Source organism: Elaeis guineensis, chromosome 5 (assembly GCF_000442705.2).
Source record: "Elaeis guineensis isolate ETL-2024a chromosome 5, EG11, whole genome shotgun sequence".
NCBI lineage: Eukaryota > Viridiplantae > Streptophyta > Magnoliopsida > Arecales > Arecaceae > Elaeis > Elaeis guineensis.
Genome location: NC_025997.2, coordinates 109279059 through 109351147, shown reverse-complemented (window position 1 = coordinate 109351147; position 72089 = coordinate 109279059). Strand labels below are relative to the sequence as shown.

Here is a 72089-nt window from a genome sequence, read left to right as displayed (position 1 = left end):
TAAACTCCAACTCCTAAGCCATTAAAAAGACTTGGAGTTGGATTCAAAACATAAAATAAAACAAAAGAAAGAAATTACCTAAACTAAGATTTTCTCTCACGGCTTTTCTCTGTAGAGCTTTCTCCCCTTTTGATTCTCGTATCTCTCCCTGACTGACTCTTCTTCTCGTATGTTGGAAGGATGGAAGAAAATGAGAACAAGATGGCTAAAGAATCTAAAAGGTAGATATTTTTATTTGTCATGCAGGATGAACGCCTTTACAAGAGTTATGGTGTGGAGAGAGAGATGTTTTCAATGGAAAGGTATAGAGGCCTTTTTATAGGTGTTAGGTGGAAGGAGGTTTTCATGCTTTTCCGATATGGGACTAATGATGTGAACAAGGGCCTAAAGAGATGGATGGATGAGATTGAAGAACAAGAGAGGATAAAGCAAGAGAGAAGAGTTGCTATTCAATCAAAATCCTTCATTCTCTAAAAATTACAAAAATAATTTTTTTTTCATGTTCGCATCTTTTTTGGGTGTTTCGTGTGCGCATTTCATCCCAGCCACACTTCCTTCTATTTTTTGCTACTTGCCATACTCACTTGATCGCACCCAGTCTCCAAGGCCCACACCACACACCCAACCTTTAGCCATTCATGTGCAGTGCGTGTCTTCACTTCAGCTTCCATCACCTAACCATGTTCACAAAACCACATGCCCGCTCGCTTTTAGCTCTCCAGAAATTGCGTGAGCTCCCAATGTGTGTTTGGTCCGTGCTTGGGCTTGTGAGCCACATGGAATGCTTCTTTTCTTAGCTCATGCTGCATCTAACTTCATGCAATTAATGCACGGTACAAAGCCCATAGGTCCCCTCATTAAATGCTCATGCCCACTTTTTTTTTATAGAAAATTTTCAAAAAATTATTTTTTTTGAATTATTTCCACATGCATCCTCTCCTTTCCGTGTATCCGCATCCACCTTTTCTAAATTTTTTTTTTGCTCAAATAATGCACATATCCTCTCTTTTCCTTTTCTTCCATGTCCACGGCCAGTTTTTACTCTTGGCTTGACCTGAAACTCGAACTTGAACTCAGTCTTCGAGTCAAATATTTCATAAATAATGAATTCAGACTTTCTAACCAATGATACCTGAAAATAAATAAAAAAAGTATCAAATTTATAATTAAATAGATTAATTAATGCCAGTATTGATACTTCTAATATAAATTTAGCATATCTATCATACCTCTCAACTTGAACTTTACTCGTCTTCGAGTAAAAAAAAATATCGATATCTAATACTGGCTTCCTTCAACATGAGTGTCCATTTGAACAATTTTAGAAGCAAATAATATCCATCTAAAAAATTATCAAAGTATGTTATTAAGATATTAAGGCTATCTGACAGAATGATTGAGTAAAGAATATAAAATTTTTTAAAGCTTTTTCTTGACCCACTTCTATCTTTATCCTTGGATCATCTAACTTTAGGATGGGCTGGTGGTTTTGCATTCACACACCATTCCTTCATTTATTTATTTTTATAAAATATAGTTCGTGCGATGCCTTAACCACTTAAGCTTTCTATTTAATCCTTGTAGTGAGTGTCAAGCCAATGACTTCCAAACCAGTTGACTTTAGAAAATTAGATGTAAAAAATCTCTCGAACTTACTGACTCGAATCAAATAGGCTATGGGTTGAGACTTGACTGTATAATAATTTTTTTTTCATATTGCTCACTTTTTTATGTGAATATCATTGTTTACTTAGGCAACACGATCCGATTACTCGATAAAAAATCAATGTTTAGAATTTTTTTTAAAAAATTTTATTATTATTATTTTTATAATATATAGAAGAAACTGTATGCATCAACATATCCTACTTATACCCATAAGAGGTCGACTCACTTTAGATATTAATAAAAAATATTAAAAATATTTAAAAATTAATTTTTATTCTAGACTTAACTCTCTATTGAATTTTATTAACATGCAGTCCCTCGATACTCCACAACTTATCTAAAGTGTGCATCAAATGCTACTAAAATATCTAATTTTACTCAAGTTTGAAGCATAGTCAAGTATATGAGTATCAACACATTTATGAGTTCAAAAGTTCAAAGTAAAGTTCAAAGTTTATCTCTCCACCCCCCAACTTATTCTACATTGTCCTCAATGGAGTAGAGAAATAGAGTGTAGTAATTAAGAAGAAGGAAAAAAGGAAGGAGTTCTTCTGGGCTTAATTTGTTTTTGGCTCAGCCTGGATCTTTAGATATCCTTAAAGATGCATATTTGGCTCTCTCTCCCCCATCTTATTCAACATAGTCCTCACTAAAGTAAGACCTAAATAAACTGAAAAGTGAAATTAAAATGCAAAAAGCAGGGTTGCCTCCCAAAAGTGTTAAATTTAAAGTCTTCAACCAGACTCTTATTAAGACTACTCCTAAGAAATTGAGTTTCCTCTTAATAAGCACTAAGTTTAACGTCTTCAGCCAGACGCTATGAGGGAGTCCCACCTATAACTAACTTTGGTATATCCCTCAAGATTTCAAAAGGACAAGGCCAATCAGTAGGCTTTCTCATCATGACAGTAAAACATCCATAAAATGCTCTACGATGATTAGTCCAGACCAATAAAGTGTACTAGGCAAGCATGCTATACTAGGGTCTAAAAATATCATAGTTTTTATGATGATCGGGAAGGGATTGTATTTGTTGGGTTAAGATTGAGGGTGGTAGTTTAAGAATTACTTCAACTATAACATACTTTACTGTAATCTCTTTCTCGGATATAATGTGTCTCGACATCATCTCTTTTCGATCTATAGTATGGCACTTTTTTCAAATTAATATTAAGTCTATCTCTATATATCATTTTAGCACTGTAGAAAGATTTTGAAGACAGTCTTCGAAAGTAGTGCTGAATATAAAAAAATCAGTCATAAAAATTTAAAATTATTATCCCTCATATCAGTAATATCCTATTCGATAGTTTCTTTGTGTACTTTTAGAACACCTACAAGTTGGGCTTCCTGGTTGGGGATCAATGGTAGAATGCTAGTGGGTGCATCAGGAAGTGAGTTCCATTTTAGAGCAGTTGGTGATTCTAACAAGGGAGCTATTCGGGGGCTAGGTGGTGGCTCATATTTTTTGATCCGAAGTGGGATAGTTTTGGGGTAGGACATATCTAGTAGATCATTTACTTCTGTAATATACCCATCTTCATTAAAATCATCTATCCTAAAATGAGCCAGACATGGATTTAACGAATCTTAGAAAAAAATTATGGGTGTAGGTTCCTCTATTATGTTATTCATTTATGGTTCTTGAGAAGTCTTAATTAATTTCATCATTTCATCAATTTATCCTTCCTTCCCATTAAAAGGAATGGATGATTCTAGGGCACTTGAAAATAGGATCATAGATGGGCAAGGTGATGATGGAATTGGTTTGTCCCATCATTTTGATTCTTCTCTATATGTTTCTGTCTTAGTCGAATTATCTGTATTAGTCTTTTGGATTGTGCATGATTATTCTATGACCATTTCATTTCTAAGAGTCATAATCGATTGTTCAGAAAAAGTAATAGAGATATTAAAATTTCTAGTCTGGTATTGTCCTTTGGGGTCACTCTCGAGCTGATTAAGAAACTCTTTTTCCTCCTTTCTATTTAATGCAATTGCTAGCTACCTGGTTTGGGTCTCTAGTTCGGAGCAAAGGATCTGATGGCTGAGTTCTAACCTATCTAATACTTGCTGAAACCTCTCTTCAAAAGTTGGATCATATTTAGTTGAAGAGGATTGATATTGTGGGTAGGAGATATCGCAATAAGGTGCGTCCATGAATGTAGGTCCTTGTATCACCAGGATAACCACTGATTGTGATTTTCATGAAAAATTTGGTTGAGCTCCCCAACCTAAATAATAGGTATTGTAATATAGATTATTTCCTGATCTATAGGCTATTTAAGTTTGATCTTGATAAATAAACTTAGAAAATTGGTGTGCGACTAGGCATTCACTCACAAAGTGAGTGGGGCTCGAACATATTGTACAAATTTATTGCACAGAAAGAAAAGATGGAGAGAAAGAGTGTCTACTAGTCGTTAGACGATCTAATTTGCGGGATAGCTCAACCAATCTACTGTCGAGATCCATCTTAGATTGTTCTGATTATTCAAATATGCAATCAAAAGTTTTAGATCAGAACAATCCTCTTCTGATTATTATTATTATTATTTTTTTTGAGAATGAGAAGAGGAAAGAGGAGAGAGAATTATAAAGATAAGAACCTAGAGGATCCTAGATCTAAGAGATAGATGAGAAGATTTAATTTTTTTTTTTTTATATATTTTTTAATCACAAACAAATTTTCAATACAAAAGAATCCTAATTAGGATTTAGCCTTTATCTAGACAGCTCCTAACTATTTCAAGATCAGATTCAGGGACTCCAAATTCAAAATCAATCAACCAAATTGGTCATGTAAGTATAATATTGGTGGGAGGCTCCCCATACTTTCGCAACAGACTTAATTAAGTAACCACCATTCTTCAAGATCGAGTCTCTGAACCACTTTCCTAGATACTAATTATTTAATCAAAATCAAACACGATCCAACCTTCTGGTTCTCTTGTTCTATTGAGTTTGAGTTCCTTAGGGCTGACATTTAATTGATTTTATTAGGATTAGGGTTATGCAAGATGAAGGACTCTTGTTTGTGGACTAAGGAATGGTGATAAAATTCCTATCTTATCTTATTTTAAGATTGTACCCTTAAAGTATTTTATAGATATGCAATGCAAACAAAGCAAGATGTCCAAGCACAAGTAGAAAGTTTTTAAATTTTAATTTATTTCTCTTTATTAGTTAAGTATTATGATGTGTTATGTCCTTCTTTTTTTTTTGAATTTATATTTAGAAAAATAGAGAAAAGAAAGTTTGAATTAGATTTAAATACTAAAAACTTAAAGTAAAGCAAGATAATGAAGACTAAAAAGAAACACTAAAACTAAAAAGCATGAGGAGCAAAAATTTAGACACAAATTAAAACACGTCAAATTCTTTGACAATGGTACCAAAAATTTGATGTATCTTAAAAATAACCGCAAATGTATGGTGTATAATATAGCACGTTCAGTGAGTATGAATCGATCCCTCAAAGAATTGGATGTTTTTGAATTTATGTCAGATTGTTGCTCAAGTGAGCTTTGATGCAAAGGTAATGATTTATGTTAAAAACTAAAGATGCAAAAAAAAAAAATGTAGAAAGGCAATATCTAGAAATCTAGGGTTTTAAATCCACTAGACTCTTGATTTAGGTATCTACTTGATTGATTTTTCTTTTTGTGCTCAATCTACTTTTTTAGTATATAACACAACCAAGCATAGACTATGAATAATCGGAAAATAATAGCTTATCAAGTTTGTTCCTATGCACTAAATAAATTGCTAATCTTTCTTTGTACTAGAATAAGCATAGATCATGAAAGAATTTAACTATTGGATTTCTAGATGATTAGCATGAAAATTTTTTTATCTCATAAAAATATGCAGCGAAATGATAAAATTAAAATAATTTTAATTTTATTTATGCTCGAATCAAATCCTACAATCACCTAGGGATCGTTTAATATGCCATGAAATAAATATTTCAGATCTGAAAATTAAAATAGATAAGGAAGAATGATTACCTTAATTACTATCCTTTCTTCTTATTGGGATTGGATTCGGTGGATGCCTGAGATTTCTGTCGTAGCCATGCAAGTGCCCGACTTTTGTTGGTATCTACATAAAAGATGGTCTGATTGAAGTACCGAGACCACCAAAATGGTAGCACCTTGTAGGTCTCGCTCCTTGGCTTGAATCTGAATCTCTTCTTTTAGATCTTGAAGAAGACAAAGGCTGCGTGAATCCTTTCGCGCAGATCTGATGAGATCTGAACAAGATGCCAAAAAGAGAAACAAGAATCATTCTCTTCCTCCTTCTTCTCTCTCTCTAATCTCTTTCTAGATCAGATCTGGAGGTGGGGAGTGATATATGCAAGAAAGGAGGGAGGGCGTTGAGAACGAGATGGCTTGTGCCATTATGAAAACATCGTAACCTAAAACTAGCACACGCCCTCCCTTCTTTTATTTTTGTCACACAAAAACATCGCAATCCAATGCCCCTTCCAAATAAAGATAAGATTTTATTCCTTATTTAAATCAAATTCAAAAAGAATTATAATCCAAAAAGGGGAGAGAGAGTTCTAGAGAGGTGGGGCGCTCTCTTTTCACGCACACAAGCAACAAGGGGCATGCATCTTGACGCAAGCCCTCTCTCTTTTCTACGTGAGAAAAGAGAGAGAATTCCAATAAAAAATGGTTGGCTTCCTAATTTGATTGGATTTTAAATTAGATTTAATTCGAATCAAATTCGAGTCCGATTCAAATCAAATTCGAAAAGACTATCAATCCTAATTTAATTAGAATTGAAATCCAAATTCAACTTGAATAATTAAACCTAATTAGCCTTAAATTAAGTCAAGTCTAATTAAATTAAATCTAATGTAAATTAATTAAGATTTGATCTATAATTTAATCAGGTCCAATTGTATTGCAACACTTACAATTAAGTCTCTCATGCTAATAATTAGCAGTTATTAAATTTGTAACTTTTACAAATTGATCCAAATCATCAATTCAATTGATAATTTGATCATGATTTAAACTATTGATTAGGTCATGCTCTTTTTGTGTGTGACCCCTCAGATTTTATTTTGTTTGATAGTGAGACATATCGTGATCTTTATCACAGTATCATCGAAACTTTTTTCAACGGGCTGGAACGATTCCAACTCAACCCAATAAGGATCGTTGATCCAAAAATGATCTTAGTGAGTTCTCATAATCCACCAATGATACTTAACAATATATAGTGATAACTCAGCAGAACAAAAAGATGAATCCCTAAGTGTAGTTATCATGTGATCAAGTTCTTCTATCGAGAGTTTTGATAGGATGCAGATTATGAAAACTCATCAAATCTTAAGCATCCGTCATATGCCTGACTTAATTAGCTTGAGTCCAATCATGAATCCCATGAAGACTTCTTTCCATTATCATGCTGCTATGGCAACAAACTTAAAACTCAGCCTCTTAGGCACATAGGACTACTCCTGAACTACTAAGGCCGATAATTTCCTATAAGTGCACACCTACTCTTACAGCAAACTTACTGTAGCCAACCAACATCGCAAAGCCCCGAATGGCTAGGGATCATATTTATGTGTTGTCAAAATACAGAACCCCACTATGAGCAGTCGAGGCACTGCAGGTCAAAGAACTACTCATACAACTACAGCATCGAGATAGTCACTGATGAGTGAATAGATATCCAAGTAACTTCTCGTTCTTGATCACACTCAGTATCGTTGTTCTTTAATAACCACTTGCACTCTTGCTCCAGTATTCCCATATTGTAGACTCAAGATCCATCTATCCAAAGGGAAGCGATCCGTGTATCAATCTTGATGGATCAATCACCATCTCCATAATGATTCAACAATCGGAAGCAATTCAGAAGTTAATATATAATGCCATATGTCTTAAACTCTCAACTCTTAGGAATATGTATCATTGACCATTAACTCCTTAGATGATTCTAGGACATATTACTTTAGAATGAAAATAGCTGTCCATATTATTAATTTTAATAAATAGAGTATAAAAATATGTCCTGAAGTTAATACAATATGTCAGTCAATAATTGACTTTTCAGATCATATATCCAACAATCTTTCACTTGACCTAAAGCTAATTGCTCACAAACCTAAGTCCCATCTTTTCAAGATGGACTTCATTCTTTAGCTGGCTAAGGTCCACCATATTATCCATGGGGTTAATTGTCTTCACCTTGACATCTTCCATGTCGAGTTTGTTGCATATTATCTGAAGTCACTTTTTCATATGCTTGGTATTTTGATGAGATTCAGGCTCCGTTAGGTAAGGGCTATGGTGTCGATAGTATTGCTATGAAGGTATCTCATGACATCAAATTGCAACAAAATTATTTGGACCAGAAGATCTTACCTAGCACCTTTGGAAATGGTGACTAACTCATCTTCCATAGGACCTGCAATGATTGATTATTTAGAATTCCAATCTACTAATTTTCACATTACATACATCCTGATGTAGACTTTCTACCATCAATGTCAAACGTAAAATCTGAGTCTGTGTATCTTTAAACTTTGTAACTCAAACTCTCCTCAAAAAATTAAGAACAAATTCTTAGTGCTTCTTAAGTACTTAAGGATATTCTTTACAACTATCTAGTGTCTTACATCCGGATTTAACTGATATCTGCTAGTGACACTCACAGTAAGATTATATCAAGTATATTGCATGGCATTTATGAGACTCCCTATAGTCGAAGCATAAGGGATCCAGCTTATGAGCTAAATCTTCTCAGATGTGTTTGGACATATCTTCTTGGAGAGATACATGCCTTATCTAAGAGACAATTTTTTTTTTTGAGTTTTCATGATGGACCTCTTCAGCACTTTCTTTATATACTTTTTCTATGAAAGGCCTAGTATTTTTTTAGATCAGTCTTTATAGATCTTTATCCCAAAGATATATGATACTTTTCGAGATTTTTCATGAAGAATTCATTAGACAATCATATTTTAACTGAAGTCAGCATGAAAATATTTTTTTCAATTAGAAGAATCTCATCCTCCCACTGACCCTCTTATAAACATATTTCTTAGACACTCATTCATGATGTAATCAAATAATTTGATCACATCGAATATTCCAACTTCGAGATGCTTGTTTCAGTCTATTGTAGCTTGCTTAATTTGTGATTTCCCATCATCGAAAATGAAGCCTAAAAGATTGCCCCATATAGATATCTTCCTCAAGATATCCATTCAGGGAGGCAATTTTCACATCTAATACCAGATTCATAATTATGGTATATTGCAAAATCAAGCAGTATTCGGATGGATTTTAGTATGGCTACAGGCAAAAATCTCCTGTCAATGCTTTTGTGTTGACTATAATTTTTCATCATAAGCCTCGCTTATAGGTCTTTACCGATCCGTCTGAATCTATCTTCCTTTTGTAGATCCTTAAACATCTAATAGGTACTATACCTTTTGATGGATCTACCAAGATCAAGCTTGGTTGAAATGCATCAAGTCAACTTTTGACTTTATTGCTTCTATCTATTTTTCAAAATCGATATCTAACATTACCTTATTGTAGGTTTTGAGATCATTTTCATATTCCCTATTTTCCATGAGAAACTTTTTCTCCACTTTTTTTGTTAGAATATCTTAAGTATTTTTTAAAAGAATGAAAAATCTTACTCAATCTATGAGGTGGATAAGGTCCTATACTAACTGGCTTAGATTGAATGGGTTCAGCCATATTTTGAGCTTGTTGCTCTTCAGAAACTTTTTCTTTGAGCTGAGTTTCCTCCCACTATCATCATCTTGGATAAACTATTTTCTAAGAACGTAGTATGATGGGTCACAATCACATTATGCCCATTGGAAAGTATAATTAGTATTCTAACAACTCTTTAGGATACCTTATAAAGTGAGCCTTTATAGACCGAATCTCTAACTTGTCTGCTTGTTGTTTTTTGACGTGGGTTGACAATCCCAAATCTTGAGATGATCAAAATTCGATTTCTTATCATGCCATATTTCATATGATATGGTAGGAACGGATTTAGAGAGAACTCTATTCAATCGATTAAAGTATGTTCTTAAAGAAATAAGGATTAGTGAGTGAGTGAACCTCATCATGGATCGGACCATATCTAATAGGATCCAATTCCTTTTATACCCATATCCAATTAATACCTGGAGGAGTCCAATGTGCGATTATGCCGTTTGCATGAGATAATTCTAAAATTTTTACTAAGATATTCATCTCCTTGATCCAATTAAAGAACTTTAAGAGATTTTCAAATTTATTCTCTACTTCATGTCTGAATTTTTTGAATCTTTTAAAAGCTTCAGACTTGTGTCCCATACCATGAATAATCATCGATAAAATAATGGAGTAAAAATTATCATCTCTGATTTACACATCAAATGAGCCACACACACATCAGTATATTTCAGGATAAGTATGTCAGTGACCCTCTCCCCATGTCCCACAAAGGGTAGTTTGATCATTTTTCTTTAAAAACAGGATCCACCAATTGGGTATGACTCAAAATTCACTGAGTCTAGGAGACAATCCATTTTTTAGTTTATATATCCTATCTTCTCCAAAATGACCTAACCTGAGGTACCATCTATACTTATGGTTTATCTCATCCCTAGATCTCTTAGATCATATGGCACTCACTATTTGCTCGAATATATTAGTATGCAAACAAACAGATCTAACATATCTTCATAAGGTGTGTTATTATTTTTCTTTAGGCTATCCAGGTAGAAGGATAATTCCTCTTTGAATGGTTGTCAACACTACAATGAAACACTTTACCTTGCCTGATGCCTTCTTCTTGAGAAAATTCTTCTTTGGCTCATTTTCCTATAGACCTCTTGTTCCAACAGACCCTCTCTTAGAATCAGATGCCATTCTACAGTAAGAACAAAGCTCCTAAAATTTTTCAAGATCCCCTAAATGATTACTAATATATTCAGTAATTTTTATAATATGCTATCAATATTGTTCATATGATAGTTTACAATAAACTGATTAAATGAACTACTATGGAACTGCAGCATCAAATGCACATGCAGCTCCTTATGCATGGTCATCTCGAGCTTTTCAAGCTATTTTAGATTCTTAATCATTGATAAATAATGATCATGGATAGTCTGCCCAAGCATAGTTTGGCTCTGTTCACCATACAATTCTTGCGGATGAGTTATCATAGCTCTGAAGTCTTGATGTCCTCATGCTGGGCCTTGAGGCCAAGATATAGCACCTAACTTAATTGCTGTCATCTGTCCATTTATCAAGTATTGAACGTTTTAGCAGTTGGATAGTTTGATAACACAGGAGAATCTTGATTTAGAGCATACCCTAACCTTTTATGAGTTCAGAACTATTTTGAAGTTCCCAAGCCAGTTGTTTGTAGTTCATCCCGATCAATCAATTGAACCCTACAATTCGGACTAAAGGGTTTGAAACTTAGTTATGAACTGAAGAGAGAAGAAGATTTTAATTAGATATTTGTACTTAATCACTATTTATTTTAGAGATTTTAAGAGATAAATTACACTCCCATTATTCTCATGGATCTCTCACACTCCCCCGTGGAGATGGAGAAACCCCCATGCGACTAGAATTTCTGATGGATACTGTGGTCCCATTGATTTTTATGCATCTCACCTAACAGTTATTGGTGGAATACTAAATCAATAGGTGATAACTCTTGTCCAATGCTTCTTAAGCATAGTGCATTGACTTAATCTCTAAGTCATATAGGCTCACCTAACAGTTATTGACCATACTTCTTAGTTAAGTCAGACCCACTGTTCATAAGCAGGTATGAAGCTGTCATTAGATCTCTAATTTAATAGTTATTGAGCTCAACCCCATCCTCATCTTGGAGCAACTCTTTGCTAATAGAGTGATTGAGTCTTCCCGATGTAATTGAACCACTGTGACCAACTTAGAACAATCAACACTAATAGGACCCCCACACATCTACAACTATGGAAGATCGTTTGAATTAATATTTGTAAGGATATTTGAATTTAGATCTCTTCTACATAGTCATATACATTTCATGTAAATGATTGATCTGGTTCAGGTCAGCACAACTCATATCTAACTAACCTAGTTTGGGTCAACACATCTCATATTTGATTAATCCAGTTTAGGTTGGCACATCTTGATTTAGGTCAGTACATCTTATGTCTGACAATCTTAGACAGCATGGGTGAACACGAATGACTAAGCAACCTTATTCAAAACTTAATCAACCTAGTTGGTCAGGTAAGTGAGATTGGTGGGAGGGTTCACTGATGCTTGTCTTAGACACCATTGAAATGACCAGGTAAGCATACTCTCAATTAAAAATCATCAATCAAAATGTCTTACTTACTTTAGATACCAATTGATCAATTAGAATTGAATAGGTCAGCCTAGTTACTCGAGCTCGGACCACTGAGCCAAATTCAGTCTTTGAATTAATCAATTTACATCAAATATGAATCAATGTGACCAACTACAACTAAACTCAATTTTGAGCTCCTTCGATCTAATCCTAATCAACTATTGATTAGATTCGATCAACTACTCAAAATCAGCAATGAATTCTAATTTGATCTAACCAATGATCCTAATTGTAATCCAATCACTAGACCCAATAGTTCTACCCATACCCTTATGCATAAACATAAAATTCAGATTCTAAAAATAATTTTTAGGTTATATTTTATTGTATGAATTAATGATTTATGTTCTCAAAATATTTTTAGATCTAAATCTAATATCATATATCACATATATGGTTGTTTTAGGTTTAAAATTAACTATCACGTATCACATATATGAAAAATCAGATCTAAAACTAAGTAAGCACATAACACATACATACAAAATCCGATCTAAAAGATGATTTAAACTATTTGAAAATATTTTTCAAAAAATGTTCAACATCTTAATTTTAGATCTAATATTTAGGTTAGCTTGTTTTGAAAATAGTTTCCAAAACTGATGAACTTTTCACAGTTCTTCCTCTTGATTCATGCAGGTACCCCTTCTACCATAGTCTTCTATTACTGGATAGCTTTTACTATGGATCTTGAAGAGTATTAGACCACTAGGTTATTAATCTATACTAATATATCACATATGTATGTAAAATCAGATCTATGTATCATATACATGAAATCAGATTTCAGATCTGATTTAAATCAGTAAATCATAAATAAATATTTTAAATCTGAAACTATCTTTCAGATCTAAAGAGAAATCAGATTTAAATTTATTTCATACATGTTAAAAATCCATGACTCTGATATCACTGTTAGATTTCTAGGTGATTAATATGCAGAATTTTCATCTCATAAAAACACAAAGCAGAAAGATAAAATTAAAATAATTTTAATTTTATTCATGCTCAGATCTAATCCTACAATCACCTAAGGATCGTTTAACATACTATGAAATAAGTATTTCAGATCTAAAAATTAAAACAAATAAGGAATAATGATTACTTTAACCACTATCCTTTCTTCTTACTCAGATCGGATCTGATGGATGCTCGGGATTTCTGTTGTAGCCGTGCAAGCGTCCGACCTCTTCTGGTATCTATATGAAGATGTCTAATTGAAGCATTAAGGCCATCGAAGTACTAGTATCTTATAGACTTTACTCTTTGGCTTGGATCTAAATCTCTTCTTTTAGATCTCGAAAAAGACAAAGACTGCGCGAACCCTTTCGCATAGATTTGACGGGATCTGAGCAGAATGTTAAGAAGTGGAATAAGAACCATTCTCTTCATTCTTCTTCTCTCCCTCTAATCTCTCTCTCTAGATTAGATCTGGAGGTGAGGCGTGATATATGAAAGAAAGGAGGGAGGGCATTGAGAAGTAGATGGCTTGTAGCATGATGAAAACACCATAACCTAAAACTAGCGCACACCCTCCCTTCTTTTATTTTTATTGCACAAAAACATCACAATCCAACATCCCTTCTAGATAAAGATAAGATTTTATTCTTTATTTGAATTAAATTCAAAATAAATTATAATCCAAAAAGAGAATAGAGAGTTCTAAAGAGGTGGGGCGCCAACTATTGGCACCCGTCTCTTTTCACACATGCAAGCAACAAGGGGCACGCATCTTAACGCACACCCTCTCTCTTTTTTAAGTGAAAGAAGAGAGAGAAGCCTAGTAAAAGGTGGATTGGCTTCTTAATTTGATTAGATTTCAAATTGGATTTAATTCAAATCCAATTCGAGTCTGATTCGAGTCAAAATTGAAACGACTGTCAATTTTAATCTAATCAGGATTGAAATTCAAATCTAACTTGGATAATTAAATCTAATTAGTCTTAAATTAAGTCAAATCTAATTAAATTAAATTAAATTTAAATTAATTAGGATTTGTTCTATAATTTAATTAGGCCTAATTGTATTGTAATACTTATAATTAAGTCCCTTATACTAATAATTAGCAGTTACTAAATTTATAACTGTCATAAATTCATCCAAATCATTAATTTAATTGATGATTTGATCATGATTCAAGTTATTGATCAGGTCGTGTTCTTTTTATGTGTGACCCCTCAGATTCTATTATGTCTGGTAGTGAGATATACCGTGATCTCCATCACAGTATCATCGAAACTCCTTTCGATGTGCTGGAATGATTCTCAACCCAATAAGGATCGTTGATTCAAAAACGATCGTAGTGAGTTCTCATAATCTAGTAGTGACGTCTAGCAACATGTAGTGACAATCCAACAGAACAGAAAGATGAACACCTAGGTATGTTATCGTGTGATCAAGTTCTTCTATCAAGAGTCGTGACATGATGTAGGTCATGAAAACTCCTCAAATCTTAAGCATCCGTCATATGTCTGATTTAATTAGCTTTAGTTTAATTATAAATCTCATTGAAACTCCTTTCCATTATCATGCTACTATGGCTACAGACTTAAGGACTTAGCCTCTTAGGTTGCATAGGACTACTCCTCAACTATTAAGATTGATAGATCCCCTATAAGTGCACACCTACTCCTATAGTGAACTTACTGCAGCCAACGAATACCGCAAGATCCCTAATGACTAGGAATCATATTTATGTATTGTCAAACTACAGCAACCCCACTGTGGGCAGTCAAGTCACCGCAGGTCAAAGAACTACTCACATAACTATAGCATCGAGGTAGTCACTAACGAGTGAGTAGATATCCAAGTGACTTTTTATTTTTGATCATACTTAGTACCGTTATTTTTTAATAATCATCTACAATCTCGCTTTAGTATCTCCATACTATAAACTCAAGATCCGTCTATCCAAAGAAATGCGATCTATACATTGATCTTGATGGATTAATTACCGTCTTCGTGATGATTCAATGATCGGAAGCAATTTAGGAGTTAATCTATAATAATATATGTCTCAAATTTTTAACTCTTGAGAATATGTGTCATTGACCATTAACTCCTTGGATGATTCTAAGACACATTACTCTAAAATAAAAATTATTGTCTATATTATTAATTTTAATAAATTAAGTATAAAAATATATTCTTAAATTAATATAATGTGTCAGCCAATAATTAATTTTTCAGGTCATACATTCAATATTAACCTAACTATGATCTATCAAACCCTTTTTGCATAAAAAAAAAGGATGATGATGATGAATCTCTACTTTAGCCACTTATCTTTGATCATGGATTCAAGTATGGGCTATAAAGGGATTTAACTCAATTATAATCCATCAAAATTGGTCATATGAGGAAGAAAAGTTGCGATTTACAGGAGGGGTGATCTTTTTAAGAAGTAAACAACATCCATGTAGATATCAAAATAAAAAATATTAGTGCTAAAAAGTAATTACAAAAATAAAAAAAAAATTAAAAGAAAATAAAACTATCCTAATACTGAAATTAAATATTACAAAATTTAACTCACATAAAAGAAAAAAGATTTATTACTAAAAAATGAAACTCTTGATTATAATAAACTCCAACTCCTAAGCCATTAAAAAGATTTGGATTCAAAACATAAAATAAAATAAAAAATAAATTATCTAAACTAGGACCTCCTCTCATAGTCTTCCCCTGCAGAGCTTTCTTCCATTCTGATTCTCGCACGTCTTCCTGACTGACTCTCCTTCTCGTATGTTGGAAGGATGGAAGAAAGTAGAAATAAGATGGCTAAAGAATCTAAAAGGTGAGCATTCCTGTCTGTCATACAGGATGAAGGCCTCTACAAGAGCTATGATGTGGAAAGAGATGCCTTCAATAAGAAGGTATAGAGATCTTTTTATAAGTGTTAAGAGGGAGGAGGTTTTTATACTTTTTCAATATGGAACTAATGATGTGAACAAGGGCCTAAAGAGATGGATGGATGAGATTGAAGAATAAGAGAGGAGAAGGCAAGAGAGAAGAGCTATCATTCAATCCAAATCCTTCATTCTCTAAAAATTCCAAAAATAATTTTTTTCTTTTTTTTTCCACGTTCGCATCCTTTTTGGATCTTCTGCGTGTGCATTTCATCCCAATCATGCTTTCTTGTATTTTTGCTGTTTGCCATGCTCACTTGATCATATTCAGTCTCCAGGCCCCACACCACACACCTAGCCTTCAGCCTTTCATGCGCAGCGTGCATCGTCACTTCTGCTTCCAACGCCCAGCCATGTTCACAAAGCCACAGGCCCGCTCACTTTTAGCTTTCCAAAAATTACGTGAGCTCCCAACGCACGCTTGGTCTATGCCTGGGTTTGTGAGCCATGTGGAAGGCTTTTTTTATCAGGTCACGCTGCACCTAACTTCATGCAATTAATGCATAGCACAAAGCCCACGGGTCCCCTCCTCATTAAATGCTCATGCCCACTTTTTTCTTTATAGGAAATTTTCAAGAAACCATTTTTTTTGAATTATTTCCACATGCATCCTCTCTTTTCTGTGTGCCTGCATCCATCTTTCCTAAAAAAATTTTTTCTTTTGCTCAAATAATGCATGTATCCTCTCTTTTCCTTTTCTTCCATGTCCATGCCCTACTTTTACTCTTGGCTTGATCTGAAACTCAGACTCGGACTCAGTCTTTGAGTCAGATATTTCACAAATAATAGATTCGGACTTTCCAACCAATGATACTTGAAAATAAACAAGAGAAGTATCAAATGCAGAATAAATTAGATTAATTAATGTCAGTATTGATACTTCTAATATAAATTTAGCATATCTATCATCAACTCTCTTTAACTCCAAGCATCCAGTGCAAGGCTTTCATTCCAATCACAACTGAAATGGCTAAAATATGAGAGTACCTTGATAAAGTAGTTTTTGTTGAGTCCTATGGGAGACCCATCAATGTAGATGATGTGGCCAGTACTCTAGCCCATAAAGCTAAGGTTGCTGGCTCATGGACGACCAAAAGATTGGACAAGGAGAACTAGTTCTTCCTCTCGTGTCCATCAAATGAAGTTGTCCAGTCCCTAATGGCTTTTAGTCACATCCGTGGAGAAGGATTCTCGCTCATTATCAATCACTGGGATCAATATAGAGGAGGTGTCCCACATAAACTCCAGTTTAAAGTCTTTGCTAGCTTATTTAACCTTTCTTTTGCTGGAATGTAGAAACGGTGGCTAACTTGATTTTCAATTTTGGTGTTCCACATCGTGCGACCCACTTGAGCCTTCACCGGGAATACTTAAGCAGCTTCGACATCCACTTCTTCTATGAGGACCTCGACTGTATCCTGGAGGAGGTGGAGGTTACGGTTGGCTCCCTCACCTATTTGGTTAAAGTGGTGGTAACTACTATACTGTCCAAGTTCCTTGTGATGATTCCTCTCCATCTATGAAGAAGATTGCAGTGATATAGATGATAATGAGTGGGAGTATTGGTTCGGCCTAGCCAACCAAAACCCTCTATTTGGATACTGGAAGCATCATCTTTTCTAGTCCGACGATTGCTCGTCAAATTCAGGGAACCCTAGGTTTGTTGGTCAACATCGCCATGACCTCATGCCAATAGTAACCTCCATACTATTCTCTCTTCCTATCCTTTTAGATTTCCATACCTATGCTAGGCCCCTTGAGTCCCTGAGGTTTGAGTTTGAAATCCTTTGACACATCAGACAATGGTCTTTGGTTCTTGTTGATTGATGTAGCATTGTTCTCTTAGTCCCCACCCATCTGAAATGTTATCTCTGTTGAGAACCAAACTCTTACCATCCTTTGTTTGGATCGGGCTATCTCCTTTTTATTCCACCCCCACTATTAATGTTAGCACCTTAACTTTCCGTCCAAACTTTCCTCTGATTTTTGCCTCAATTGATTTTGTATGTTCTCATCTTTTCTATGAGGGTAGTTTGTACACTGAGCCATTGCCTATGATCTGTAGCCTAGCAAAAAGACCATCTGACCTTGTTATCTAGTATCCACACCTTATCCTCATAACTAAAGTCTTCTCTATTCTAAAAGAAAATCTGACCTCACATAACCCAACCTCTCATCTCTCCACTCCCAAACTTGTGAAGCAAAGTCCTTGATCGCGTATCAAGAAGGTTCGAGCTCTTAGCATGGAAGGTCTCTCCTTGTCGAAGAAGGACATCCTCTTCATCAACTTTGTGACAACCAGTGATCTTTTTAGGCTCATTCATAAATGTGGCATCAACATCCTTAGCAAAAATCTAGAACCTCTATCTTTAAGCTCAAGTCCCTAGAGTAGCTTCATTGCATGATCACTAATGATGCAATGCTTGTTTAACCAAGTTGGATATACTGAAAATTTTAGTTTTTGCTATAGTATCTACTTTTGCTACTCTCTTCTATGGCCTACTAGCTTACATCACTTTTGTTGACTATTTTATATCATAGTTTTGATGGCCAGATCTTTTATTTGGCATTTTGGAGGCTTTTTATTTTGCTGCAGTCTAGCTGCTCTTGACCTAGGTTCTAATGTAACTTATTAAGCTCTAATGGATGCAAAGTTCTGTTAGGGGTTATTATATCTAGTTGCCTACATCTTCTCCATCAATTATGGTTAGCCAATCTCATCCAATGTCGCTTCTATACTGGAATATAAGAGGTATGTGCCTTATATCTAAAAAAAATTAAGTTGATCAAAGAGACCATTCTAAACTCTAGAAGGAAAATCATTTGTCTTAAGGAGACTAAACTAAACCATCTCACCCCCAAGCTTCTGAGGACAGTCATGGGAACTCTAATTGATAAATGGCATTCTAAAGAGGTTGTGAACTCTTTTGGGGGTCTCTTAACTGATTGATGCAATACTGAAATCAAGGGCTCACTCGTATCTATTGGTGATTATTATTTAAGTGCTTGTTTCTCTTTCAAATTTGATAGATTTTCTTGGCTAGTTACTAATGTTTACGGTCCTCACAACCATCTTAGTAGAAAGTCTCAATTTGATGAGCTAAGAACAATCAGATTGAATTATCTAAGTCCCTATTGTAGGGGACTTTAATGTTACCGGATTCGCTACTGAAAGGCTTGGAGTGTCAAGTAGCTATATGGCTTCAAGGGAGTTCCAATATTTTATTAATGACATGGACCTCATAGAATTCAACTTGCATGCAGATGTTCCATATGGGCTAACTTCTGAGAAAAAGCATGCTTGGCTAAGCTGGACAGACGTTTTTAATTCCTAAAGTGGCACGACTACTACCCTCTATCTTTTTTGGTCCCTTTGGCCTATATCATCTCAAACCATATCTCTCTGTTGCTCCTATTTAAATCCCAAGAGGATCTTGATCATACTTGAAATAGACTGTTTAGGTTTAGAACCATTGGTACATGCACCATGATTCTGATGAGATGGTAAAGGAATGGTGGATGTCTGTCCTCAGCAATAACGGCTTAGTGGCATCCTAAGTCAACAAACTCACATTTTTTAGACTAAAGCTACATAGCTGGACTAAGGAACACAACCCAATATCTTTCAGAGGAAAAAAGAACTCTCATCTAGAATTGATAAATTAGATTGAGTCAAAGAACTCAGAAGCTTGTTAGTTGATGACCTTTATGAAAGATAATCACTTAACCAACAATTGGAATTCCTACTAACCTAGGAGGAGGTTTATTGGAAGCAAAGATTGCATGCCTAATGGCCATAAGAAGGTAATTGAAATATAAGATTTTTCGATCTCAGAGCCTACAGTAGGAGAAGAAAAAATTAGATTACAAAAGTAAACAGTAATGGAAGGCTCACAGCAATCCAAGTTGGAATCCAAAAAGCATTCTATTTATATTACAGGTTTGTACTAGGCTCAGAAGTATTGCCAGAAGTGAGAGTACTATGAAACAAATTGTACCCTGACTCTATGCATGGCCAGTCAGCTCATGAAGATCCATTCACGGAGGAAATTAAAGCTGCTCTTTTTAGTTTGGAAAGTGACAAGGCTCCAAAACCTAAAGATTTTTTGATTTTTTTTATCAACACTTTTGGGACTCAATTAAGAGAGATATTCTGAAGGTTTTCTCTGACTTTCAATGCTCCAAGATGGACCTATCAAGGATGAATTACACTTTCATCTTCTTAATACCGAAGAAAGCTGAATGTATGTCTGTCCAAGACTACAGCTTGATAAGCATTGAAAATGGGGTTATAAAATTGATCTCTAAGATTCTTTCTTGGTGATTATCTAAGGTCATTAACTCACTGATTTTCTATAACCAAATGGCTTTCATTAAGGGTGATACATCTTCTAGAGCTCTATTTCAGCTATAGAGATAATCTCCCATTATAGAAAAACCAACTCTAAAGGCATAGTCTGCAAGTTAGATTTTGAAAAGCATTTAGCAACATTTCTTGGCATTTTTTGCTTCAGCTACTAAAGAAAAGAGGCTTTGGAGATAAGTGGATCTGTTGGATCTCTACCCTATTTCCATCCTCAAGCTCAGTACTTTTGATAAATGGTGAACCAGGGTGATGGTTTCAAAATAAAAAAGGTTTAAAGCAAGACAATCCCTTATCTCTCATGTTATTCATCTTAGTGGCAGACATTTTGAGTAGAATGTTAAATGAAGCCGCTTCGGAAGGATTAATTGCAGGCATTGGTTGACTGGATGTAATAAAAAAAAATTAGTTTTTATAATTTACTGATGACATGATGGTTTTCTGTAAGGCTACTAAGGACCAAATCAATATTTTGAAACTCATACTCTACTCCTTGGAACTGATGACAGGGCTTAAGATAAATTTTGAGAAGACAAAGTTAATAGGGATTGATTTATCCTCAGAAGAAGTTAGTGACAATGCTAGGAATCTTGGTTGTCAACCTTTTAAATTGCCAATCACTTATCTTGGTATTCTATTATATTTCTCAATGCTAAGGAAGAGAGACTGGCATTTTTTGCTTGAAAAAGTTGATAAAAAGCTAGTCGAATGGAAATGTAACTCCCTATCTCTTGCAGGATGACTGACTCTGATAAATTCGATCTTAAGAGCTATTTTCCTCTACTAGATGTTGGTTCTTTATATCCCAGAAACAATCATCAAGCGAATTGACAGTATTTGTAGAAATTTTCTGTGGGATGGTCATGATAATGCTAGTAAGATCAAGCACCTAGTGGCTTGGAATCAAGTCTGTAGACCAAAAAATCTTGATGGATTAAGAGTAATGGATCTCTCAAGAGCCAACTAGGCACTTCTGATTAAGTGATGGTGGAAATACTTTAACAACTAGGGGTCTAGTCGATAAAATTTGGTTCAGCAAATTTACTATGATGACAAACCCACAACTAAGCCACCTATGAACTTTTTTTGAGCAGCCTCATCATTTTGGAAAGGTATTCTAAAGAACTTCAATCTATTTCAAGAATTTACTATTGATTGGGTCTGTAATTGTAAGCAAAGTTCATTCTATCATACTTATTTCTATTGGCCATTAAATAGAACTATAGTATAGCGGAGTTGATATTATGAACAGTTTTACTTCTCCTTTGTCTTCTTTAGCATTAAATGAGGTTAGCCTCCTGCTTCTAATCTCTTATTCAACTCACCTATTTAGTGGAAGAGATAGTAGGCTTTAGAAATGGAGTTCTAGCTGAAGGAACCAGATCTAGGATTTCAGGATTAGATATTGAAACTTTTTCAAGATCATACAGCGGAAGACTAAAATAAATCAAAATTTATTTTCTAAAATCAGAGAATCCCTAGATCTAAGATTCTATTACATGATTATTACATGGAATTAAATCAGAAATTAAAATATATAAATATAGCATGAACTACATGTTGATCATATCAACATGTTTTTATACCACATCTAATGTATGTATTAAACAATAGATCAGATCTATTACCTTGCAAGTTAGACGCTCTAACCTCGCTGATCCGGGCTTAAGGATGATGTTGCAAGCCGCACACGCATCCGGCCTCTAGGAGTCGTCCACACGAGCCCACGAATCTCGATCAGAAGTCCTGCTTCAGGAAATCAGCACAGTATGCTAGTACTACGCTGATCCTTCTTTGATGGTTGATCAGGTGTCTCCTTCTTCTTGATTTGGACTCTTCCAAAGATGGAAAGTAGAAGGAGGAGTTTCAGATTTGAGACACTCTCAGGAAACTCAAGATGGAGGGAGGAAAGATATGAAAACAAAAATCCAAGAAGAAGATCCTCTTCTTCTTCACGTTTTTCTCTCTAGACACCCAAACTTGCATCTTTTATATCTCCACGACCCAAAGATATTTCTCTTTGATTTTTGGATGGCAGAAAGATCTCTCAAATATCTATCTCCTCCTAAAATTTCATGAAGAAACTCATCTTATATAGAGAGATATGATAGAGTCCTTGTCTAGGTCAAACACCTAGTCAAGGCTTATCCAAATATGGCAAGTTAAGGGACGCCCAACTCTTGAGCACCTCCTCCATATTTTCGTACATGGATCACAAGAAAAGGGTGCACAATGTATACCCTAAAAGTCACAAAAATTTCAAAAAAAATTTGGATAAATTCGGTGCAAAATTGAAAGAGTTTTGGATTTCTAAAACTCTATCTCATAGAATTCGAAATCCAAACTTATTCCTTTTAGATTTGATCCAAATCACCTTCCATGTAAGAAAGAAGAGAGGAGACCTTTTGTGAACGTGAGAAAGATCTGGGAGAGGGCTTTTGTCGTACAAAATAAGTGGAGATTGGCGTTGAATAAGAGAGAGGGCGTGGAGAAGGTTTATGTGGCGCAAGGTGGAATCCTAGTCCTACTAGGATTCTGTCTCATAACTTGTTTTAATTTGATTTTCCAAACCAAATCAAATCAAAATTAGATCAATCCAATTAAAATAGGTCTTAACCCAATTAAGAATCTAATTTAATCAGATTAAATTATATTTAAATCTGATTTAATTTTCTAATCAAATTAGAAATTAGATTGACCCAAGTCCTAGTTGAACTAGGACTAGTTTTTCCTTGCACTTGGCTTATCCAATAAACCAATTGGACTTGATCCAATCAAGCCCAAACCAAATCTAATTAAATCATATTTAATTAGACTTAATCTCATCCCATTGGCTTAATTAAATTAAGCCAATTAGCAATCAAATTGCTAATCGATCCTCCTGCAACACTTGCACTGGGTTAAATGTCAATCGTATTGATCATTTAACCCTAGAATGATTCTTAATCGTTGATCAACCATCCGATCGGATCATGAACTCTAATGTGTGTGACCTCATAGGTCCGAACCTAAGCCGGTAGTATAGGAATAAATTCCTATACCAATCGAAGTGACCGTCTAGCAATGGTACCCAACGACTGGATAGGTCGAATGTGTAGAACAACATCCTTAGAACCCATGCGGATATAGTTTTCATATAATTCATCCCCTTGACCAAAATGATCATAGGACACCCCAGAGTTTAACTGTCAACTCTGATCAGGTTGTCCACATTGTATTTCAAAATATCAAATCCATCTGATGGATTACCCTGGCCAAGGTTTTGCTAAATTGAAATACAGCAACTCATTCTTCTCCAACTCTTGGAGTGGTCAATCCCATCTCGATCACACTCTGACTTTGCAAGTACTTGACTGTGCCCAGAAGCCTTCCGTCCCTGAATTAGAAATTCAGTTAGCCCAGTACCAAAGCACAGTGAGTTGCTTGCAAGTCACTGAGGCGATCTCAAGTCTAAGGGACACTTATACCTATATCCCATCAGAGACATTCTCGACAGCAGAATGCTCTGGAGTTGGTCACGTTCAATGACGATGTACCCTTACATCTCACCTGTATGCCATACCAGTGTCTCCACACTCTTTGGTTAAGAGGACAACCAATCCATATGGCCTACAGCGACCTATGCTCGATAGAAGCTGTCATCCTTATTAATAGCCTATCATTTGGTCGTGAACAGTTTTAAGGACTAATCGATAAATCCTCTCTTTATCGAATCTAAATAGTCCTAAGGACTTCATCATAACAACGGAGTTCATTAGAAGATGAAAGCTTATGATGAAAATGCCAAATATATTTTATTTATTAACAAATCAATTACAATACTTGGTTGCTCAACCGTCAACAGCTTGACGATTGACTTTTTGGGACACATTTTCCAACAACTCTCACTTGTCCTAAAGCCACTTGGCACAGTATCTAATACCCATCTTCGACTTGTGGTTGTCGAACTCCTTTATTGCCAAGGCTTTAGTGAAGGGGTCGGCTAGGTTCTCCTTTCCGTCGATCTTCTGAAGGTCGACGTCACCTCGATCCACGATCTCTCGGACCAGGTGGAAGCGGCGCAAGATGTGCTTCGTCCGCTGATGTGCTTTGGGTTCCTTCGCCTGAGCTATGGCACCAGTGCTGTCGCAATAGAACAGGACCGGACCATCGAGGGAGGGTGCTACTCTGAGCTCGTTGATGAATTTTCTCAGCCACACAGCCTCCTTCGCGGCATCTGATGCTGTGATATACTCCGCTTCACAAATAGAGTCTGCCACAGTATGCTGCTTGGAACTCTTCCAGCAGATGGCTCCACCATTCAGAGTAAAGATATAACCCGACACGCTCCTGCTGTCATCATGGTCAGATTGGAAGCTGGAGTCTGTGAACCCCACAAGTTTCAGATCTGACTCGCCATAAACCAATCATTGGTCCTTAGTATTTCTCAAATACTTAAGGATGGCTTTAACCACTTTCCAGTGATCTTCTCCAGGATCAGATTGGTATCTACTCACTACTCCTAGTGAGTATGCCACATCTGGTCTTGTACATGTCATGGCGTACATGATAGATCCCACGGCTGAAGCATATGGGACTCTACTCATACGCTCTCTCTCTTCAGGAGTTGTCGGACAATCCTTCTTAGAGAGAGAAATTCCATGGCCTATCGGTAGATAGCCCTTCTTGGAATTTTTCATGCTGAACCTCTTCAGCACAGTGTCTATGTACATGGACTGGGATAATCCAAGCATCCTTTTAGATCTATCCCTATAGATCTTCATCCCTAGGATGTAGGATGCTTCACCCAAGTCCTTCATGGAGAACTGTGATGACAATCAAACTTTTATTCCCTGTAGTGCGGGGATGTCATTCCCGATTAAGAGAATGTCATCCACGTACAAGACAAGGAATACCACAACTGGACCATTTGCCCATTTATAGATGCAGGGCTCTTCTCCATTCTTAATGAAGCCATACGTTTTGATCACCTTATCAAAATGCATGTTCCAACTCCGAGAAGCTTGCTTCAATCCATAAATGGATCTCTGAAGCTTGCACACCTTGGACTCATCTGTGGATGTAAACCCTTCATGTTGTATCATATACACCTCTTCAGTCAGCTCTCCATTCAGGAAAGCTGTCTTTACATCCATCTGCCAGATCTCATAATCCAGATGGGCAGCTATTGCAAGCATTATCCGAATAGATTTGAGCATTGCCACAGGAGAAAACGTCTCGTCATAGTCAATACCATAACGTTGACGATACCCCTTGGCAACCAGACGGACTTTATAGGTCTCCACCTTTCCGTCTGCGCCCCTATTCCTTTTGAAGACCCATTTACACCCAATGGGTTTAACCCCTTCAGGTGGGTCAACCAATGTCCATACATCGTTGACCTTCATGGACTCCATTTCGGATTTCATAGCTTCAAGCCATTTCTCGAAATCAGGTCTCTGCATAGCATCCATATAGGTGATCGGATCCTCATTATTCTCATCAAGTTCAATGGGATCACCATCCCGGATCAAGAAACCGTAGTATCTGTCCGGCTGACGCGGTACTCTACCGGATCGCCTTAATGGTACAGGTATATTGGGCTCCGGATCTGATCTAATCATATCCGACTCAGGTTCAGCTATTGGTGTCGGTCCTTCTACCTATTGAACTTCATCAAGTTCAACCTTAGAGGCAACAGTTCCTTCACCAAGGAACTGCTTTTCTAAAAAGATTGCCTTAAGGCTGACGAACACCTTTTATTCATCAGCATGGTAGAAAAAATATTCTTTTATCTTTTTGGGGTACCCAATGAATGAGCATTTGTCAGACCTAGGTCCAAGTTTGTCTGTGACTAATCGTTTGACATAGGTCGGGCACCCCCAGACCCTAAGGTGTGAAAGTACTGGCTTACGCCCTGTCCATATCTCATATGGAGTCTTAATTACAGACTTACTTGAAATCAAAGGAAAAAAAGAGGGAGCCGGCGTGAAAGCCAGGAGAGCCATGGAAAAGTTTTTTTTTCTTTTTCATATAACAAAGCATGAAAATGGACGGCATGAAAAAGGAGATAGAGAGAGAGAAGAATAGAGATTTGGAGGGTGCTTCATTTAAGAAAAGAAAATTGGAGAATATCGATTGGAGGAGCTCGCTCAATCTTGGATTAGAGTTATTCTATCGAGGGTTCTACTAGAGGTTTGTTTAATCTTGAATTTTTTCTTGTATTAGAAGTGATGTTTCTGACATAGTATTAAATTTTTTTTTTTCATACTCTAAACTATTATTATAGTGGAAGCTCCTTCTTACTCTAATCTCCGTATGGATGTAGGCTTCGGTTGAACCATATAAAATTTTGATGTTCTTGCGATTGCTGTGATTTTTTTGTGCCTTTGGTATTATTATTAACATGATTCTTTATTTTCACTTTATCTAGTATCTTTCAGTACTCGAATCCTAATAAATACTATCGGAGCTAGGTTCCATCGAATCTAGAGTATTAAAGAAAGAGTTGAGATGCTTATAGATAGAAAACTGATCTTTATCAGGCATTATGATCAAGTTGATGTCAACCAACTATTTGATTTGGAAGTCTTGCATGCATGGAAGACCTTTTTTACTGCACAGATTTTCACGATTCAATCGAAAGAGTTATTGCTCAGTCTAATAAGATGTCCAATAGAGAATGGAAGAAACTAAATTGCAAAATTATTGGACTCATCTGGCAATGTATTGACGATAGCATCTTTCACCATGTTTCAATGGATGTTAACGTCCATAGTCTCTGGTTGAAACTGAAAAGCCTATACAAGAGAAAGACGATGTAGAACAAGGCATTCTTAATTCATAAATTGGTGAATATGAAATATAAGGAGGGGGCTTCCATGGTGAAGCATCTAAGCAACTTTCAGAACATCGTGAACTAGCTCACCATGATAAAGATGGCATTATATGAGGAGCTCCACGTCCTACTATTGTTGAGTTTCTTATCCGATAGTTGAGAGGCTTTGGTGGTGTCTCTAAGCGATTCTTCATTGAAGGGTTCGATAGCCTTATCAATGATGATACACTGTATACTTAATGAGGAGGCTAGGAGGAAAGAGCAAAGGGTCTTAAGCCACAATGAGAATCTCATCATGAAAAGAAAGAAAAGAAGCAAGTATAGGGACTCCCAATCTAACTCAGATGATGGGCGTGCTAAATCATGGGGGAGATCCAAGTCCTAAAGTAGCAGATGTTACAACTACAATAAATGAAGCTACTTTAAGAAACACTGTCGATTACTGAAAAGGAGAAGTCGAAGAATAAATTAGGTGATGACTCAATCTCGAACAATGAGATGATAACAGTAGCTACGGGTGGAGAGGTGATCGTTGTTTGTGGCACAACAGATGATGGTCTTGCAAATACTACTGACCAAGACTCTATCTGGATGATCGATTTGTCCACTTCATATTATATTACAGTGAGGCAAAAATTATTCTCATCTGATCATTTCAGTGACTTTAAGATGGTAAAGATGGAAAATGATGGAGAATCAAAAATCATTAACATCAAAGATATTATGTTGATCATGTGCTTGGGGTATAGGCTAGTATTGAAGAATATTCGATCTGTACCAGATATCTGTCTGAACCTATTGTCGACAAGGGTATTAGATGAGAAGGGCTACTACAGTGTATTTAGAGACAGCAAATGGAAGCTGATCAAGAAATCGTTAGTAGCAGTCAGAGACATCAAACAAGGCTCTCTCTATTTCATACAAGCTAAGCTCGGTAAGGGGGAGATGAATGCAGTAGAAAAATTTTTTATCTCAAAATTGTGGCATCGACGACTTGGACATATGAGCCAAAAGGAGATGTTAATTTTGGCCAAGAAGAATGCTCTTCCTACTGATAGTCTGGATTGAAGATACGTGAAAGCTGCCTGATGGGTAAGTAAATCTAAATTTCTTTTTAGAACTTTTTCTCTAAAAGAAAAATTGGTGCATTGGATCTTGTTCATAGTTCTATTAGAGATAAACTCTTGATGGATGCTCTTACTTCATGACTTTTATTGATGATCACTTTCGAAAAGTTTAGATATATGCTTTGAAAATGAAGGATCGAATGCTTGATATATTCAAGCAATTTCATATTTTTGCTGAAAGCGAGACTGGACGAAAGCTGAAGTGCATACGGGCGGACAATGGAGGTGAATATAGGGAGCCTAAGACACTGTAGGAGAATGTGGTTACTGAGAGGATGAACAGGATGATCTATAAGAGGATCAGATGTATGCTTTCTCATGCTAAAAAATTGAAGATATTTTGGAGAGAGACATTGATGACTGCAGTTCACGTCATTAATCTTTCTTCATCCTATGCTCTTGAGGGTGATACACCATAGAGAGTATGGTTGGGGAAAGATATTTCTTATGATTTTCTGAAAGTCTTTGGATGCAGGACGTTCGTACATATTTCTAGAGATAAGAAGTCCAAACTAAATGCCAAGATGAAGCAGTGCATATTTCTGAGCTATGGTGAGGACAAAGAGCTCGGCTACTGATTGTGGGATCCAATGGAGTGAAAGATCATACACAACTGCGATGTTATTTTCTTCGAGGATTATATGATCGATAACTTTAAGAAGCCTAACAAGCCGAAATTGACCCCGAGCAATTTTGTGGACTTATGTCTAGATACCTCCCTAAGGAGTCTTGATGATGAGGGAGGAACTATAGATGATGGTACACATGACAGTCATGATGCTGAGGAGAGTGCGGATGGTGTTCAGACTGAGCCATATGCTGAACCATCTACAAGAGGTCCGAAGATCCATAAGAGAGCGGAGGCTGTCCATGAGATACCCACCACAAGATTACATGCTATTGACGGATGTAGAAAAGCTTAAGTCTTACTCTGAAGCCATGAAGCAATAGCATAGTGAGAAGTGGATGAAGACAATGAAGGAGGAGATGAATTCTTTGCAGAAAAATAATACATATGAGCTAGTGAAAATACCTAAGAAAAAATGAGTACTTAAAAATAAATGGATGTTCAGGTTGAAGCTACAGAAGAATAGTTCACAACCAAGGTACAAAACGAGGTTAGTTGTGAAAGACTTTGGTCAGAGGAAGGTCATCAATTTTGAAAACATAATCTCACTCATCATGAAGCTTATGTCTATTTGAGTTGTCTTTGATCTCGTTACCTATTTAGACCTTAAGGTGGAACAACTTGATGTGAAGATGGTGATCCTTCATGGTGATTTGGAGGAGGAGATATATATGGAGCAACCAAAAAGGTTCGAAATTAAGGGCAAAGAGAACTTGATGCACTTTTTGAAGAAAAGTATTTATAGACTGAAGCAGGCATCACGATAGTGGTATAAGAAGTTCGATTCTTTCATGATGGAGAATGGGTATAAGAGAATAAATTCTGATCATTGCATGTTCATGAAGAAATTCTTTGAAGATAATTTTATCATACTTTTGCTATATATTGATGATATACTGATAGTGGAGTACGATATTGCCAAAATCAATTATCTGAAGGTGAAGTTATGTTAGGCATTCACCGTGAAAGACTTGGGGTAGGCCAAAATGATCTCAGGGATGAGAATCGTCTGAGATAGGAGATCTAAGAAGCTGTAGTTATCGCAAGAAGCCTATATTGAGAAGATGCTGGATTGATTCAACATGTTTGAATTTGAATGGATAACTTATCACTTGCCCTTTCATCCTTATCCATTTTGTGCGCCACATTACTTACACGAGAAAAGATTTCTCGTGAAATATTTTTCACGCACAAAGAGCCACGCCCCTTCTCTTCTCACGCCCAAAAGGATAGGGATAAGTTGGTTTTCGTTTGAATTCAAATTTGATTTGAATTCAAATGTGTAACCTCTTGTCTTTATCCTCTCACGCGGATAAGACACGTTCGACGTTGTTTTAAAAAGAGGAGAAAGATGGGACGTGCATAAAAAATTTTAGGAGAGAAACTTTGGGGCGTGAGGAAGGCTTCTGCGTAAGGTGAAGGTCCAAAACCTTCCGAGAGAAAAAGAAAGAAAAGAGAGAAAATTGGGCGCAGGGTTTTTGGTGTGTACCCTTGGGTTTCTACCTAGGGTTCGGGAAGTAAGATTGGTGTGCCACGAGTGTCGTGAGTCCACCAAATTTCAGGGAGAGATCCATCAGCCTCTCAAGCAACTGTGCAGACGATCCGGAGCATTCGAGAAGTCGGCACACATCGATCGAAGGAGTTCGATCAACATCTGCCATCAAAAGGGTGAAATCATGAACTAGCATTCGTGAGGAGCTGATCAGACGGGAGCTTCGTGTGGATGATCCACAGAGGCCAGACATTTGTGTGGCTGCGATGTGATGATCAGAGCCTCCGACGGTGATCAGATTGCGGTGATCGACTACCCGCAAAAGGTGATGTGTTCTGAACACAGTACTGTAAAACGTTTACTGATTCAAATTTAAATTTCAAATTTAAATGCATGCTGTTGTATCATATTTACATCCTAGTGTAGGGTTAATTAGTATTAATTAATGAGATTAATTAATAATTTTGCTGTAAAATAATAATTTTGAAAAAATTTTAAAATTATCATTTTGCCCCTGCACTAAATTTTCGCTACAAATATGATAAGAGATGTGGACATATGAAAATCCACAGCAGGTTATCTGATGATATTCTCAAGAGGAGCGGTGTTGTGGCAATCAAAGTAAAAGTGTGTCGCACTGTCATTGATAGAGATGAAATATATTACCATAATAGAGGTTGGTAAAGAAATGTTGTGGCTAAAAAATTTATTAAAGGAGGTTGGTAGGGAGCAAGAGATGTACGTCGTCTATAGTGATAGCCAGAGTGCCATTCATCTCAGTAAGAACTCGATATTTCATTCAAAGATGAAGCACATCGATGTCAGATATCATTGGTTCAGGATGCACTAGAGATGAAATAGTTCAAGCTGAAAAAAAATTGATAAAGAGGAAAACAGTTCTGATATGTTGACAAAGCTAGTTTCAGTGACAAAACTGATGAAGTATAAGGATGCTGCAGGCTTGATGGAACCCTCCATATGAGTCCAGAGAAAGAGATTTGTTGATGTGGTCCCTTCTCATATGAGACTCACTGCTTAAATAAAAAAAAGAGAAAAAGGGTACTTGGTCCTGGGATTTCTTTGGCTCTTGATGCCTTCCCTCTCCCTCTCTATTCGAAGACTTTTGTGGTGGCACAGGAAAAGATAAGGCGTGGAAGCCTTTTGTGTTATGAAAACCAAAAGCAGGTGAAAACCAAGGAGATGCGAAAAATGATTCGTTTAGGGCTCTATTAATTGGCCTATTTAAAAGGAGCAATAGAGCATCTATGAGTGTGCGTGGAAAACGAAAAAAGAAAGAGGGAGCTGATGTGAAAGTTAGGAGAGCCGTGGAAAAAGTTTTTTTATATAACGAAGCATGAAAACGGACGGCATGAAAAAGGAGTTAGCTTAACCTCGGGTTAGAGTTATTCCATCAAGAGTTCTACCAGAAGTTTGTTTAATCTTGATTTTTTTTTTACATATATTAGAAGCGGTGTTCCTAGCATACTGTCAGGAAAGATTTTTTTTTGTACTCTAAACTATTATTATAGTGCAAACATCTTCTTACTCTCTTCCCTGTGTGGATGTAGGCCTCGACTGAACCACATTAAATTCTGGTGTTCTTACGATAGTTGTGATTTCTCTATGCCTTTGTTATTATCCTTAGCATAATTTTTTGCTTTTACTTTATCTATTATCTTTCAGTACTCGAATCCCAATGTTTACTACACCATTAGAGGTAGTTTTTTTACTCCTGAGTCTCTCTTGGATTTTGTTTAGAGATTGTCCCATGCTTCAATTATTACCATAAAGAGAAATTCTTCGTGCACCACGGGCGGTGTAAAAAATCCGATATGGAGCGCACCGTCTTGTCCGATTGGTTCATGTAGTTATTGCTTTGCAACGAGTATTTAATGCTTGCAGCTTTACTTTTTGGTTTAAAATTTTGAATGATAAAAATATCTCTGTTCTTTAAAAAAATTATGATATCCTGCATTCAGAAAGTCATAATTTTTATTCATAGGATATCATAATATAACGTAAGATGTCATAATATGCATAGGATGTCATAATTTTTTTTCAAAGAACAGGAATATTTTTGTCATTCAAATTTTTTAAATGAAAAAGTAAAGTTGCAGGTATTAAATACGTATTGGAAAGTGGTTGGATAAAAATATCTTTTCCATATTATTATATCCTGGGCCATATTATGACATCCTGAGCCATATTATGACATCCTGTATGCAGAAAGTCATAATTTGACGCTGGATGTCATAAGCACATGATGTCATAATTTTCTGCACCATATTATGATATCCAATGCATAGAAAGTCATAATATGCTACAGGATATCATAATTTTTTTCAAAGAGAAGAGATATTTTCATCATACAAAATTTGTAAATGAAAAAACGAAACTACAGGTATTAAATACGTGTTGAAAAATGATGGCTACATAGACCAATCATATAAAATGGTGCACTCTATGTCGGATTTTCTACACCGCTCGTGGTGCACAAAATTTCTCTTACCATAAAACCAGATGGCTAGGTTTTGTTTACAGATAGTGGAGCTGAAATGAAAAATCCACTCTCAGCTGCTGCAGAGTTTAATCTGTCAAAAGGATCAACAAATGGCTAAAGGAAATCAATTTTAGTTCGGCACTTTACTAGGCATAGAGATCAGTATCGCCTATTCTTCAATTCAAAATTCTTTTTAAAGTTAGTATGTATCTTATATGCTGATGCTTATGGTATATGTTACTCTAGAACTCACTAAGTTACTGGCTGTGCCTCCTACTTGTACCAAAAAAACAAAACAAAACAAAACAAAACCTCCTTCTCAAATCCTAAGTGAGTTCTCATGATCAAGAACTATGTTTGAAACTAATTTAAGATAATCTTTGTTGGGCTTTCTTACCTTTTGAAATGTCGTATGGTCTAGTCGTGACTTAGAAGGTCTATTCATGACAAAAACTTCTCTTGACGTTGAAATTTGCTAAAATTCTCTTAATACTGACATTCTTTTCTTCTTCTTTTTGTACAAATATTGATAATTTTGGAGGGAGAAAAATGGAGAGGTGGTGAAGGAGAGGTGGCCTGGAGGCAGGAGGAGGACAAAGCAAGGAATGGGAGGATTCTTTTTTCTTTTCTGGGAAGGAGACAATTTCTTTTCTAAAAAATAATTTTAAAGATGATATATATCATAAAAAATGCCTGGAAATCAAAATTATGAACTTTTGTGGGCTATAGCCTAAGCATCGATTCGATGCCAAAATTACAATTAAATAGCACATACTATGTTTTACTATGATATGAGAATAGCGACTTTAAATATATTGATATTTTAAAATATGTAAATCTTGATCAATGACATCAAAAATTATAAATTTTATGTACCGTACAATATATTTTAGCATACTAGTATAATTGTTGCCATGTATATCTACTTGATGTATGGTTTAAAGGCTACAAAAATAATATAAATTTTGGTTTTTAAGTATTTTTTGTAGTGCAATCATTTTCAATGGCATGGTTTGCAACATAAATGATTTATTGTTTTTATCAAAATCATTAAATCTTTTTATCAAAAGTTTAACATAAATTAGATAATCTATATGGTCAATGGTTCTTATTGCAATCATTTTCAATGGCATGGGTTTGCAATTTAAATGATTTACTATTGTTGTCAAAATCACATTAATCTTTTATCAAAGATTTTTAGCATAAATTAGATAGGTTTAAGGTCAATAGTTTTTACCCATGAGCAAAGATTTGAAATAGCGAGAAAGTATAAAAAGTATCCCAAAAGCCAAAATAGAATGTGACAATTAACATTAAAAAGGTTTAAAAATGTATTTACTATATTTTTATATAAAAATAATATTTTAGATAGCATATCATCAGCAAATGGTAGAAGAACAAGTAACACCACCACCAACATCAAATAGCTTTGATAGATTGCAAACTCTATTAATATTTCCAAGGCTCATTAATAAATTATCTAATACTGAGTAATTGATAATTTTGAACTAATCCATATCTTTTAAAATTATTAAGATAATCATTTGGCTGAGAGAGGAATTTTTAATAATTCAAGAATTCTTTTGATAATTTTTAAAATGTTGCAGTTTGTGCAGATGAAAAATCGGTTATGGAGCTCTACAGTTCGGTCGACAAAAAGATTTGGCATCTCTCATGGGACAAGTCTTGGGTTTCTACAGTTAGTCGAAACATGTACTTTATATCACATCCCTAAGCAAAGCATGCACATTTGCTAAATACCATTTGGTCTGAGCCGAGATCATAAAAATCCTAAAGCCACTACCATACAAGTGTGCTTGCTTAATGGAACAGCTAACTGCTTTGCTCTTTTTCTTCTTGTTTCTTTCCCGGCTACATTACTTAAGACTAGGAAAAAAGGTATGACATAAGTTGTGCATTGCTACACTCAAAAGAAACAGGGGATTTCTTTCTTTAAAGAATCCCATCCTTACTTTTAAGATAATCCACCTCATGGCTCTCCCCTCGCAACAAACACCCATCTCCCAAACAGACCACACATACCTGGGCCCTACCTGGGCAACAAAAAAAAAAGGGAGAAATTTTGTTCCTGGATTCCTAAAGTTAAAAACTAAATAATTTCTAGTTTATGAGTGCTAATCTTGCAGACACGAGCTTTGTTTGAGAGACATAAGGCCTTACATGTGACATTTGAAGTGCGAAAGTGTATGATTCATGTTATATACTATGCAAATTTTCCTGATAAGCATGCACATAAAAGTAGCTAAATAAATCATAAAAATCATACTGTTCAGTAATTCTATGTATCATTGATCATCTTTATTTATTTATTTATTTATTTTTATATAATGAGAATAAAAAATAATTCTTGTTCTGCTTTTTATTTTTTATTAATATGATACATGGGAGAACCTTCTTTTGGAAACCTTGAAAGTGATCCTGGAATGGTAGTACGGATGAACTACCAAACAACTGACAAGTCCCAAATCTCCGAACGCGGCTTCTTGTCAGTTGTCATAACCCAGCTGTTGTATGGATGACTAGGATTGTGTAATCTTGTTTGACCAAAATTACGTTGCTTTGGAGCTCAAAAACTTAGTGCCAACCTCCTTGTCAAACAATATACTATGGATATTATACCATATATATATATATACACACACAGTATGGATGTTAGTGTTAAATCTATGAGGAATAAATTGTCTATGGATCAGAAAAAGGGTCAAGATATCCAAATATCAGTGAGATACGGACAGTAAATGCTTGTCCTCAAATCTTTTCTCAATACTTAGGGCTGATCCCTTAACCTCTTGTTGATCCTTTGTAATATAGACAGCAAGAAAGCAAGACCTATCTGAATTATTGTCAAAGGATAAGGAATCCATGACCGTTATAACAGAAATAACAGCCATTACTTGTCCCGGCAACTAGCGAAAGATGGCAGTGTCTGCTGATCTGTTACTAATCATATGATAAATATAAAATTAATGAACCTAAAGTGGAGGTTTCAAATTAAAATATATTACTTTAGTCACAAGAAGATCAAATAACCACCTTTATATTCAGTATATGAAATGAAGGGGCCTTCAAAGAAAGTTTTTTTTTTTTTTTTGAAAAGTAAACGTCGAAAAAAAGAAACAGCAAAGCCTCCAAGAAAGGACGAGGTAACACAACAGACTCCTTTACTAAAATAATTAAAAAAAATTATTTATAAAAATAATATAATTTTTAACTTATTTATCTAAGTAATGCAAATCTTATAAAACGTTTTATAGTGTCCACCTCACCACCTCTTTTTCACGTGGACAACGAAGAAAAAAAAACTCACCATTTCAAATGGCATTTTTGAAAACGCCATTTCAAATGGTGAGTTTTTTTTTTTATTTCCCAAAACAAAGAGAAAAAACGAGAAAAAAATTAAAAAAAATAAAAATTATAATTTTAAAATTTTTAAAAATAAAAATTTTAATTTTGATTTAAATAAAAGTCATCATTTCAAATTAATATTTCCATTTCAAATTATTTTTTTAAAAAAATATCTGAAAAAAGAAAAAAAATTGATGTAAAAAATAAAAAATACCATAAAAAAAGAGAAAAGAATTAAAAAAAATAAAAATTATAATTCTAAATTTTAAGAAAATAAAAATTTTAATTTTAATCCAAATAAAAATCATCATTTTAAATTACAATCCCTTTTTAAAATTAATTTTTTTAAAAAAATATGGTATTTTGTGGGATATTTTTTTAAAAAATTAAATTTTAAAAAGGGATTGTAATTTGAAATGATAATTTTTATGTGAATTAAAAGTAAAATTTTTATTTTTTTTTAAATTTAAAATTATAATTTTTAGTTTTTTAATTTTTTTCTTTTTTTATGGTATTTTTTATTTTTTTATACCAATTTTTTCAGATATTTTTTTAAAAAAATAATTTAAAATAGGGATACTAATTTGAAATGATGACTTTTATTTGAATCAAAATCAAAATTTTTATTTTTTAAAAAATTTAAAATTATAATTTTTATTTTTTTATTTTTTTTTGAAAAATAAAAAAAATCTCGTCATTTGAAATGATATTTTTGAAAACGCAATTTGAAATGACTTTTCTAAAAATACCATTTGAATTGACGAGTTTTTTTTTTTTTGTTCGTCATCCATGTGAAAAAGGGATGGTGAAGTGGACACTATAAAATACCATTTAGAACGACGTTTTATAAAATTTATATTATTTAAATAAATAAATTAAAAATTATATTATTTTTATAAATAATTTTTTTAAAAAAATTATTTTGGTAAAGGACTCCAACGCAACAAAACACGATGGAGAGAAGCCCGCAGGTCGGGCTGGATTGTATCTTTGCAAGCAAGAAGAATTCACCTTTCTTCGCGTGACCCAACCGTTGGATCGTGCAATGATTGCTTCACGATCTGTGCAGATGATGCATTGAAAGGTTCAGAGCGCTTTGAGAGCTGTGCGCATAGCGATCTAACGGGGCAACAAGATCCATAATTCCTTGGCGCCAAAGATACAACCCGAAACCTGTAACGGAAAACTAACATGTCCCAAAATGCGGGAGAAAGTGACAGCAGCGAAAGATGCCACAGGCGTCACTCCTCTTCGGTTCCCACGTCGGCGCCACGTCCCAGGCGTGCCCGCCGGGCCACCTCTCCCATCATCACCTTCTTCGCGGTACGCCACCATCACTTTCTTCCCGGCATTCTCATCCTTCCAAACCACCCCGTCCCCCTACCTTGTGGAGCAGCGCTACAACAACTTCCTAACGGAATGCCACGCAAACTCCGCCACTTTTCGCCCCTTCCCCTCTCTCGGCCCTCATCTACTCCCTTCTAAGCATCAAACTAAACCTCTTCCACTCCTCCATTTAACCTCGCATTCTTCTTCTTCTTCTTCTTCGCCATAGCAAGACAATTAATGGAACAGTACTCCAAGGACGGCGAGCCGAGCGCGCGGGTCCAAGTCCTCCAGCAATCCGATGGATTGAGCATCGTGATCAGCGACAGCCATGGGTCCACCTTCTTCGAGCCTCAGAGAGAGTTGAGCGACCTGCAAAGCATCAACAACGACGACGCTGCCGGCCGCTCTGGAAGGCATGGTGACGATGCCCCTGAGAAGAAGCTGACCCTCTTCGCCCTCCGCCTCGCCATTCTTGAAAAGGCCGCCAGCGGCCTCGGCGCGCTGGGCTTCGTCTGGGCCACCGTCGTCCTCCTCGGCGGCTTCGCCATCACTCTGGAAAGAAAGGACTTCTGGTTCATCACCGTCATCCTTCTCGTCGAAAGCACCAGGATATTCAGCAGGAGCCACGAGCTCGAGTGGCAGCACCAGGCCACTTGGTCCCTCACCGAGGCCGGCCGGTCCAGCTTCCGCGCCATCAAGTCCAGCTCCCGCCTCCTCTTCCGAGCCATCCTGGCCGTCTTCCGGCCATTCTCGATCGAAAGCAGGAGAATTGCTGGAGATGTGAGAAAGTTCAGCGAGGCCCCCGTTACGGCGCAGCGGACGTGGTATACCTCCGATGTCCCCCTCCTCCCCTATGCCGGCTGGGTCTTCCTCTCCCGCAATGTGAGCCGGCTTCTCTACTGGCTCCAGCTCCTATCGGCCTCGTCGTGTGTCTTGCTGTCACTGATGCGCCTCATCGAGCAGGACTATGGAGTGGTACATGACGGCGACACCGACAAGAAGAACCGGCGGTCGGCGCTGAACATTTTCTACGGCTTGGCCCTTGCAGAGGCTCTGTTATTCCTTGCTGAAAGGGCCTACTTGGAGTGGAAGATCAGCCACCGCCGACTGCTCGACCAAGTGAGCATGGAGTGCCACCTCGGTGCCTACGGCATGGTGTCGATCAAGAGGTTCTTCTATGATGCCTACTCGAAATGTCTCAATGGGAGCATCTTCGATGGGCTCAGGATGGACTTGATCACCTTCGCTGAGGAGCTCCTCGCCTCGAGCTCCCGTGATGAGCAGCTCATCGGGGCACGCATCCTGCTCAAATTCTCGACCAGCCACCGGTTCGCCGATGCCACACTCCGCAAGATTGGGACATCCACCCTGGTTATCGAGAGGCTGATTGAGATGCTGAATTGGAAGAATTCAGCTGAGGTGGAGCTCAGGAAGTCAGCTGCAGTCATTGTCTCAAAGCTTGCCGGGAAGAAGCAGAATGCGCTCCGGGTTGCAGGGATTCCAGGGGCCATGGAGTCCATCTCCTCATTGTTGTACACCGGACCACGTTGCTCGAACCCGAAGCCTGATGAGGTTGGTCACCAATGCTCCGCTGCCGGCCGAGCAAACTGCGAGTCCTCGGTCTTCAATCTATTGGGTCTGCTGATCCTTAAGAAGCTTGCAAACGATCATGACAATTGTGGGAAGATGGGGCACGCTAGAGGTCTGTTAGCTAAGATTATAGACTTCACCAGCGGCGGCAGGAGGCTAGGAAGAAGGGAGGGGGTGTCAGAGTCTCAAATTAAAGCAGTGAAGAGGTCGTTGCAGGTGGTGAAAATGCTGGCAAGCACAAGTGGGAGCACTGGCAGGGCACTTCGTCAGGAGATATCAGAGATAGTTTTCACAGTGAGCAACATAAGAGAGATCTTGCAGCATGGAGAACACTACATTATGCTTCAGAAGTTGGGAATTGAGATTTTAACCAGCCTGGCGATGGACAAGGAGGCGAGGGAGAGAATTGGGAGCACTGGGGGAATAGTCAAGGAACTGCTGAGGATCTTCTTCAGGACTGGGTTTACTGAGGATCATAATTCCGTGAAGGTTGAGGCAGGGGAGGCATTGGCGATGCTGGCATTGGAAAGCAAGCAGAATTGTGACAGGATTCTGAAGGAGGCTGGTGTTGTGGAGCGGCTTGTGAGCTCTTTGAGTGACCCAGTGCTTCGGATTCATTCGTCGAGGATTCTGAGGAACTTGTGCAACTATGCTGGGACCGAATGCTTCTTCCAGCTGAGAGGAGTCACTGCAGGCGCTACCTTGGTAAGCTCCTCTCTAGATCAGCTCTAGTTTGTGGTTTTCTTTTATTATACTGAATGCTCTAGCCTCTTGTGCACTTATAGTACAGCAATAATTAGAATGAGAAAGAAGAGTATGGCAGCCACAAACTAAGCAGCACATGCTTCTACCTATATGCTTGTTAATCATGGAACGTAGAACTATCGTAATACATGCCAATCAATACCATTGGATCCCCATATGGAAATCCTGAACCAGAACAGAGTGACTTGGAAACTAGGTTTTATCAATAATAACTATTCATCTAGGCTCAGGCCAGATGAATACTTAGTTTTAGAACTAATGTTCATTGGGAAGATAGGCTAAGGTGCGTAGCTTTTGTTGATATTCTCTTTGTTAAGGTGAACAGAAGAAAATGAAATATGAAACAACAGTTTATGGCTGTGAATTGATTCCATAACTCCTTCACTTGTCCTGCCTATTATCCTCATCCATGAGGTTTGAGCTTGTGTTATGCTCTTGTCCTTACTTCAGTCTATGGAGAAGCGGAGAACCCTTCAAGCGCATCATAGGACTCAGTGTGGAGAGTAGCACCTGCAAATCATAGCAATTTAAGAATTAACTCCAAGATTGGTTGCAAAAGAGTGGAAAGATGTTTTTAACCATCTAGTTCATCTGATTTCATACACTCAAGAACAACAGCTCCTCTTTTATAAGACGTAAAAGAAATTTTTATACTTCTTGCTCTTTCTGCTTTCATTTTTTCAAAACCTGAAAATTCTTGATATATCTTACTGAAAAAAAAAATCCTAAATGGACAAAAGAGAGGAAAAGTTAGATAACCGTCTGCGAGTTCTATTTCAGTTTACTCATGGAATTGATAATAGCTGTATTTCAATAATCACTTAATAGGTTTGTTTTTTGCAAAATACGATTTTTAGACACTGTTCTCCTGTTCTGATAATGGCTTATAATTTTTTCTTACATAGTACACTTATTATCCCCTCTGAAAATGAAAAACAACCAAAAGTCTAAGAAAATACCAAGAAATGCTTTGAATATCATATGAATGGTTTCTATTTTCATGACAAGATAAATATGCTCTATAATTTAAAGTGAACATAGATGACAGTGCCATTTGTCTGAGCACCGAGTGATTTGTAAAGTACACATTATTTGCGGGTTGGTTGTAGATTAACAGGTCGAGAAAAGATAGAACTTTTTTCATCATACTTTTAATCTTATTCTCAAATAATTTTATATATTGTCTTCTAGATGTCATAATTTCATGAAGACAGGGTAAAGGATGAGGGTGGTTCAGTTAGTGTCTCCTAGCATGTTCTAAGTTGAATACATAAAGAGTTCGGTAGATTTTGTTCAAATTTGTGGATCAAGCAAATGGCTCATTTAAGCTCCTTTTTTTTTCCCTTTCCTTTCCTTTCCTTTCTTGTAGGTGCTGAAGGTGATTTTGGTGGAAGAGATGAAATTACTGGAGGTATCTCTTGGCCTGGCAGTAGAAATCATCAAACTCATGAGTCCTGAAGAATATAATGAGGAACTTGCTAAGGCTGGCATTAAGGAGGCAGAGTTCCCAAAGAAGCTGGTTCAGATATTGAACAAGTATAACTATCCTTCAATTAAGGTCCCGAGAATAAGGAGGTTTGTAATTGAGCTAGCAATAGGGATGATGAAATCTGATGGAAGGTATATCAGAATTTTCAGAGATTTAGGCATGGAAAAGGAGCTTGAGCATGTCTCAGGAACCACATCAGAGCTTGAATGCTTCAATGTTTTCTCTGGGAGTGTGGGACTGAGCAGACACAACACAACCCTCTGCTCTCTAGTGGACATTGCATTAGAGATGATGGGCACAAAATGACGCCACATACACCCATGTTTTCACTCCTCTTACAAAATAAACAATGCGGTTGAAAATTATTTTCTATTAGCATTGTATGCCATATTCTTTCATTCATTATATCAATGAAGAGTAATCATCTTGTTGTACCAAAAGGAAAAATGATAAGCAGCTTGTAAATTTTCAAACATATTATAATTTATTGGAGAACTACTAAAAGATTTTCTAATACTTCATAAGCTGGTAGCAAGCATGTGCAATGCACGCCCGTAAATTTTTTTGGTGAATGAAGTTAATAATTATTGTTTGGAGTTTTAAAGAAGAAAAGTAATGGTATATTTTAGAGTATATTTGCATATTGTACTCTCCACTCTTCGGAAGCAGAAAATGTCTGAATCTAGTTTGGGATTGGGGGGTGCAGGTTTATAATTAAATACGAATTTGACCTAGAGATGAATGAAAGCTGCATTCTATTAGATTTATGACTCAATGATTTGTCCCTTCACAGGCCAATTCCTTGCTGTTGATTTTGATGACAGACTAATTTATAGCAAAACAAAGAAAGAACACATTCTTCATGTTCAACAAGTATTTAGAGTTCTTGGACAATAAAACTCTATATTAATCAAAAGAAGTGTTTTTTTATGTGCATTTGAGTTATTTTGCTGGTCTTGTAATCTCATCTAAGGAATTGCAGCTGATTATGAGAAAGTGACAGCTATTAAAAATGGCCAGAACCTCAAAACATACATGAAATTAGGAGTTTCCACAGCTTAAGTACTTTTTGTAGGAGGTTTATTGAACACTTTATTATCATTATGGCTCTCACATCAAATTGCATGAGAAAAGGAAAATTTACATTGTCATAAAGGTTAGATAAGGCATGCGTAGAGACAAAAGAAAAGAATGACAAAAGCATGATAAACAAAAATTTACATTGTCATAAAGGTTAGCATGATAAAGATGACTATATTTCTTGTTAGAAGTTTAAAGAAACTAACAATTCATCTACGAGTAATACACCTACCAAGAGTGTAGATTTTATCATTCATGATGGCTATTTTTCATCATTTGGGGATTATATGTTGGTGATGATGCAAGTCATTTCTATCGGGATAAGAATCACCATAGTTGAATGTAGGTTTTTTTGGCCTGGCCTTAAAAGGGATACAATACGTATAGTTTCAAAATGTCATACTTGTCAATTGACAAAAAGCAGGAGACATAATACTAGAGTGCGCATACCACTGCTTCTCCCACACATGGATTGGCAAGACCTATCATGGATTTTGTTTTAGTATTTCATTGTGTTGAGAATCATGATTCAACACTTATGGTAGTAAATAGCTTTTAAAAAAGTCTCGTTTTCTTCCTTGCAGCAACATGACTGATGCATGCAACGCTGCAAAATTATTCTTCTGTGTTAGATTCACTGAGTTACTTTTGGAAGACCCCATAGATGATGAACACCAAGCTCCAGTTTTCATCAGCTTATCATATAGTCTAAAGGATCTCCTTAGGTGTTTGGCTGTTGACTCTACCAAGTTGGGACCAAATCTTCCCAATAGCAAAAATCCCACGACTTTCATATCTCATAATAAAGTTCATACCTGTGTGTTCCTCCCCAGTCAGACTTTCAGCATGGTTAGAATATCAACCAATTTGTAGACATGCTTCGACGACACTTGGCATTTTCTTGTTCTCCTTAAGAAAACAGATAGGAAAGTTTCTACATCGTTTAATGGATAATATCAAAATCTCAAATGCATGAAAATGACACTTGGTAAAGATGTACACTAGATCGGTCATATGACAACATGTATGGTAGCAAGTTTTTTGGTTTCATTGTCGCAGTTACATCAAGAACAGAGAGAGAAGCTTCAGCAGCTAGTTTGAGAAAGTAATTAAATGTCTCCATGTTCCGGATGACTGCAGCTATATATGCATTTGGAGCTTCCTTTGCCTCATTCGGTGAATTATCACCATTCATATCTTCTGTGGTTCGAGTACATCTGTAGCAGCTTAAGTCACCTGCTTTTCGTTCGGATGAGCAAAATTTCAGTGGCCTCAAAAGGACTGAAAGCACTCGAATAAGATGTGGCACATACAGCGGATCATAGATTATATCTGCACCCAAGCTGCAGTATGAAATTTGAAGAAAGAAAATATGTGGTGAATATAAATGAAATGACTTGATGATCTAAGTAAACGTGGTGCCAAAAGCAGCCTATGTGGCTTGCAAGTACTGATAATTGCTAGGGAAAAGGAATCCATTAAGTGGATTATCACCTGTATTAAATTTGGGCTTGGTAAACCATTCCAAACATAATCAGACATCTGATAAGAGGTGATGACTAATTTATTTATCTAATATTTACACTAACAAAATAATATTAGATCATGAAAGTGGAGATGAACTAATGAAACTCCAGCTCATTTTCGTGCATAATTGAGGGAGCAAAGAAAATAAAAGAAAAGAGGGGTATGGGAGATGCTCACACTATGTCAGGGTGGTAGGTTTGAAGCTCACTTTCAGAGGCCGATTCCCATGGCAAATGTTTACACTCAACCTGGTCATTACAATTTAGGTGAATCTCAGTAAGTCATCTAGAAACATATAATCTCAATGCTATATACATAAACTATTCTGTCTCCTGAAAAATTATAAGATGCATGATACACTAAGACATGTAATTCTTAACATTCCTCTGTCTTGTCTATAGGCAATAGAAAACGGTCGCCTGTGCTTGTACGCACCACCAAACATGTAATTGCACTTTGAAGAAACACTAAAGTTGAACTTTCAAAGTTACACCGGAAGAAATGACAGGTTTGGCCCTTGACTGAGCAATTGGCAACAGATGGTGATGGTTCAGTGGTTACAGATATAATGTGCACTTGTGCAGATGACCAAATAATTTTACAGAAAACAATACTGTCAAAACATTTTAGTTAGGTCTAGAAACCTGAAAAATTATATCTTACGAGAAAAAGCACACGAGAAAAAGCACTCTCATGCAGTATTTCCAAACAAGACTGAAAGCCCAACCCCTTCTCAAAAGTAATGAAAGACATCAGGCTAAGATGAACTCATGAAATAAATACATCTGAACCTACAATATTAGGCTATACTACATAACAGAAATATAATATGTTAATCAACAATATGACTCACCATGTTTGGATTTTCACATATTCTCTGTGATGCCATGGTTTCAGAAGCCAAATGGTTCAATTCCAGATTAAGCTTCATGTTTTCCAGAGTTGACATGTCACCATCAGAAAGGATAACCTGCATTGAACTTCTCAACATAAGTAAAATATTGCAAGATCATATGCCATCAAAATAATTACCAAAGGTTACAATATTGATGTTCATCAAAATATGGGACCATCTGAAATGAGATGGGAACTAGGAACAACATTATGTGGATCAATGGGGCTAAATTCTATGTTAACCTTTACACAGACAGTATATTTCAGGTAGCAGCCTTCATAAATACACTGAACATCTAAAGAAACAATGTTAAGGCTAAAGATACAGTAACTGTAGTCAGTAAGTAAAATTGCCAGAGTTCTTTTACACATTGTGGAAAATACACTGTAACACTCATAACTACAATAACACCATAGTCTAGAACAAAATGCGGTTAGTGGAAAAAACTGAACCCTTTTTAACTTCAGGTTAAACTCTTAAAACATTTGAAATTTTGATCAACCGGTGGTAAATAGCAATCTGCATTATGGTTCCATTCAGAATCAAAATAACGAATACTACTGCAAATCAAAATAAAGATGCAAACCTCCTGAGATGTTATAATTTCCTTCATACTGTCAGAAAAATATTCCATCCTAGAATTTTTTTCCAATCAATTTACGCCTAAGAATCAAGGGTCAAACCAGTACCTCTCTACCATCTATAATACGCTGCAGCGCAATCTGTTAGCCATGAAGAAAGATTTCATAGGAAAAAAATCTTGACACACCTCTTGAAGCGCAAAAGGCCAAAAAAAAAAAAAGTATTCAACTTGTTTTGAATAATATGTGGCAGAAAGGTGTTTGCTTCACAGGTTTGTATGTCCTTACAAACATTAACAAATATACGTACACAAATATACAATCATTCAACTTCATATATGCACTGCATAATCATCAACAACCACAAACAAAAATGAAACCCATCTAAGCACACACACACACAGAGAGAGAGAGAGAGAGAATCAAAACAAAGAGAACTAAGATTACCTTTATAGGGACTAGCCCCTACGAATAACTGGAATTTTTGGATAAAAGATATGGCAATATCATACCTTGGATGCTCCAACATGTTTGAGAATAACACCAACCAACCCGACACCAGAACCAACCTGTTGGATTACAGAACAGCACGTTATTTCCAAAAAACAACAATCAAGAAAATAATAAATCTCAAACAAAATAACTGGTGGTTGAGTAATTCTGCAGGTTTTAGTAAAGGAAATGACACGAAGGGAATGTAAGTTGTTTGTTCAAATCTAAGAACACTAATAAATAAGAGCTAGAATTAATTTTGACACAGCTAATAATGTTCAATGTCCCTTGGCAATCAGCTTAAACTTCAAGTATGCCTCTCAGTCATCTTTTAGGTGCTATGGCCTTCTTTTTCTCTTGCATGGTCTATTGCCATACTGATCAACCGATCAAGGCCTGCATCAGTATACTGTCAAATGTCAACGGCCGTAAATTTCTTCTACTAGAACAGTTTATGTCATATCTATCACAACTGTTTACATCATCTATTATGCCCTAATCTGTTGTTTGGTTGTTCCTACAAATTATTGCACTTTTTCTTAACATTGATTAGTTTAGTTGGTTACTGAATTTTTGATGAAAGCCCCCAAGAAAGGAATTATGTTTCTTCCTTAATGGCTGAAGGTAACTATTAGACCATGCCATCACTATTATCAAGGCATTCTAACAACAACAGGGCTCATGCTGCCATAATTACAGCTCTTTTTACAGGCAATTGGCATGCCATCTAGATGATCAACATTGGAATTTCAAAATCAAACCAAGTATACAAATCAACTATAACTCATTTTTCTAGCACTAAGCTCAGAGCCTCGGATCAATCTAACACCTTATCTCTCTCTTAGTTACTTTAGTTTCGAAAGGTAAACTTCTTCAAGAAGTTTATAATTGCACAGAATAATACAAAATGTATCCCTCAATGATTTTAAGCTAGGGGAATGGAGGAGATGGCAGAAGTATTGTTTTTAAGTACCACATTAACTTCATCCATGTATTATTGTCCATATCTAGTGCTGATGCAGTTGCTATTAATTATACTCGTGTATTCAAAAATATTGTTTCTCCACTACTGGTGTGGTTACAACACTATCAAATTGAGCTGTGAGAAGGTCATAGGATATTCTTATTTTCTCTTGTAGATCTAATTTTCATGTCATCTGCAAGTCTGCAACCATTTCATCTTAAAAGAAAAATCAGTTGAATATTAAATTTTCCTTCTGTGTAGACCTTGCCTTTTATGCTGATCTATATTCTTAGTACGAGTTCCCTGCACTGTATATGCAATACATTTAATTAACATAAATATAAAAGCTGATGGATATGCATAACTTGACTTTCTGACTTGAATATATAGTTTGATTGGTACAGACATCTTTGTTCATGACGATAAGGCAGTTTCACAGACTAGAGGAAAAAATACACAACAAAAATGTGTTTACTCAGCAAATTTTGCATGGAGCGTACATAGTTGTTTACAACTTATGTAAATTTGCACCAGTAAATTTTGTTTGATATTGTGCGCTGATGGCTGATATATACAAGAATAATCCATTTAAGAAAACTCATCTATGTTCCAAGATCAACCATGTCCTTCAGTATACAATTGAGCAGCCCTGGTAATCTAGAACTTCCTCAGAGATCAAGGTAACTCTGTTCTTAGCTGAATATAGTGCAAAAGGTCACATACTTATCTTTTGTTTTTCATACATAATAACCATAAACTAATCACCTTTACTTAGCACAAGCATTAGACCTTTTTATGTCAATAGGCATCATTACTACCATAATACATGGGGTTCCTTGAGACTAACTGTTTCCACTCTTCATGCTTGCTTAGTATGAGATATTTTAGCCATGTGAAAGACCATAGCAGAATCATTAATGTTGGCATCATCTACATCTGGATTTGTATTGCAACCCACAGCTTGACCTTACATGATGATACACCTTGCAGCTTTGTCACTTTATTGCTTTTCATTTTTTGTTAAGTACTTCACCTAACCACCAAACTCCATCATCAGCTTCAAGATCTATGTTTGCGTCATATTTGAGGACTTTAATATATAATCAATGATGTTGAATGAGAGTTGGTCCAATGAATAGATTGCATTTTAGTTATTTTCCTTGCAGCCTTCAAAACTAGGTACAGCTACTAGTACCAAATATGGTTAATGTAGCCTCCCAAAGCTCATTCTCAATAATAATCTTGTGCTTATAGCATATGCAACTTGTTCTTTGGATTCAAGACCTTGACCTAGAATCATCCTCTCACATTCAGTTCATACTATGAAAACGACTCTTCCCCCTGATTGATGAATCAACTATAGTCTATTGCTCCTTTTTATGGTCAACTCTAGTGTATGATCCACTATGTTTTAAGGTGGGTACGGTAAAAATCTGGATAGTAATCTAGCCACAATAATTTGCAATATAGAAAAAAGCCAATTAGGTAAAACAAAAAAAAAGGAGGATAAAATATCTAAATGTTTGCTTTACCTCAAAGCAAAATTTATTGGAAAAAGTCATTGGATAAGAAAGTATCAGCTCCGACAAGAAAAGACTTGAGGGCCAAAGAGCACACCTACCAAATAAAAGAGATAAGAACCAGAAAGCAACCATAATTTTTCAAGGATGGACTGCCACTAATTTAAATAAATGTCTGTACCAAACTATAATTACATAATGTAGATAGCAAAATATAAGGCAACACAAAACCATACAAATGGATCATACTGGTAGAGAATTTTCTGAATCCAAACTTACACTAGCAAGTGAATTTGTGTTTTCTGCCTAAAATTGACTCCATTAGGAAATGGCAAACACAGTTCTAAATTTTAAAATTTTCAAACTAGGTCAAGTTTGGTTTGTATTCTATTATTTTTCACTACAAAATTCAGGTCAATTGGGTTCAAAGCAGCGTCAGCTACAGTGTGTTTAATTTGCGCAAACATCAATGCATAGATCTAAGTATCTAAATCTATACCTAGAATCCCTTGCTCATATTTTTCATCTCTGATTAGTCATTCTAGGAATGGTTTAGTGCAACTCGATGAAATCCAATTGTGTGCAATAGTAGCCATCCATATTGCACAAAACATTGATAAGTATATAAAATTTGAACCTTAACATCGTTTACTTATTCTCTAATAGCAATACTGAAATTGAATGTCAATATATTCATTGCTAAAAACAAGCAATTTTGAGAGGGCACATCCATAACAAAAGCAAATAAGTTAGTAGAGTAAGCCGATATAGATCTTTCTAACCCTTGTGAATTGTGTTTCAATTTGTCTCTTTAGCTTTTAATCAATGCTTCAGAGATTAATACAATTCATGATATTAAACATTGCCTTTACCAATCTCAATCTAGCTTCTTCTGATGTCTGAGGAAACCTTGGAGGATGCTCCATAATTGCATCAAATTAAGCTCAGCAATAAGGGAGGCCCCTTACCTAATAACTACCCTTTTAAGGTTCGATGCCAAATCCATCTTTTGTTCAAAGCTACCTTGGCCGGTAATTTAACGCCAACATATTGAAAGCTATGTTAGGACAAGAGCCATTTTGGAACATGTTTTCAAACTTCAATCTCCAAAGGGCCCATCTTGATTCAAAAATCTGATAGATAGGTACATCATAGCACATGTCAGTTAAGGTCACAAGTTAAGATAAAGGCTTCACGAAAATCTTTTCTAGTTCCTATTAAATACAAATGCAGTTCAAAAAGAATGAAAGGACAAAACAATGTAGTTTGCAATCAAATATATCAGACACCTAGATTTTTCTTTTTTGAAATTTTTGCATGCCACGAGAAATTTATAGACTCAAGTGAAATGTGCATGGCTTTGCGCAAGATAGATTGGTTTTGAGAAACTAACAAATCCTATTTCTACATAACAGATTCAGGTTTAAATAAACATTATTTAGAGACACTACCAATTTTGGATCTTAAGAAAAGCTTGTGTTTGCAATGCATCCATGGTAAACCAACACTAAGCATAAATATAATTCTTCAAATTCTTTAATCACACAAGACAGATCAAGGATGATCCAAAATCTAATTTAAGAAATACAAATAGTTAAATTTCTCAAAAAAAATTCAACATAAATGTTTCTTTAGTTTTGTACTCCCAACAAATGGGTTTCCTCCTAAAAACAATAGATACTACATAAACTATGCTTGGAGTAACACTTCAAGGATCTTATCTAATTCAACCATGAATTTTCAAACAAAATTAGGACTTCCACGTTCTGCCAAAAAAAGTTATAATGAGACTAGGGCTATCTCCCTCATTAGATATAATTTAAGCATGCACAATCAATCAACCAGAGCTTTTGTAGACCCTAAAACTGGAACATCCAAGAAAAATAACAACATATGAACTTGTAAGTCTTTTATATCAACATAGGAAAAATACATAAAATTCTTGAGGACATGTATTTCTAATTAAAGCTTGGCTTAATATTTAGATACAATACTGTAAAATCAGACAGGTGAAAATATATTTAAAAGTGGATATTTATTTTTTTCTAATTTTAATTTTAAAAAAATTAGTGATCTTCAATATGCACTAGTTGGGAAGACAACGAGCTTCACGTCCTCAGTCTCTTTCCAAGAATCCCATTTCCACCCACTTACTCCCATCTTTCATAAGCACATCACAGTTCAACTCTCCCTATGCTTAATAATTAAGTACGAAATTTTTTGAATCATTTGAACGTAGATATAGATCTTTACCAATGCCTAAACATACCAGCTATAGCAATTGCACACAAACAAGAAAAAAAGAGCAATATCATACCCAGTATCTCCTTCAAGCATATTGAGAGAACATTGCAGTGGAACTACTAAGTTCATTGAATTCAAACATTTATCGTCATGACCTGTGGAAATATAAAACTTATACATCTAGCAACAAAAACAGCAATAGTCAATTGGAGTAAATAACATAAAAGAACCAATTTTAAAATTATAACTTACCACTGGAGCAAAGAAAAGAAATCTGCCTGTAGATTCTATTCTTCTCGATCAGCAAGTCATCATCCTATAAATTGAAAAAAAAAAATGTCAGTAACTTTTTTAAAAAAATCATACACTGTGTTTTGATTACAATGATGTTAACAGCTTTTGTTTACACGCCAACAAAAATAACCCATTCTTCAAACTAGTCACCTGAAGTTGCAGAAGCTGGCCTAGTTTTACAAATTAACAGCTAAACTGAATGTATACTTTATACCCAAGAATGAAAATTTTAGCATTTTAAATGTATTGTTGGTTACTGCACTATATATACCATGATAGCCAAGCCCATGCTTATACATCCACATTAGTCCAATTACATTGAGCACTGATGGGTAAAGTACTTTAAATTCTAAACAAACTGTGCTGCCATATGCGGAAGCACTCTTTGGGTTCATATCCGAGCCAAAGCACAAGATCAATGTGCACTAGAGCTCTAAATTTCATCTGACAGCCCATACTTTCAGTGGGTAAAAGGATCCTAAAGTTCCCCATTTTGAGGAAGAGTTTGGGCGATGTTTAGAGTCTTTAGCATCCAGTCGCTGTAGCTTCCATGGTGGGCATATTATATTCTAATGGTAAACTATACATGGTATTTTCATAGTAATTAATTGGGGTTATTGAGCCTCTTAGTGTTTCTTTTTTATGCTTTAATTGATCCTTAGAATTTATATAGTTAGAGTTCAAAATTCAGTGTCATTAAGGTTTCAACTTTCAAGTCTTCATAAATGTTGCAATTATCTCTTTTGAAGGTCTATCTTGAGTTAATTGAAAGCAAGGGTTTAAATACCATGGGACAGGGATGTTTTGGTTTTTCTATGGAACAAGCACCTCCCGTACCAACACTTGAGATGGTGGATGTATTATCCCATCCTTGTCCATTTCCTGCCTCACCTTGTCTGGACATTCAGGATTAGGGTTTGCCATACCACCCCGAATTGCCTGGTTTGGAGTGTACCACATTGTACGAGGTCAGAATCAATATGAAAAAATTAATCAGGTTAGCATAGGCTGCGTACCGACCCATAATGATTTGAACGAAACTGTACCGCCAAGTACCACCCCAAACTGGGATGGGTACCATATTGTATAGCACATGTCATCCAATTTCAAGCGATTCCATCATAAAAAGTGAGAAAAAAAGGGTCTCGGTATGGGATGCATACCATATTATACAGACTATACCGTAACACACTAGTATGATACTTGGCACTACGATTGCAGATCTTGCTTGGGATAGTGGGATGCCCTGCCATTCTACTAGTAATTAAAACCTCAACTAAAAGAAAAAGGTATGTGAAGGTTTTGTTGTCCTCCTCTACAATTCTCTTATTCTCCTCTTCATTTTATCTCTCTTTCTCTCTCTCTTTTGAATCCCCTTTCCCTCTACATTATCATTATACTTCTATCCTCTTTCATAGTTAAAAACTTGAGCTTAAGTATGATTATAATTGGACTTATTTGCAACATGTCATGCATAATTTTGATCCTCAAAGTCTTTAAAAGTCTTTCCATCCATTATTAATCCCAAAAACTCTTCCACCATGCCCCCATGCTTTACATTCATCAGAATCACTAAAAATCTGTGCATAATTGCAGAAATCAGCGCATATAACACAGTTTTGAGATCATAAATCCCTTAGAAACATTTCATAAGCCTTTTCATTATCTAGACCCCAAATCCCTGACTTCAAGGTTAACCGCTGCACATGTGGATGCCTCAAAGCCGAGGGTACTGCAATAATCATCCTTGAACGTGTTATGATCCTTAAAACACAGTCCAAATTACAGCCTTAATTATTATGTTCAACAATCAAGCTGACTGGATGAACCAGAGAGTTGCTTCTAGGGAATTATGTGGTTGACCCTTCAATCAGCAATTTGCTAGAAAGCTTTACGGGTGACAATACAATCTACTATGTTGCTTGACACAAAATGTGAGCTTCTAAGGAGGATCCAAGAAAACAAGTTGATGTTGTAAAATTAAAAATGAGAATATTAAGATGGACAGATGGTGAAACTAAAAAGGGTAGAGAAATGATGAGTAAAATAGACGAACTCTATGAGTCACATGACTCACATCAATTAAGGATAAAGCGACAGAGAGTTAATTTAGGTGTAGGCATTTACAACATAGGTTTGTGTTAAAAAGAAAAGCTCAAAAAGAATTCAATTCATTAATGAGATCCCATCTCTTTAAATAGATGAGAAACAATTACATAAGAAAAGAAGTACATACTTGGAAAGCAAGTACATACCATGTTTACATATATACTAAATTTAGAGACATATTAAATATGTCCTTCCTATATGAGGACTTATCAAATAAGTATACTTCTAACACTTCCCCTCAAGCTGGAGCATATATATCAAACATCCCAGCTTGTTACATATAGAGTTGAAAACACCAAAAGATAGAGACTTGGTCAAAATATCAGCTAACTGCTCGGATGATGGAGTGAATGGTATTATAATGGTAATGTTCATCACAGCATCTCTTTGAGGGTGTCCCAGATTTGTTTAGCTATCTTCAAGAACATGACATCAGTACTAACCTTTTTCTCCGTGCTATTCAACAACCATGATATAACACAACAGTCACTAGCCAGCCAGTCGTCATAGATAGGATCTTTGAAATTTTGAAGATCTTCAGTCAGGTGTTGCATCTTTCATTAGACACCAATAAACAGTTTGAACGATTGAGCCCACAAAAGGTAGTTAGTACCATTGAGCTTTATTGTACTCGCCATTAGATTCCTTGTCGTAGCATCAGAATCGAAAGTTAGAGGTGTCGAACATTGTTTGTTGTCATGATTTAACGACACCATAGCAGCCAGAGAGGAGGACAAAAATAATCAAACAGCCAGATAGTAAAAGAGGGAAGGAAGGATACATTTACACGGCAGCTAGAGAAATCACGGATACTGTACTGCTTCCGTGATTAGTAGATAGCTAGAAAGACATCCAAAGGACTTTTGCATGGCATAATAAAGGAACCTATGTTGATTTATCCAAAGACAAATTGCTCCTCGAGATGCACAGAAGATCCCTCAACCAATATGGTAGAATCACAAGCAGATTTCAGTAAACAGCAAGCAGAAAAATTAATCTGACCTCCAAGATGGCAAAGGATGGACTGCTATAGCGTGAATAGATTGATTTTAGGACTGCACTAGTAAGGATCTAGTAAGGACAAGAATCCAAAATCCTAGACGGTGGCTAGAGTTCCAGCAAGAACCAGAGGCAACCATCGCCAGAGATCTCTAACGATGGAGGAAGAGGATGATGAAGAAGGCTGACGAGGAGATGGGAAGTGGCGGCAGCGATGATTTAAAAGGCTTTGAGAAGAGAGGAGGCAGGTAGGATTTTGAAGGTTGCCGGTGAAGAGGAGGGGTTGCGACGTGGGCTGCTGCGGCTAGGGGTGATGCGAGAGGGCTACTGCGGCTAGGAAGAGCTGCTGCGGCCTGTTATGGAAGGAGGGGCGGCGGAGGGCTAGGGTTGTGGAAAGGGTGCAGCAACTTGACTCTGATACCATGTTGAAAAGAAAAGCTCAAAGAAATTGAATTCATTAATGAGATCCCATCTCTTTAAATAGATGAGAAACAAGAACATAAAAAAAAAGTACATACTTGGAAAGCAAGTACATACCATATTTAGAAATATACTAAGTTTAGAGATATACTAAATATGTCCTTCCTATATAAGGGCTTATTAAATAAGCATAATTCTAATAGTTTGAAAAGACTTCAGTGTGCAAGAATTGAAGTATTGAATATTGCTGGCATGCCAGCCAACCACTGGAACTATAATCACCGTGTGATGATGTTCCATGCTAGTGCTTTGCACTCATTAGCATTCACTAGCACTACAACGTGCCAAGGACTAACAGAGTAATTGGCAAAGCCACTAGCATGGTACACATTGGTCTGTACCAAGCAACACGTATGGAAATTTAATCTATGTCATAAGTAAGGGTACTTGTTGAAGAATTTAGGAAGAAGAGGGGGAAGTTCTAAGAGGTGGGCCCGTATAGGAAATTAGGAACACTTTGCCAACAAATATTCTTAGGTTCGATTTATATATCCTCCTGTTTAGAGGTATCTCTAAGGCTATTTCAAGTTTTTCTTGAACTTTTCCATAACTATTATCCACATACATCCTTCGATGTAAATTAAAATGACCCTAGTTATTAAATCCCCCTCAATTTTTTCATTTTGCATGCCCATACCATTTAAATTGATTCTCCATCACCTTGTCCTCAGTTTGGCAACTCATAATGCACCTATAATGTACTCATATCTCATGCCATTGTTCCTAGTTTGGCCACACAACCATCTTGACATTCTCATTTCTGCTACATTTAACTTCTTTTCTTAAACCTACTTTATTTCCCAACATCCTGAGCAATTCAATATATCATGCTCTGATGTACTAAGTAATATATAATTCATAAGATAATATTTTATTAACATTTAACTCGCTTTGTACTTCCCAAGTTCATTAGTGTATCATGAGTTACTGATTGAAAATAATGTTAGATATCAACTGAGTGCTCATATCTTGAAAAGTACAATGAAAGAAAAATTCATAAAAATGATAAACTATTAAAAAAGAAGCAAATAAGAAATTCACTGGATTTGCAGCATAAGCACCGCCTATGACTACATTAAGAATTATAAAATGTTGGAAAACTAATAAACTTCACTGAATGATGCAATCTACTTATAATCTAGATAACATACATCGTAGAAGTAATATTTTGGCTCATCTTTTGACCCTAACTACATGTTACTACATTATCAAAAGATTAATTACTAAACATTAGTTTGCTTGGAGATATGATATGTGACTATCTGAAAGGAACTAAAAGTGGGGGAAAAAAGCAGTCTGACTATTTACCATATGTGAAGTCAGATAATAAGCTAATTGTTCATACAAGCCCTCCACCACAACATCATGGGTTGATTCAGCAGCGGTAATAACCTTTTTAAGAATATTTTTCATATATGTTAGGTTACATGCAGTTCCCTTGTCCTCCTGCATATGAGATGCCATAAATCAACATTAGGACATCCAAAAGAATGATTCGTGAAGAGATGGAACATAATCTACTAACTCCAAGATAAATGATCAAGAGTGAGGCTTAGGTAGAATTTCAACACATAAGAATTAAAGATAATAAAGAATGTTTTCAGAATATAACAAAATTTTCAAACAACTTAATGTCAGGCTTATCAAACCTATTTTCTTACCTCATTATACTATGAATACATTACAATTTATACATTACAACTTACTTGAGATTGTAAATTGTAATGGGAAGGTACTTCAGCTCACAATACTCTGAAGTCAAAACAAATGATCCACCAGTACTTAAATGCCCATAACCTATGGAATTATATGCTCATATCACGTGTTTTGGATTACATTTACAACACAAAGTTGCCATATATGTTCCAGTAGCTAATGCTACATTCATATATTATACCATCAGCACACACCAATGTAGAATATCAATCTGATTGTACTTGACTGGTGAAATGTCCTGTATTAACATGAGATAGTTTAATTTAAGACAAGCGATGCATGCTTAACCAGGATACCTGTTCTTGGCTGTTCTCATGAATATTCACCCTAAAACTTGCATTTGTTCAATAAATTTATAAACAGAAACTGCTGATACAGGAACAAAAGCATTACTCCACCTACAAAAGGTGAAGAAAATATACAGGAATAGAACAGTTCCATGCAAAAAAGAAAAACAGTTGGAAGTAAAGAATTAATCAAGCACGATAAAGCATGTTGACTCCATGACTTCCAGTAACAACCAGGCCAAGTAATCACTTCAAATATGCCAAGAATTTCTCAGATATGACATATTATGATAAGGAAAATGCCATATGAAATGGCGAGTTTATTTTTTTATTTTTTTATTTTTTCGTCGTCCACGTGAAAAAAGGATGGAAAAGGGGTGGTGACGTAGACACTATAAAACGCAATTTTGAATGGCGTTTTATAGGATTTGCATTAGTTTGGTAAATAAGTTAAAAACTATATTATTTTTGTAAATAATTTTTTTTTTAATTATTTAGGTAAAGGACTCGGAATAGAACAGTTCCATGCAAAAAAGAAAAACAGTTGGAAGTAAAGAATTAATCAAGCACGATAAAGCATTTTGACTCCATGACTTCCAGTAACAACCAGGCCAAGTAATCACTTCAAATATGCCAAGAATTTCTCAGATATGACATATTATGATAAGGAGAAATCAAGAGGGATGCATATCCAATACAAGATCTATGCTAAAAAGGAAACCAGCTTATCAAAAATTTAGGACACAGATGCAAAAAGCATACCTAATATAATACAATGCAGTAAGCATTTAAGCATTATAGTCTAATAAAAATCTTGAATATCTAGAAACTTAGCATGGGTGGCATCAAGGCATGCCAAAAATCCAACTCTTAGTATTAGAAGTTTAACATGAAAATCCCCACGAAAACAAATAAATATACATTTTGAATAAATTGAATGTTATATGAAGTGAACTAGTTGATGGTACTTTGTAGTTTGTAGTAGAAAAGCTATAACTTGACTTTTATTATATTTAAAACATAAAAAAATGTGAAACTATTAGAATTGTCCAAATACTACTGCTCAATCTTCCTTGGCACTTGATGTGTTAAGTGCCATTACTTACTCATGTACAATTAAACAAGACATTCCAAAATTATGTGCTAAGTGTCAACATTTTATGCTGAGAGTTTAGTAAAATGCATAGGATAGGGAGAATACTTACAATACTATTTATACAATGCTCCAAAATGAAAGTTTGAACCCTTTCCGTAATAGATCCTCCATCAGATTGTCTAAGAAAGAAAAGAAAATTAAGATTGTGAAAAAAATTTTGGAATAAAATTGAAATGAAGACAGCTTTGAATCTAGCAGAGTAAGGCATTAGTGCTATATGAAATTTAAATTAGTAAATTGAGTCAAATTTTACTATACTATAAAGCACAGCTAGTCGTATGCCTATCCTATAAAATTTTCCATTCAACTTGACAAATATCCTATGATCGCATGATACCTCAGTTGCACTTCTCCATTTTAACTGCCGTACTTTAATCCTAGAAATAGCATCCTCTTCAATCTCCCCTTTCTTATGAATAATCGATCCTAAATTAGAAAATGATTACTTTTAGGAACTTCATGATTCTCAATTTTTACTCCGCACTCATCTCTATTATAGGTATTGCACCAATCAAGGATAAATTAGTTGAAATCCAACAAGGCTGATATGAACATGTGCAACAAAAAATTAAGACTTCCTAGAATTAGATTTGAGCCAATGGGCCAATAAATAGGAAACAAAAGACACAATAAGTTTTGAGAAAGGATTTGGAGAAGCTAATCACACAAGAACATGTGGCCTTTAGTAATACTATGTAATGTTTTTCTCAAAAAAAAAAAGAAAAAAAGAAAAAGGTAATAATTTGTAGAATGTAATGCATTTGAGACATGGCTACTTTTGTCTCTGTAGGAAGGGCAAAATGGAAACAGAAAAAAGAAACTTGTGCCACGTTGGGACACTAAAACAGGAAGATCAATACTTCAATGGGTACACGATCCTCAGCTTGAGGCAAGAAAGGTTAAATATCGTGAGTTTTGAGATGTAGAACTCCAAGCAGAGATAGAAATTTTATCAGCACTTAAATAATTTTAAGCACACGGTCCGTGTAATCCAATAACAAATGTCCTTTATTAGGACTTCTTGTCCTCCCAGGCATAAACCAAAGGCTCGCCACGTTGGTCCTATTCCTCAGAAGCAAAAAACAAAACGGCAACGTGTTTCGTTGCTTCTTTTCTTCAAACAGCTGGTGGACAAACACCGCACACCGAACATATCCCAAACTACATACTAACTGAAGTTATCAAACCAACCAAAATAAATTTGCTAACAAAGACATACGAAATTCAAATTTCAAAAGAGAAGAAAACGAAAGAAAGTCCGATGAACAGGTGGGAAGGAGAAGATGAGGATGGAAGAAGGGAACCTGGCTAAGGAGATGAAGTAATCTGCGGGCTCCATGGCCAGGAAAGACGACTTTAGGTAAAGCAGGTCGGGGCTACAAGCGTCGTGGGTTCCGGCATCCTCCATGCCTGCGAGAACGACAGCGTCCGGACAGGCCCTCGACGCTGCCTACGGGCAATGGTATTCATTGAGACGGTAGCCCGCTAATCGGATGTGAACCCGACCCAAAAGCTCGAGTTTGGATCCGAAAAGGGATTCAATAATTTATTGGATTTGGTTTGTATTCTAAACTTACGTTCAGCATATTCATTGACTAAGACTTGGGTCTAACAAATACGTACCTAAAAATTCCAAATTTGACCTGATTATGTGCATGTATACAAATTGTGTAAACCGGATTCTATCGTTAACAAAGTGGAGAGATTGTCCAAATCTTTTTTCTCAGACATGAAAAAAAGAAGAAAAAATTATGTTTAAGAAGTGTTTGGTTTGCAATCAAAATTTGAATCAGAATCGAAACGAATTAGAATAGCTATGACCCTTAAAATATTTCATTCGTGGTTAGAATCGAAATTAAAATGGATTTGAATCTTTATGGAAGAATTGGGATTGGACCATCCAATTCTGTTGGACTCCTCCCAATCAAATATTTAGGATATAAATTATCAATTTCTATTTTTATTTCAGACTCCAACCCCCTTCAACTAAACATTTTTATTTCTGAAAGTCATTTGCCAGCCCAGAGCTCAAGGTGGTATGCAGTGTTTGCAAAAGTTGCCATTAATCTGGTACCTAATAAGTCATCCATGTGGTCCAAAGTGGTCTCTTTAGGAGAACCACACTCATGGTAAAAAGGCAGCAAGTATTTCGAAATAAGGTGGCATGGGTTATCCGACATGAATTTCAATTGCAGTAGGGCAATGAGAGCGAGATCAACTTTCTTTGTGATTCTACCAAAAAAAAAAAAAAAACACTCTCTTTGTGATCCTTAGCTTACCAATGTTCCACTAGATAGATGCTCAATTCCTATGGATATGGATGATATTCATGCAGATCTGTGACTCTCATGTTTTATTACTAATAATTGCTCTTGGAATGAGGACTCATGACACAGTCTTTTCCCACCTGAGATCTATCATGAATTCTTATCACTGGCTATCCCAAGGATGATCTTTGTAGAATTTGGCTAGGTACAGAGCTGGATCCATATTCATGAAAGTAAGGATATCAACAAGCTAATCAACCAGGACTTCGACTCTTCTATGACTCCCTTATTCTCTTCTGTATAGAGGGTGCTGGTAGCTCCAACGGTTCGGCTTCTGGTGGAGGATTCTTCGGAGAAGAATTCCTTGCAATGCTTTGCTTATCCAGAGGGGTTTACTCGGTGCCCAAACAGCAAACTGTGATCAGTATGGTTTAGAGGAGACTTTAGAACACATCTTGTTGGAGTGCTATACCGTGAAAAACTGATGGCATCTTATTGGTGTAAGATGATGCATCCGTATGAATTTTGACTCTTTGAACTCTTTAATATCTCGCTTCTCCTCTGGTAGACCTGATGATATCCAAGCAACCATCGTATATGGTGGATGGATCCTTTGGTCCTCCAGGAATGAAAGGATTTTTCAAAACCCAAATAATCATCCCTTGCACATAGCTAATCTGACCATGCGAATGGCTTAGGAATGCCAGGAAGTAACATCAAGCCCGACTCCATCGTACCAGTGGCTCTGGGGTATTTGCAGCGTCAGTAGTTTACGCTCTCAAGCTCCCTCGTTGGTTAAATGGGTATCCCATTCCCATGGCTTGGTGAAGATCAATTGCCATGGTTCCTTTAAAGAAGAACTTGCAGGGGGTCTCATCATGAGGAATCATCCCGGCAAGATTGTTCATGCAGGATCAAAGAGTTTTCTAGCTATTAGGATTGCACTTGTTGAACTTCGAGTCGATTGAGAAGGATTCGCCTATGCTTTCTTTATTCTAGATCGTATCAGGATTGCCTTGGAAGGCGTCTCTATTGCCTTGGATTGCCTTGAGGGATCAGAGAAGGTACATCCATAGGTTTTTCGCATCTACTTCTTTAAGATATCCAGGTTGTTTCTTCCAGGCTAGCTTCCTTTGAGGCAATGCTTACATTTAGAGAAGCCAATAATCCAGCTGATTCGCTCAGTGGGAGGTACTCAAATGGTGACTTCCGTGAAGCATCAAATCTTCCTGATGAATTGGCCACATCAGTGCAATCTGATGCCATGGGCTGCCTTCATGTTCGCTCTTAGTTTTACCTGGTATTCTTCGCCGTTCGATTGGAAAAAAAAAAAAAAAAAAAACCTTTACACCGTCCAACCTAAAGTGTACCTATGACGCCAAAGCGCGGGACATAACCACGAAGGTCCTCCAAGGATCCAGTGAAGATACTACAAGGAATCCAAGCATGTAAAGGAACACCAAGTGCTCGACCGTATGAAAAAGCCATTTTGAATTTTTTTTTTTTAATAATTTTTCATATTATAAAGCATAGCCCCTTAATTTCAAAAAAAAAAAAAAAAAGAAAAAAAAGAAAAAGAAGCATTAGAGCTACTGCTAACCTACACCATTTTAGAGGTACAGATCACTTATTGATGTCTCCGGGCTTCAGTTTTTTCCCTTCTCATCACCCAGACAACCATAGTGATCTCAGTTTGTTTACTTTTGTCACCAATCAGAATGAGACGATCTCCAGCATCAGAAAAGTGAGATTCGCCACTTCCCTACAGCAAACGCGCAGAATGGAATGATGTTCGTGAAGTCAAAGAGAGATCTACAGTAGGATGAAGGGCAGCCGGTAATCATGTTTTCAGATACAAGCCAATGTGAAGGCAGAATGTTCCACTGTGTTAGGGTTCACGACACATCTAACAAATGCACTCAAATTTTCTTATTCATCAGCCTGCCAAAGCAACTGGAACCAAGTTTTAAGTTCATGCTGTCAAAGCACCCCCGAAAGATACTAACTTCCTAGATCAACCAAAAGAGAGATTCTGGAAGATTGAATGAGGCAAACTTTTTGTCGCCATGTAAAGATTCATCTGTGCCTGTTCAATATTTTAACAATACTCATGTATCACTCAAAAATCATCCAAATGAGTCATTACAATGACAGAAACAGTCAAAACATCCATTCTTGAGATCAACTTCTTAATTCTATAACCGTGATGCCCTAATTCAAATGTAAATACCAAGTAATGCTGTAATTAACTATATATTGGATCACACCCATTCATCATCCTGGTACAGGAAACAATAACAGAAATTCAAAGATCAGCCCTCCCTGGGTACCTTGGGAAAGGGATCACATCTCTAATGTTCTCGAGGCCAGTAGCAAAGAGAATCATTCGTTCAAAGCCCAAACCAAATCCACTGTGCTTGACAGTCCCATAGCGGCGGAGATCAAGATACCACTCATATGGCTCGAGAGGCAATCCCGCCTCTCGTATTCTGTGAGGAAAAAAATTGTTTAGCATTATTCTTCACGGGCAAACTGTTACAGCATATAGCACTAAGTAATCCAACCAATCTTAAATATATGCAAAAACTTTGCAGCATAATTTCATAAATAAAGTTTCTATTCCTACAGAGGCTTTGGTTAGGAATGAAAAAGAGGGGATACATGAAGAGAGGAACTTTGTGAGGCAAAACAGAAGCAAGTCAACATATAGTTTACATATGAAATAAAAAAAGTGCAGCAGGAGAATGACAGCAAGCAGAAAGCCAACAGGACATCACCCAGCAACCTAACATGCTGGGATTGGAGCATGCAACCAAGAGTTGAAGCAAGTCAATAGTTCAAGTACTTCCTGTCAGCCTAACCAGATCAGGAAGGTAGCTAAAACCAATCCCTAAAGAACAGTAACAGCAACATCTTACAGTCTCAAACCACCACTTTAGAATGGCTGGTTGTTAGCCCAAAAAGAGTCCACAGTATCAAGAGCATAGCTATGCATCTCCGGGCAACAGCTCGAATTCAGAAAATATTTTCTGGCAACTAATTCTCCGTTCAACCTGACAAAATTGCCTCAACTCTGAAATAATTTCAGTTTCTAATGAAATTTCTTCAGGACCTGAAGTCATGGTCCAAGAGGAGAATCCTTGGCTTGTACTTGAAAAGAGATGATAGAAAAGGTGAAATTTAAAAAAGGAAAATCTGTATTTTGTTTCTGCATATAATTCTAAAGTTGCATCCTTGACTTGACCATTTATATTGTGAAAACCATTCACTAATCCTGCACTCCAAGGGTTTGAGTATGGGAAGAGGGAAGGGTCTTCCCTACAGCACATCCTGAATTTTAGGGGGTAAGAAAAGATAAAAGGAGTTTAATCATCCTTGTTTACTCATGATAGGAGAGAGCAGGATACTGAAAAATTGAAAAGATTAGTTGCTACACATGATCCCAATATGATCCAATCTCATTCTTCTTTCCCATCTTTTATCTTCTTTAGCCAGATAGCTGCCATCCCCTCCTAATAGAACATGGGCACTCATTAAAAAGGTCATCCACATAGGGTCCAATTGTAATGTTGCCTTGGAAGTAGCAGCTCTTTAAGCCTACAGATCCACCCCTTCTAACAGCCTATCCATTTTTCAAAGCATCAATCATCAAACGTGAGTTCTTCCATATCTTTCTTATAGGCACTAATTTGAATTTCATATCCTCTAAACAAAACTAAAAAAAAAAAAAAAACTGAATCCACATACTCTACTAAACAAAGAAACTCAATAAGACTCAACACATGGGTTTCGTGCAAGCAAAATTCCATGTTTCAGCAAAATACAGATGCCCTCCCAGGTTATACAGATTCTCTTAAGCTAAAAGGTAATCTGTTTGATGCTTTGACTTATAACAAAGAAACATTCATTGCCTGTCTTCTTCATCGGTTATGTAACTTGTTGGCCCTAGTGAAGGTGGAGGAAAGTGCTCACAAGCATCTAATGTATGTGTCCCTTGTCATGAACAAGGCAAGTGAATCTGCAAGACTATCATTTGTATCCCATCACACCATGCCTCTCAAGCTCTTAAAATGCTATGTCTTAGACCCAGCCACAAGATGCCTACATGACAGTCTCTCAGAGGTACACCATCTAAATGAACCCTTGAACAACAACAAAGTTCATTGAACAAATAACCAAAGAGTGCAATAATAAATGTAACACTGACACTAACCAAAATATGGAAAAGACTACAAAGGTGATTCTTATATAAGTGGCATGCCCATTTTCTATATCCATCTTGATGCTGTCATGCAACAAGATCCTACAAAAATAATAAATTTCAACAAGTTGATATCAACATACCTGTCTACAAGAACCTCTAAGCGTTCCTCCCTTTGGCTTCCCCCAATCAGCTCACCGACCTAGGAAACAAAGATGAATAGGTTAAGTTTTACATGCCATGTGATTACACATTATAATCAAAATGCAAATACTCAGCCACGCTATCCCATGAAGGTTTCAATTCTTCGTAAATCAAAATGTAAACAACTTATATGCAAACAAAGGGATATTAGTTAAAATAATCAAATTAGAAATGAGTCTAAAGAGATTTCACCAGGAAATGCTATAAGTAGATTAACCATCTGATGGGGAAAGAATTACACCTTTTTCTCAACCAAAAGAAAACTAGATAACACCATACCTTGGGCACGAGCACATCCATAGCTGCTACTGTCTTCTTATCATCATTAAGCCTCATATAAAATGCTTTTATCCCTTTAGGATAATTATAGACAATGACCGGCTTCTTAAATATCACCTCTGTCAGGTACCTTCATGATTGAACAGAGCATTCAACCAAATGTAAAGAATCCAAGAAAAATGATCACAAAAGTTACTTCAAGATACAAGAATAGCATACCTTTCATGCTCGGATGCTAAATCCATTCCCCATTCTACCTTGTTTTCAAACTTCTTGTCTGTTACATTTTCTAAAAGCTGCACAGCCTTTGTATATGAAATTCGCACAAATGGAGTTGAAGAAACAAGCTTCAGACGGTCTATAGCTGTCTTATCAAACTGCTTCACCATGAATTCCATATCTTCGCGACAATGGTCAAGTAACCATTGGCAGAGAAATTTTACATAGTTCTCTGCATAATTCATGTCATCCTGCAATACATCTAAATTTTGATGAACTCCAATTTGGGACCTAGAAGTTTAAAACCCAAGCTGGACAATGATGTTATCCATTCTAAACAAACTCTACAAAGACAACAACTTTATCATAATCATAATAATATCATGACAATAATAATAATAATAAGGTTTAAAAAACCACTTTCTGTAAGTTGCCAATTATTGCATAGGGAGCCAAGAATACACAAGGTCAAGGCCATACACACCACTAGCTAGAATGAAAAAATATTTTAAAAAAAATGAAAACAATAGCCGGTACCTCCAAATTTGCAAATGCTATCTCTGGCTCAACCATCCAAAATTCTGCTAAATGTCGTGAAGTGTGGGAGTGTTCAGCTCGAAAAGTTGGTCCAAATGTATATACATTACCTAGGGCACAAGCATAAGTCTCAACCTGAAGTTGGCCAGATACGGTAAGAAAAGCTTGACGCCCAAAAAAATCACGAGCATAATCAATCCTCCCATCCTTCTGAGGAATCCCAGGTTTCATCATAAATCTCTCTTCCAGTTTTGCTAGACTTTCCTTTGCCTTTGTGAGTTCAGACACAGAAGCACTGATCTCTTCCTTGCTTGCTCTTGATGATTTTAGACGTGCAACAGCCTCTCCTTTCTCCTTCACGAGAAGCTTAGCAGCCTCAATCTCAGATTCTGATGGTGGAGGGTTTTGCTTCAACTCTTTCTCCACCTTTTCAGCATCACTAAACAGTGTTGTAACTTGAAACATTTCACCAGCTCCCTCACAATCACTCGTAGTAATTATAGGAGTATGCACATAGCGAAACCCATTTTGACGGAAAAATGTGTGGGTTGCATAAGCCAACTCGTCTCTAATTCGTTCAACTGCTGATATCTGCAAAAATTACAAGATGTAAATCTAATATAATAAATCTTGCAGTCAAAAAAAATTAAAGAAGCACATAGAAGACATAAAGAAATTGGCAGTCTTGCTTTATTTTCCCAGCATCTGAAATAAATTGGATTTCTAGAGACACAAGAATGTAACAGTACGTCATAAGTGAAAGAGATTCAGATCAGGAAGTGAGTTCCACTTGTTTGGTATCACACAAGGGATAATTGAAGCTCCCAATTTATGCCTTGACTTCCCAGAAATATGTCAAAGCGATTTCAGCTGGAGGCAGTTCAAAGTCACTGCAGGCACCTAACAGCCTTCAATTCCGACCACCCATGATGAACCAAACATTCCCTTAGGTTGCATTTGATAGCTGACAATCTATCCAAATTGCTGTCAATTTAAAGTAGGCCCACTAGATTACTGCATTTGGTATGCTTTTTGGGTAGTAATCCAGATTGCTTTGACAATCCAGATTGTCCCCTATGAAGCAATCTGGATTATCTTGGAGAGGAGTAGCTATCTAGATTAACATTTTTTTGGTAATATTGCAATAAAAATTTTAGATAAAATTATCCCTCAAAAAAATCATACAAAATCCATCACCCAACTCTCCCCCACCCCCCTCCACACACCCCCCCTACCCGTGGCTCCTCCATCTCTCTCTGCTTGCCCATAGCTCCTCCGCCCTCGTCCCCCACCCCACGGCTCTTCCGCGCTAGTCCCCACCACCCCCATAGCTCCACACGCACCCATTCAACCATCCCTCCCCACCCCCTAGTGCCCACGGTTCTCCACACCCTCTGGCCCGCCACTTCTTTGCACCACCACTACACCCCACTCCCGCCACTTCTCATCAAAGAAAAAGAAAAGCAATAAGATAAAATTATTAGAGGTATTTTGAAAATTTGATTTCACATTACCGATAATTTGATTGTCATACCAAATATGTCAATTAAAATTTTCAGTAATTTTATTGCAACATTACCTGCGTGCACCAAACACAGTAATCAACATTACTCACAATTTAATGATGGCAATCTATCTTGAAGGTAATCCACATTACCTTCCAAGATTGCCTGACAATGCACCAAATGCAACCTTAGGGATAATGAGATCCACCTCAAGGTGAGTTCTGCTATGCTAAAAAATTTTGGATTTGCAAGGTCTTGGGGCGTCTTGAGTCCCTTTTAACTTTTAATATTGTTGAGCACTTCAAAGGTCACCTCCCACCTCATCAAGAACTTCAAAATATAGGGTTACAACAAGCAAATAGGCCCCAAGCTTTCCAATCTCCTAAATAGGGATGGCAGTCGGACGGATATTTCTGGATATCTGACCCGTCCCAAACCCTAATAAGATCCGTTTAGTATACCCTAATAGGATTTGGGACGGATTTGGGACTTAAAACTAAAATCCAATGGGGACTGGTTTGGGATTTACCTCTCGGGTACCTACTGTCCGAACCCGCTTGCATGTGATTATAAAACCCTAACACTAGCCAACTTCTAAGCTTCTCTATTGTCCGCTCCAAGCCTCCCACCTGATTGAGATTCTTCAGGATGGAAAAAACAGAGGCAAAACTAGGAGAAAAGAAAGGAAATATCAAGGAAAATAAAGGAAAAGAGGAAGGAATTGAAAGGTAAGACCTTTTCCCACATGGATTGATCTTTTTTTTTCTTTTCTCTCCTTGTTTTTTTCATTTCATCCTCTTTCTTTGGAGATCCATGGGAAAGAAGAGCACTTGAGAGAGATGGGAGGGGTCTCTTAGGTTCCAAGCCTCCCACCTGATTGAGACCCCTGAGGCCAAAAAACAGAGGAAATACCAGGGGAACACAAAGGAAAAATCAAGGAAAACAAAGGAAATCAGGAAAATTTGAAAGGTAAGAGCTTTTCCCACATAGATTGATCATTTTTTTTTCATTTCGCTTCTTTTTCTTTTCACTTCATTCTCTTACATTAGAGATCTATGGGAAAGGAGAGTACATGAGGGAGATCGAAGGGTTTCTTAGGTTCTGGGATGGGATTTTGTTGGAGTTGTGGTGGTGTGAGTTGGTCCCCTGAGGTTTTGAGAGCTTAATTTTGGTAGAAGAAGCATGATATTTTGTAGGATTTGGGAAATTTTGATCAAAGGATTTTCTTTGGCTCGGATGGGTTCGGGTACCCGATGGGTATACCAATTTTAAATGGGATGGGTTTGGGATTTGTAGCTGATTTCGTAATCGGGTTTGGGACGGATTCGGGTAGTTAGATTTTAAACGGATTCGGATATGGGTAGGGCAAAATTTGCAGGCACCCTATTGTTGCCATCCCTACTCTTAAAGGTCACATCAAATATCTTTAGATTTAAAAATATGCCCACTATAAGAAACTGCAATGACCCTGCAAAATGGGAAGGACAATAATGTTAAATATAGTTTTCTGTAAATTTTTAAGGAGAAGGAAATATAGCAGAAAAGAACCATTGAGTGCCTATTCCTGGTTGAAGCAGGTGAAAAGCAACGAAATAAACTAACAGATCATAACATCATACTTGGGACATTTTGATGGGATGAAAATTCCAGAATATCTTCAAGAGCATCAAAGGTAAAAAAAGACATAGAAGTTAGCTTGTGATTTACATGCAGAAAATAATATCAACATTATCGTTAGAAATCTCTAGAGGTGAGGATCTGGATCTGGATCGAGAATATCGAATCGCTCGATGCGAGGATCACAAAGACACTTAGATAATATGGAGTTGACCAGAACAAACAACTTTGCATTCATAAAAGATGTCTTGCAGTCAGATAGAGTGATGATTAAATGAGAAAGTTAACATGGCTATGGATTTTGAGAGCTACAAACATAAAGATCAAAGATTGAGAAGCAGAATCCTGGATAAGTGTTAACAATCAATCACAAAACGCATGTCACTATTCATCATCTCCCTTGTTCCTTAAACATACTGTTTACACTATCATCTTAGACTAATAAATTTCTTCATAATCTCATCGTCATTGACATGAGGATTCAACTTATGATTTCATCACGCGAATTAGCCACCACGTTCCACTTAAAATATTTCAAATCTAAAAAAAAAAAGTACCCGGTTTTAATATGTTAAATTGTAAACGAGATCCAAATCTAACAATTCAAAAGCCACCCATCTTCACTATTCAAACACTTTAGAATAGTGATATACCTATCTCTCACATTAAAAACAAATTCAAAATTAGAACTTTTTTGTACCGTATTGGTGCGGGCTCGGAGGTGGACGAAGTCCCGGAGAAACTCGAGTGTGAGCCTAGTCTTGGGCAGCGGATACTTGCTGGGATCCACCGGCCCCACCTCGAGGACCTGCTCCACCTTGAGCTCAACGCTCTGCTTTGTCCCCTCGGGGGGCTTCTTGAGAACGCCCTCCACAAGAACGGACGTCCCCGTGGCCACGAGATGCGACAGCGGGAATACCTCGGCGTCCACGATGACCTGGAGATTCGCGAGGCAGGAACCATCGTTGAGCTCCAGGAACGCGAACGTGCCTTTCCCTTGCTCCCTCCCCGTCTTCACCCACCCGCCGACCACCACTTTCCGCCCCACCAGCTCCTCCACCGTGGCGCTACCGCCGACGATCGATTTAATGAAGGTGCGGTGGCGCGATGGCTCCAGTACCGGGTGGGCGGCGGGGGCAAGGGAGGCCGCCGCCATCTCTGCGACCGGCGGATCAGCGGCAGCGGGGCCGGCCGTGGCGTCGTCCCCCGGCATCGGTTCGGCCTTCCGGCGAAGAGGTTGGATGAGGGTAAGGAAATGGAGGGGGCGGGGTTTGGAGACTTCGAATTCGGCTAGGGTTTCGTATTGTTAGTATCCGGGCGGCTAGATTGCCGCTCTTTTGGGTACGGTTAGGAGATCAAGGGATAGGATTCCTTCTCGTGTCCAGCGAAATACGTTGTTGGAGCGATGGTGCGCGCTGAAGCAAATCGGGATCTTGGGTTATCTTAAAGTTGGGCCGGGGTCTAGAGCGCATGACTTCAAATTTCATTTCTGCAGGAAGAAAATAATATAAAAGATATATATATATATATATATATATATATATATATATATATATATATATATATATATATATAGGTATCCTATGGTTTTCCTATTTTATTAAATTTTTTTTTTTTTTTTTTTTTTACACTTAAGGGCTCACGGTCTAATACCATTAGCACTTAAGGAAAAATTGCCTAACGACGTCAATGATTGTTTACGTGGTAAGGTGGATCCCATATATGAATTTTTTTCAAAAAAACTTAATTTATCCAAATAACTATATATCATTTTTAAACCCTAGAATTTCTAATGCTCCTATTTCATCAAAATCGTGTAGAACAGAGAAAAAAAAAAAGAGAATGAGAGAGATGAGTTTCAATTTATCGAATTCGCATGCATCAGTATTCCAAACTCCAAGTAATGATCGAAGATGCTCATGTGATAATGTAGCTCCAGTTCGGACATCTTGGTCAGATGAGAATATGGATAAAAGATACTGCAACTCTGCAAATTTTCAAGTAATGATAGGTATGACTTCTTTGAGTGTATTGATCCAAAAGAGAAGTCAATGGGGGCAAAGATTATTCCAAGCTTGATAAAGCATATCAAGAGTTGTGAGAAGGAAATCATGATTTGTAAAATGAGAGAGGCTGAGCTTGAAATGGAAGTGAGTTGAGTGAAGGAGCAAGTTTGTTGTTTGGATAGTATTCTGATATGCTATCAAAAAGAAATGATTAAGATGCATATGGAGTTGGAACAAAATCGCCAAGAGAGAGCAAAGAATGTGAAGTGAAATTTTTTTCAGTTATAGATTTCTCTATACTTTTGATTGTTCTATTTGTATTATTGAAAAATTAGTGTAAGTAATGCAAATGGTAGAATATGTTTGCCATGATGTTAAGATGTGATGTAATTGGTGTTAAGATGTAATTCGTGGTATAGGTGTAGGACATGCCTTATATTTGACATGCTAGATATTTATGAAAATGTCTGAATGAAAATGTGATGTTTTGGTAAACTTAGTCTGATTTGTTAATTAAATTTGTAATAAAAATATGATGTTTTGTTAAACTTGATCTGATTTGTGAATTGAATTTGCAATGAGATATTATGTGTAAATGACCTGTGAATAGAATTGAGAATTACATGACATTGACAACAAACTGAAACTTTCTGCTCATCTTCAGAACCTTGAAGACTATATAACTCCTTGTTAGACTTTGCATCTTCATTGAATTCATCAAAGTCTTCTTCTTGCAAGTCATTTACCTCAACATCATTTCTGTTTGTTTCACCATTATCTCTGTTTATTTCTCTAGATGGAGAGTTGCTTGCATCTGAACATGGTATATTGATGAATATATATCATCATTATGACCCTCCATATCATCATAGGGCCAACTAGCTTTACTACAATTGGAGTCATCATCATGTAAATCCTTAGATAATTCTTCTGCAGGTTCATAGTCACTACCCATTGAATCTTCACTCCAACCTGCCTTGTTTTAACAGTCTATCCTATTTTTGAATCTTCATCTTTGCCAGCTGCATGAAACTCACTAGCTTCAAAACCATCAGACTCACCAATGGATAAACCTATTTCTACAAAGTAAACCTTATTGTCCCCCATCCGTTTATTGTAATCTAGTATGTTAGCAACATTCATATCACTCAAAATCTCTTCATATATAAGATTCCAGTCCTATCAACCCAGCAATCTTAAACCACATCTGTGCTTCATCTTTATATCCTAATTCTTTGGTATATCCCATCATCTTAAACATTAACAAATAGTTATGTCAATGTTGTCATAGTATGTCACTTCACCACTCTCATAAATCATAATATCCATAGACTACCACTTTCCTCCATGGTGAATTGCTAAATTCACTCTTTCAGTCATCCTAGCCTGTTAATTACATGAAACTTATACAAATTTTAACAAAAATTCAAATATTGACAGATAATATGCAAGACCCAAAATAAATCCATTTAA

General features: G+C 36.5%; 3 protein-coding genes across 4 annotated transcripts; 1 reads left to right on the top strand and 2 right to left on the bottom strand.

The window, feature by feature from the left end:
- Positions 1–37786: 37786 nt before the first annotated feature.
- On the top strand, positions 37787–42941 carry LOC105045390 (uncharacterized). The gene is made up of 2 exons (XM_010923653.4): positions 37787–39888; positions 41318–42941. Exons 1-2 carry the CDS (start codon positions 37831–37833, stop codon positions 41741–41743), a joined length of 2484 nt encoding a protein of 827 aa, XP_010921955.1. The 5' UTR covers positions 37787–37830; the 3' UTR covers positions 41744–42941.
- A 442-nt stretch (positions 42942–43383) lies between these two features.
- Positions 43384–59273, bottom strand: LOC105045388 (uncharacterized). 2 transcript variants are annotated; one of them, XM_010923651.4, is made up of 10 exons: positions 59086–59267; positions 57831–57900; positions 55931–56068; positions 50993–51056; positions 50814–50895; positions 48509–48593; positions 46033–46089; positions 44898–45014; positions 44222–44292; positions 43384–43860 (listed from the first exon to the last, which is right to left on the bottom strand). In XM_010923651.4, exons 1-10 carry the CDS (start codon positions 59187–59189, stop codon positions 43482–43484), a joined length of 1167 nt encoding a protein of 388 aa, XP_010921953.1. In that variant the 5' UTR covers positions 59190–59267; the 3' UTR covers positions 43384–43481. The 2 variants fall into 2 exon arrangements, with proteins under 2 accessions (XP_010921953.1, XP_073114168.1); XM_073258067.1 differs by lacking the exon at positions 55931–56068 and having other exon boundaries at positions 59086–59273.
- A 2871-nt stretch (positions 59274–62144) lies between these two features.
- Positions 62145–69937, bottom strand: LOC105045391 (asparagine--tRNA ligase, cytoplasmic 1). Its single transcript, XM_010923654.4, has 6 exons — positions 69311–69937; positions 65489–66079; positions 64952–65202; positions 64733–64862; positions 64393–64451; positions 62145–62537 (listed from the first exon to the last, which is right to left on the bottom strand). Exons 1-6 carry the CDS (start codon positions 69821–69823, stop codon positions 62354–62356), a joined length of 1728 nt encoding a protein of 575 aa, XP_010921956.1. The 5' UTR covers positions 69824–69937; the 3' UTR covers positions 62145–62353.
- Positions 69938–72089: the final 2152 nt, after the last annotated feature.

Coding starts and splice junctions, on each gene's coding strand:
- LOC105045390 (XM_010923653.4), top strand. CDS start 37,831: ATGGAACAGTACTCCAAGGACGGCGAGCCGAGCGCGCGGGTCCAAGTC. Junction 39,889..41,317: donor TCACTGCAGGCGCTACCTTG/GTAAGCTCCTCT, acceptor CCTTTCTTGTAG/GTGCTGAAGGTGATTTTGGT.
- LOC105045388 (XM_010923651.4), bottom strand. CDS start 59,189: ATGGAGGATGCCGGAACCCACGACGCTTGTAGCCCCGACCTGCTTTAC. Junction 51,057..55,930: donor ATTATCTGACTTCACATATG/GTAAATAGTCAG, acceptor TTCAATTTATAG/GATGATGACTTGCTGATCGA. Junction 45,015..46,032: donor AACATGTTGGAGCATCCAAG/GTATGATATTGC, acceptor AGTTCAATGCAG/GTTATCCTTTCTGATGGTGA.
- LOC105045391 (XM_010923654.4), bottom strand. CDS start 69,823: ATGCCGGGGGACGACGCCACGGCCGGCCCCGCTGCCGCTGATCCGCCG. Junction 66,080..69,310: donor TCCGAGCCCGCACCAATACG/GTACAAAAAAGT, acceptor TAATTTTTGCAG/ATATCAGCAGTTGAACGAAT. Junction 65,203..65,488: donor TAGCATTTGCAAATTTGGAG/GTACCGGCTATT, acceptor GATGTATTGCAG/GATGACATGAATTATGCAGA.